Source organism: Budorcas taxicolor, chromosome 4, assembly GCF_023091745.1.
Source record: "Budorcas taxicolor isolate Tak-1 chromosome 4, Takin1.1, whole genome shotgun sequence".
NCBI lineage: Eukaryota > Metazoa > Chordata > Mammalia > Artiodactyla > Bovidae > Budorcas > Budorcas taxicolor.
In genome coordinates this window covers 68013054-68085142 of record NC_068913.1, presented here as the reverse complement: position 1 = coordinate 68085142, position 72089 = coordinate 68013054, and the positions used below count along the sequence as shown (strand labels likewise).

Here is a 72089-nt window from a genome sequence, read left to right as displayed (position 1 = left end):
TCAGAAAAATAAGGTTCAGTCACTTACGTGTTAAGAGTTTTGTTGGCTATGAAAATCTTGCCCACCAAACTCTGAGAAGCAACATGAGAAAAATTTGTTATAAGTCTATAGGTAAGTGTCTCATGGAATCCAAGAGAAAAACGTGTGAGCTAGGTTCATAAAAGACTGTAAGCAAGTACTGGAAACCCTTTTCTCGGCTCTCATTGCTGCTTCTTTATGCACACCCGTTTCCGTCTTCTCTGAGGATCAGCTGTCTGTATTCCCCCATCCATATGCCAGAATATAGTGGCATCGAGATCCTACACCTTGTGACACAGTTCTAGCCACATACAGATTCTAGCTTTCTGTCTCTTAGTCCCAATTCCTAATTCTTACACAAGAATCTAATTGGCCCACTCTAATCCCACGTCTGTCTCCCTCAGTTCAGTTGGCAGTGGCCTGAAAAGCCATGGCCTATGGCACAAACATGACTGCTATGGTCCCTCATCCTGTTCCAGGGCATGGGCCTCAGGGAGCTGGAAATGGCCGTGAGCTGGGAAGACAAGATGGTGACTCATCCACTGTGAGGCTCATGCCTTGCTTCCACCATTTACAAAGTAAGAGGAATAATATCTATAAATCCCTACTTCTAGATGAAGGCAAAGAGAACTAACATTATTAAACTTCTCTCGCAGATACTAGACATTGTGGTAAAGTTAACCAGGTTATCCTAACTCATCCTATAAACAACCTAAGATATGGGCATTTTAATTTCCATCTTTACAAATAAGGAAATTGGTGTTTACAGAGGTTAAATCTCGGCGCTTGTAAGGGGCAGAGCTCAGATCTGAACCCAGACAGAACCGGTGCTGCAGCAGAGGAAAGAGCTATTAAGATTGAGATAATGTCTGAAAGCAGCACATTACATTCTCAGCTATGAGTAAATTGCCTGGGACAGGATCTTGCATGGAGCAAATGCTCAGAATTAAAAGTTTCATTAATAAGAGCACCTGACTCTTCAATTACAGTGGCAGTCTTAACCATCATGAAGTGTTTGCCTCCCATCAATTCACCAAACACCTCTACAAAGTGGGCACCCATCTGCTTTAAGGGGTTTCTGCCAAGACACATTGTATTACAAATGAAAAAGAAGATTAAAACAGCTGCCTATACCGATTTTAACTGTGATTGACCTTCAGCCACCATTTGGTGAGATGGATCAGAGAGCTTTTATAGCTTCCGGTGCTGCTTCATGTTGAGGTGTGAACTTGCCAGCTTAGGGGCCTGTTGTCATAGTGTCTTTAGAATCTGTCTATGTGCTCTGATCTTCTGACCTCCCAAAGCTAAATATAACTCTTTATGATTGGTGATGAGCTCACACAAAGTCCAGACTGTAAATGTTTGCCAAATGAGACATTTGTCAACAGGTAGTGATTAATCACCTACTGTGTCCTCAGCCCTGAGAATATTGAATCTCTAAGATACAATCCATGCCTCTGAGAGGCACAGTTTTTTTCTGTGCAATCAAAAACCCAAGAGCTCAGTAATTAGGGAAATGCAACTCTAAACCACCTTGAGATCTGTCTTCATACTCACCAGGTTAGCTATAGTCAGAAGACAGAGGGTCAAGATGTGGAGAAATCATAATCCCCTCACATTGCTGGGGAGAACGTGAAATGGTGCAGCCGCTATGGAAACAGCATGGCAGTTTCTTAAGAAGTTAAATGGAATTATCACATGACCCAGCAATTCCATTCCTGGGTGTATACCCCAAAGAATTGAAAACAGGTGTTCAAACAAGAGCTCATATGCAAGTATTCACAGCAGCACTGTTCACAATAGCCAAAATGTAGAGACAACCCAAATGTCCATCAGCTGATGAGTGGATGAACAAAATGGGGTATATCTCTATGTGTGTGTGTGTTCAGTCTTGTCCAACTCTTTGTAACCCCATGGACTGTAGCCAGCCAGGCTTCCCTGTCCATGGAATTTTTCAGGCAAGAATACTGGAGTGGGTTGCCATTTCCTCCTCCAGGGAATCTTCTTAAATGAAGGACAGAACCCATGTCTCTTGAGTCTCCTGCACTGGCAGGCAGATTCTTTACCACTGCACCACCTGGGAAGCCTAGCGTATCTGTACAATGGAATACTATTTAGTAATAAAAGGTGATTAAGTGCTGATGAAACATTGGATCAATACTGAGTGGAAGAAGCCAGACCTGAAAGACCACACATATCATATGATTCCATATTTATGAAAAGTCTATGCTAAGTCACTTCAGTCATGTCCAGCTCTTTGCAACCCTATGGACTGTAGCCCTCCAGGCTTCTCTGTCCATGGGATTTTCCAGGCAAGAATACTGGAGTTGATTGCCATTTCCTTATCTAACATGTAATATATATTTACATATAAATAACTGTAAGAGCTATGACCAGAGGTGAGCATATCAATATGAAATGCCTTGTGATTCCACCTGGGCATTCTGTCAGATGGCCTTTCTTCTAAGAGGTGGGGTGAAAACATATTAGCCTGGGAGCAGCTATTGGAAATTGGCCCATCTGGTTTCCTAATTGAGTTCAGAAAGCAAATACCACCGGATTCATATACTGATCTATCAGTATCCTCATTGCTGAGTATATATAAATCATACAAGACCCTAAAACTATATATTTATGTATTAAACTTTTGGTTACACTTCCCACTGTTTTTTCCCCCTATTGTGTTTTTTAAATGGTGTTACTGTGGCTCATGTTCAGGGTCTTATACCCTGAATCCATCCCCTTCCAAGAAGTTTTATAAAATCATGTTCACCTATCTAAAAGTCATATAGTTGTGAAGTTCTTTTTACCTGTTTAAAAATTATTGAGATATAGTTGACTTGTAACATTGCATTAGTTTTCAGTGTACAACATGATTATTTGGGCTTCCCCAGTGGCTCAGCAGTAAAGAATCTGTCTGCAATGCAGGAGACATGGGTTCGATCCCTGGGTCAAAAGATCCCCTGGAGGAAGGCATGGCAGCCCTTCTCCAGGATTCTCGCCTGGAGAATCCCATAGACCGAGGAGCCTGGTGGGCTACAGTCCGTAGGTTTGCAAAGAGTCAGACAGGACTGAAGCGACTGAGCGTGATGCCACAGCACAGAATTATCTGATTTCCATATATGTAAGAGTTATGAAATGATCACCTCCATAGGTCTAGTTAATATCCTTCACCACACATAGCTACAATTTTTGTGTGTGTAACAAATGCTTTTCAGATCTGTCTTGACAGCTTTTAAATATACAGTATTGTTAACTGTAGCCCCTGTGCTGTACATCCCCAGGACTAACTTATTTCATAGCCGGAAGTTTGTACTTTTGACCACACTTTTAGCCATCACACTCACTCCCTGCCCCCCACCCACCTCTGGCAACCACCAATCTGCTCTCAGTATCTATGAGCCAGGTTATTTATTTATTTATTTTATTCTTCATATTAGTGAAGTTCTTTTTACCCCTTTAAAAATTATTGAAATATAATTGACTTGTAACATTATATTAGTGTTCAGTGTACAACATAATTATTTGGGCATCCCCAGTGGCTCCATGGGCTTTCCTTATAGCTCAGTTGGTAAAGAATCTGCCTGCAGTGCAGGAGACTTGAGTTCAGTTCCTGGGTTGGGAAGATCCCCTGGAGAAGGAAATGGCAACCCACTCTAGTATACTTGCCTGGAGAATCCCATGGATAGAGGAGCATGGCAGGCTACAGTCCATGGGGGGTTGCAAGAGTTGGACATGACTTTGCAAGAGTTGGACATGACTTAGCAACAAAACCACCACCACCAGTGGCTCCAGAGTGAGATACTATGGAATTTGTCTTTCTCTGTCTGACTTATTTCGTGTAACATAATGCCCTCGGGGTCTATCCATGTTGTCACAGATGGCAAAGATTCCCTTTTCATGGTTGAATAATATTCCATTGTGTGTATATGTGTATGGCATTTTCTTTCCCATTCAGCTATTGGTGAACACCTTGATTGCCTCCATGTCTTATCTACTACAAATAATGTTACAATGAACATGAAGGTTCATATATCTTTTCAAGTTAGTGTTTTTATTTCCTTCACATAAATAGCCCCAAATGGAGTTGTAGGATCATATGATAGTTCTATTTTTAATTTTTTAAGGAACTTGCATGCTGTTTTCCTCAGTGGCTGTACCATTTTACATTTCCACCTACAGAGCACAAAAGTCCCTTTTTCTCCACATCTTCTCCAATATTTGTTTTTTCTTCTTCCTTTTTTTTTTTTTTTAACAATAGTACCTTGCACTGATCTGTATTTAGAAATTACCCTTAATGTTGAAATACGTACATTTTGGGGTATCTTCCCAGTTTAATGGGCTTCTGTGGTAGCTCAGCTGATAAAGAATCCACCTGCAGTGCAGGAGACCCTGGTTCAATTCCTGGGTTGGTAAGATCCCCTGGAGAAGGGATAGGCTACCCACTCCAGTGTTCTTGCCTGTAGAATGCCCATGGACAAAGGAGCCTGCAGGCTACAGTCCATAGGGTCCCGAAGAGTCAGACATGACCCAGTGACTCTAAATGTTGAAACAGGTACATTTTGGGGTGTCTTCCCAGTTTCATACTCCCATTTCATTGAGAGCGTCTCTATCTCCATGAGACAGACATGTTCAGGATTGATGACCCTGCTTTGCTGGTGCCATGAATAGACACCTAACCTGAGGTGAGGCAATCAGACCAGAGTGGGACTGGGGGATGACAGACTATGCCTTTTAGCTGGAAAGAGGGTTATGGAAAACGAAGAGCAGAAACCGCCATCATGGAAAACCATTCTCATCCACGTGCTAGGAGAAACAAAGAAAGTAGATGTTTATAGAGAAGAACTGATTTTTGAATTGATGTGAATAACGAAGGAAAAAGGGGGGAAAATAGTCTGGCTAGAGAGAGAGAGAAAGAGGGAGATAGGCAGGGAGAGGGGAAGACACAGAGAGAGAAAAAACGATAGTCCTTATTAGTATTCTAGTTCCTTGTTCTTGGTTTTCATGATGTCCATTCCTGTCCTTGGGTTCTGTGAGACACCCTGAATTTTTGTATAAAGTTCTCCTGATTTTTTTTTTTTTGGCATAAGATAGCTTGAGTGAGTTTCTGTTGTATTGACTAAGACTACTAGAACCTACTTCTCCATCTTGTTTTGAGCCCCTGAACAAACAAATAAAACTTTGGCTCTTTCTGAATTAATTAAACACATTTATAGGCATTTATATCTATAATCATCTAATCCAAACCATTCATTTTATACAACAAAACATTGGTGTTCAAGGAAGTGAAATCCCCTGCTCAAGGTCTCACAGTTAGGAGATGGCAGAGCCAGAAATAAAACCAAGGTCTTTGAATATCAACCTAGTGTTCTTTCTGCTAAACAAGGCTACCTTTTCATGAAAACAGTTAGCATCATGCTTGGGGCAAAGAACGCCTGCTCCCTATTCTGAATGACCACTGCAGTGGTCAGTTGGTCCAGGCTGAACATTTGAAGTATCCCAGACCTCTGGAGTCAGCTATGAGCTCTAGCTATTGGCCCAGAGATAAGCTCCTGCTCCAAGGAGAGATACCTAGGGACTTTTCAGGGAGAATATTCAGATATTTAGAAAAAAAAAGGATGATCTGAATCTCCATTTTCTGAGCTCTAATACACTAGGGATCATGTGAGCTTAGTGCTTCTAGGGATTTTCTTTTTAGCATGAGAACACATACAGCTCTGAAAACCAAAGCCAGCTCAGAGGAAAACAGAACCAATAGACAAAAAGAGACAGATGCCCAATGACTTTATTTGAGTAGCGAGAGTCAACCATGCCAAAGTTTTCAACTCCTAAATTCTCAGTTACCTGACCCAGTGTGTTTCCTCTTTGCTTAAGCTGGTTTGGCTTTGCTGGTGCCTACAGCCAAGTAAGTTAAAATACCAAAATGTTGACTACTAATCACAATTTAATTTTATATACTTTGCTTCTTATTCTCATATACTACAGAGAGGATACATCTTTGGGTCATTATAAAGGGAAGTTAACTTTTATGATTTAAAATTTAATTAATATGAGTTATTGAGACTTCCCTGGTAGTCCAGTACGCCCTAGTCAGGGAACTAAGAGCCTGCATGCCACACAATGTGCCAAAATCAATAAATAAATGAGTTACTGAGGCTACACTAAGAACAATAGTGACAAATAAATACAACGGTATATGTGCTTTTTAAAAATTGAGGTATAGTTGATTTATAATAGGACATGTTACAGATGTATAACATAGTGATTCACAATTTTTAAAGGTTATACTCCATTTAGAGTTATTATAAAATTTTGACTATATTCCCTGTGCTGTACAGTACATACTTATAGCGTACTTATTTTATACATGCTAAGTTGTACCTCTTAGCCCCCATCTCTGTCTTGCCCCTCCGCGCTTTCCTCTCCTGACTGATGGTAACCACTGATTTGTTCTCTTATCTATGAGTCTGTTTCTTTTGTGTTATGTTCACTAGCTTGTCTATTTTTTAGCTTCCACATATAAATAATATCATTACAGTATTTGTCTTTGTCTGACTTATCTCACTAAGAATAGTACCCACTAGGCCCATCCATGTTGCTACAAATGGCAAAATTTCATTCTTTTCTGTGGTTGAGTAAAGTCCATCATCTTTATCCATTCATGTGTTGATGGACACTTAGGTTGCTTCCATATCTTGGCAATTGTAAATAATGCTGCTGTGAACATTGGAATGTGAAGTCAAGTGGGCTTTAGAAGGCATCACGACGAACAAAGCTAGTGGAGGTGATGGAATTCCAGTTAAGCTATTTCAAATCCTGAAAGATGATGCTGTGTAAGTGCTGCACTCAATATGCCAGAAAATGTGGAAAACTCAGCAGTGGCCACAGGACTGGAAAAGGGCAGTTTTCATCCCATTCCCAAAGAAAGGCAATGCCAAAGAATGCTCAAACTACTGCACAATTGCACTCATCTCACATGCTAGTGAAGTAATGCTCAAAATTCTCCAAGCCAGGCTTCAGCAATACATGAACCGTGAACTTCCTGATGTTCAAGCTGGTTTTAGAAAAGGCAGAGGAACCAGAGATCAACTTGCCAACATCCGCTGGATCATGGAAAAAGCAAGAGAGTTACAGAAGAACATCTATATCTGCTGTATTGACTACGCCAAAGCCTTTGACTGTGTGGATCACAATAAACTGTGGAAAATTCTGAAAGAGATGGGAATACCAGACCACCTGACCTGCCTCTTGAGAAATCTGTATGCAGGTCAGGAAGCAACAGTTAGAACTGGACATGGAACAACAGACTGGTCCCAAATAGGACAAGGAGTATGTCAAGGCTGTATATTGTCACCCTGCTTATTTAACTTATATGCAGAGTACATCATGAGAAACACTGGGATGGAAGAAACACAAGCTGGAATCAAGATTGCCGGGAGAAATATCAATAACCTCAGATATGCAGATGACACCACCCTTATGGCAGAAAGTGAAGAGGAACTAAAAAGCTTCTTGATGAAAGTGAAAGAGGAGAGTGAAAAAGTTGGCGTAAAGCTCAACATTCAGAAAACGAACATCATGGCATCCAGTCCCATCACTTCATGGCAAATAGATGGGGAAACAGTGGAAACAGTGTCAGACTTTATTTTTTGGGGCTCCAAAATCACTGCAGATGGTGACTGCAGCCATGAAATTAAAAGACGCTTACTCCTTGGAAGAAAAGTTATGACCAACCCAGACAGCATATTAAAAAGCAGAGACGTTACTTTGCCAACAAAGGTCCGTCTAGTCAAGGCTATGGTTTTTCCAGTGGTCACGTATGGATGTAAGAGTTGGACTGTGAAGAAAGCTGAGCGCCAAAGAATTGATGCTTTTGAAGTGTGGTGTTGGAGAAGACTCTTGAGAGTCCCTTGGACTGCAAGGAGATCCAGCCAGTCCATTCTGAAGGAGATCAGCCCTGGGATTTCTTTGGAAGGAATGATGCTAAAGCTGAAACTCCAGTACTTCGGCCACCTCATGCGAAGAGTTGACTCATTGGAAAAGACTCTGATGCTGGGAGGGATTGGGGGCAGGAGGAGAAGGGGACGACAGAGGATGAGATGGCTGGATGGCATCACTGCCTCGATGGACGTGAGTCTGAGTGAACTCCGGGAGTTGGTGATGGACAGGGAGGCCTGGCGTGCTGTGATTCATGGGGTCGCAAAGAGTCGGACACGACTGAGCGACTGAACTGAACTGAACTGTGAACGTTGGGGTGCTTGTATCTTTTTGAATTATTGTTTTTGTTTCCTTCAGATATATATGCAGGAGTGGAGTGCTAGGTCATATGGTAGTTCTGGTTTTAGTTTTTTTGAAGAACTTCCATAATGTCGGTGACTGCACCAATTTACTTTCCTGCCAGTAGTATTCTAGGGTTCCCTTTTCTCCACATCCTCACCAACATTTGTTATTTGTAGACTTTTTAATGGTAGCCATTCTGATGGATGTGGGGTGATGTCTCATTGTGGTTTTGATTGGCATTCCTCTGATGGTATATGCTATTGAACCGTTTCGCATGTGCCTGTGGCCACTGTATGTCTTTTTAAACTTTTATTTATCCAGCTGTGTTTGTCTCGTGGCACACGGGCTCCTTGTTGCAGCACATGTTGCCCCATGGCATGTGGGACCTTAGTTCCCTGCAGGCATGCGCTTGCTCAACCATGTCCGACTCTGCACTCCAAGGACTGTGGCCTACCAGGCTCCTCTGTCTATGGGATTCTCCAGGCAAGAATACTGGACAATGGGTTACCATTACCTCCTCCAGGGGATCTTCCTGACCCAGGGATTGAATCTGAATCTCCTATGTCTCCTGCATTACAGGTGGATTCTTTACTGCTGAGCCACCAGGGAAACCCTTATTTCCCTCACCAGAGATCAAACCCTTCCCCCTTGCACTGTGAGGTGGATTCTTAACCACTGGACCACCAGGGAAGGCCCTATCTGTATGTCTTATTTGCAAAAATATCTATTCAGGTCTTCTGTCCATTTTTAGATCAGGTTGTTTTTCAATGTTAGGTTGTATGAGTTGTTTATATATTGGGGTTATACATATTGGTCATATTATTTGCAAATACTTTCTCCTGCTCAGTAGATTGTCTTTTCATTTTGTCAATGGATTCCTTTGCTGTGCAAATGGTTTTATGTTTAATTAGGTCCCATTTTTAAAATTTTGATTTTATTTCCTTTGCCTTATGTGACAAGTTGAAAAACATTGCTACAAATTATGTCAAAGAGTGTTATACCTATGTTTCCTTCTAGGAATTTCATGGTTTCTGGTCTCGCATTTAGATCTGTAACCCATTTTATTTTTGTATATGTTGTTAGAAACTATTCTAATTGTGTTCTTTTATGTGTAGAAGTCCAGTTTTTCCAGCACCACTTATTGAAGAGACTGTCTTTTCTCCGTTGTATGTTCTTGCCTCGTTTCTTATAGCTTAATTGACCAAAAGTATGTGGGTTGAACACAGTATATCTTTCTATCTGCTTGTGTCATCTTCAGTTTCTTTCATTAGTGTCTTACAGTTTTCCAAGTACAGATTTTTACCTCCTTAGGCAGGTTTATTCTTAGATATTTTATTCTTTTTTATGTAGTTGTAAATGAGATCGTTTCCCTAACTTCTCTTTTTGATAGTTTTCTGTTAGTGTATAAAAATGCAAAAGACTTCTGTATATTGATTTTGTATCCTGAAACTCGACTCAGTTCATTGGTGACCTCTAGTAGTTCTTTTGGTGACGCATTTAGGATTTTCCATGTGTAGTGTCATGTCATCCCCTTTTTGCAATTTGTATTCCTTTTATTTCTTTCTTGTCTCATTGTTGTAACCAGGACTTCTAATACAATATTGAATAAAAATGGTAGGAGTGGGTATCCTTGTCTTGTTCTGGATCTTAGAAGGAATGCTTTCAGCTTTTCACCATTGAGTATGATGTTACCTGTGGGCTTGGCATACATGACCTTTATTGTACTGAAGTATGTTCCCTCTGGGGCTCCCAAGTGGCTCAGTGGTGAAGAACATGCCTGCCAATGCAGGAGACATGGGTTCAGTCGCTGGGTCAGGAAGATCCCCTGGAGAAGGAAATGGCAACCTACTCCAGTATTCTTGCCTGGGAAATCCCATGGACAGAGAAGCCTGGAGGGCTACAGTCCATAGGGTCGCGAAAGAGTCAGGCACGACTTAGTGACTAAAACAACAATGATTTTCCCTCTATGCCCACTTTGTAGAGAGTTTCTAGCATAAATTGATGTACAACTATCAGTTCAGTTCAGTCACTCAGTCATGTCCGGCTGCTTGCAACCCCATGAACCGTAGCCTGCCAGGCCTCCCTGTCCATCACCAACTGCCGGAGTCCTCCCAAACCCGTGTCCATTGAGTCAGTGATGCTGTCCAACCATCTCATCCTCTGTCATCCCCTTCTCCTCCTGTACAACTATAAATGTGCTTTTGTTTTCCAAGGAAAATGAATAAATTTAAATTTATCCTAAGGTAATACTTTTTGGAGTTTTTTTGTTAGGTTCTGGACCTCTTTACACTCACAATTTATTGAGGACTCCAAGACATTCTGTTTATTTGGGGTATAATTATCAACATTTACTGTATTAAAAGTGGAAGTGAAAATCACTCAGTCATGTCCAACTCTTTATGACCCCATGGACTGTAGCCTACCAGGCTCCTCTGTCCATGCTTTGCTTCAAGCAAGAATACTGGAGTGGATTGCCATTTCCTTCTCCAGGGGACCTTCCAGACCCCGGGATCAAACCTGGGTCTCCTGCACTGCAGGCAGATTCTTTACTGTCTGAGCTCCCAGGGAAACCCATTAAAAGTGGAAACTGAGAACTTTCAAAAATATATACTGATTCATTTGCCAATAGCCATGATTAGTGCATTGTATGTTAATATAGGTAATGTCTTAGTGTTATAATAAAATTAATTTCGGGTCTGCAACCCCTGAAGATGTGTTCTAAAGTAAAATGTTAGATTGTTTCAGAATAGGAAAAAGGATAGGGAAGGACAAAACTTGGCAAGTACATTTATTTGCCTTAGTTTATAATACTTGAGTCTGAAAAGTGGCTCTGTAATGTGTTAAAATCTTAGCAAAGTTTGCCCAATTTTGGTAAGCTTGTTGCTTGATTTATTGAGTAGTGCCTCAGCCTATAGCCTAAAAGGTTATCATTATCTGCTATGTAACCTGCCTGGGTAGCAAAGATTCTGGGTTTTACTAGAATAATTTCCTGTGCTTTATGTTGACTTTTCTATATCCTTGATTATTTAAGGAAGAAAAAGAATGAAGGTTCTTCACTTGTGAAAGAGCATAGACTTTTTAAAAAATCCTGTTACAATCTATGTTTATTTTTCAGTGCTTTCTTTTGACTCTAATTAAATAGGTAATCAATTATTGTTTCTTAGGCATCCATGATCCCATCTTAAGTATCCAAATATCTTCTGACAAGTTTTTTTTTTTTTAATTTTCACTTTCCCAAAAATATTACCTGTAGATGACAGAGACTTAAAATGGCTATGTTTAATTTATAACTAGTAATCTTCAAATGCTAAAGTTCTGATGAAGGGGTGCCTACTACTGATACAACCCACAAGGATATTTGGTTGTCCATTTACATTGATTATGATTACACATACTCGGGAATCATTTACTCCATCTTATTTTGTGTATATCATTCTTTAGAATGATTTTTCTTGGCTTCTGTTTTTTTCCATTCCTGCTGTCTGTTGAATTGGTGGGCTTTCTTTGGTCCCCATTTTCCTGTCTATCTGTTTGGAAGTTTCTGTTTATGGCAGAACCTGCTAGATGTCTCTGCCATAGGCATTTTCCCTTTTTTCCTTCGCAATAAAACTGGGAAATAAACCTTGCTGAGAAACTGCATTTCTGAGTTTCTTTCATAGATAGAAGGGACACAGTATGTGAGAAGTTGGTTGCTTGGAACATCTGGGAAGGCTCATTGAAAGGGTAATGAATGACAGGGGCTTCCCTGGTGGTCCAGTGGTTGGGAAGCTGCCTGCCAATGCAGCAGACATGGGTTTGATCCCTGGTCCAGGAAGATCCCACATGCCACAGGGCAACTGAGCCCATGCACCACAACTAGTGAAGTCCCCATGCCCTAGAGCCCATGTTCTGCAACAAGAGAAGTCTCTGCAATGAGAGGCCCACACACCACAACTAGAGAAAGCCAGAACAGCAATGAAGACCCAGCACCGCCGAAAATAAACTAATTAATAAATTTAAAAAGGAAAAGAATAATGACAGTTGGCCTATGTTCCTTTATTCTTTCTTCCTTTATCCTGCTTGGAATGTGGGTATGATAACTGGAACTCCAGAAACCATCATGCGCCCTGAGGCAGCTCTCAGGATGGAAGCTACACCCCCAGGATAGTAGGGCAGAAAGCGCCTGAGCCCCAGTGACCAAGCAGTGGCCAAATCTGCCCTTACCTGTGCACCTCCAGACTTTATTCATATGAGATAAAGACCAATTCTGGCCTTATACTAGTCACTTTAGTCAAGATTTTTATTATTAGCTGAATGCAACTTCTAACTGATTCACCTGAAATTTTTAAACATGTATACTTAATGTAACAAGATCTAACCTTAATCACTGCCTCTATATACGTTATAGACCAAGGACCACTACTATCAGAACTTTGGATATATTGTCATTTCTCACTTTTTTAAAAGCTTCTTGCTGATTTTTGCACCATCTTCCCCTACTACACACACACTCACGTATTTATTTTCTGATTCTTACGAGTTCAACAAGGTATGTACCCTTACCCCATTTTCACAGATGAAGAAATTGCAGTTCACAGGCATTAGGTAACCTTTCCAAGGTCACATAATTAATAAGTGGCAAAGTCTTTTTAACACCCAAACTTTTCTATTGTGTCAGATGTCTTGAAAAGTAAGAGTGTTAGTCGCTCAGTTGTGTCCGACTACGTGATTCCATACACTGTAGCCCGTGAGGCTCCTCTGTCCATGGGATTCTCCAGGCAAGAATAGGTAGCCATTCCTTTCTCCAGGGGATCTTCCCAACCCAGGGACCAAACCTGGGTCTCCTGCATTGCAGGCAAATTATTTGCCATCTGAGCCTCCAGGGAAGTCACAAATCTTAGCTGTATTCTTTCATCAACTACTTTGCTGGCATTGTAGCTGAGGACAAGCACACCCTCTGACTGGGGGAAGGCTGGAGTAAAGCAAACTATGCTATTACCCAGATCATCATATCGTACTAAATGGACATATGTAAGAGATCAGTCTGCTAATTTAAGGACAGCAGCTTCTGGTTTAGCCAATTTCCAGGATATAGGAGTTTTCCCAGAGGGAAATCTACATCCTTGTAGGAGTTCTCTAGTAATGCTCTTGGGACACCTTGCTAGAGAATGAGCTAATACAACGAGGTCCTAATAAGCCTCAGCAGACAAAATAAAGGCAGAACTATAATCATGATCAGAAAGGGAAAAGAAAATAATATTAAAACAACCATTTTGCCACCGTAAAATCTGTGTTTCTCTTTCAGAGCCACCAAAGAGATATCACTGAAAAGGACGTTTTGTGTGTTGTAAGGAAAGAAGGCAATGAAAATGTTTAGAAGCAAGGAACTTGAGAAACTATTTTAGTTGAGAGTAAAGGCAAGGACGGGGAGTGACTGAACAAAACAGAATACTGAGGTGTTTTAAATGAATTTAATAAAATAAAATAGAAGTAATTTCTTTTCCTTTGACATATGTAAAAGGAAAATGCTTATCAGATGAATCTGATCAGATAGACATGCTTTGAAGACAAACGTAGCCAAATTATGTAACCAGAGCTTTCTCAAGTTCTAGATGCAAAGCTTTTAGAGGAATAACAAAAAAGAAAAGATTTTGTAGAAATTCAGATCACCAGATTCAGAAACACAATTTGGAATGAATTTTTCTGGCCAGAGGGCAAGAATGCTGAAGAAAATCCTTCTCCTCAGGTTTATGGAGTATTTGGGTCACAATGACCCATTTATGTAGATTTATAATTTTTGCTGATCTTTCAATTTAATTTTTTTCCAAACTCCAGTTACAATGAAACATGAACTTTGGCATGGGCTGAACTCAAGAGACTACCCTCTATTTATCTTCCCCATCCCACTGTCCAGGTGTCACCTCTCTTGAGTGTATTGGGAAGGCACACAGATGGCTCTCATCCCTCTTTTATTTTTAATTGGAGGACAATTGTTTTACAATTGTTTTGTTGGTTTCTGCCTCACAACAATGTGAATCAGCCATAAGTATACACATACCCTCTCCCTCCTGAGCCTCCCTCCCTCTCATCCCTCTTATGTTGACGTCTTGGGGGTTTTGTCTCCAGATCCTGGGGTCCTCTCACCTCTCCCATTACTGCTGTGACAGATCGCATACCCCTCTACTGACCGTCCCCTCCTGGAGCTTGACGTCTGCTGTGCCTCTTGGTAAGATGCAACTACTTTGAGTTCACAGGGTGAATGCGGAACCAGCCACATTTCCCGTTCTGCCTTATTCCTCATACTGCATAACCACGAGGCTGTGGGGATGAAGCAGATTTACCAGATGGTAGGGTTAGTTAAATGGACTTATAATGTGGGAGTAAATAAAAGGTACAATTATATATTCAAGTCAGCATTGCTCACACTAGAATAAAAGCCACAGAGGACCTGGGAACGGGGGTGGGTGGAAGAGTTGGCTTGAGTAGGAGAATCTAGGGTGGGTTTTGCAGTTCTGAATCGGGTTCCTGAGAACTCCCAGCCAACGTGGAGTTTGAAGATGCCTTCTCTCCTTAACAACATCTCCAAAAGACAGTGGTTCAACAGGAGAAAAGTCTAGATTCATATATAAGAAGAGAAAGATTTCTCTAAATGCAATGAAGCCTGCACAACTCTCTGCCCACTACTGGAGCTATGTTTTATTTTCCTTCTACTTTTAAATAATGGCCAAAGGCAAAACAGGAAAGGGGACTCAGCAGTCCCTGATGTTCCTTCACTCCTGGGCTACACAAAAGACCTGGCTGAAGTTCTGGAGTGACCACTACCCTGTACCTGGAGCCCATATACATCTCTACAGGGGATGCCTCACAGGACTCTCCAAGCAGGAGGGAAGCAGAGTGACTTGTCTTCCTATCTAAGAAACTGACTTAGTTGCCTTAAGGAAATCAAGATCCAAGCAACTTCTGAAGATTCACTTTGCAGGACTAATTTCCACTGCTTTTATGTGATGACCCTTTCCCTTAAAGGTGCAAGACTTCTCTCTCTAAATCTGTGGTTCTCAAATAGGGGTGATTTTGGCTTCCAGGGAACATTTAACAATGTCTGGAGACATTTTGGGGGCTTCCCTGATGGCTCAGTGGGTAAAGAATCTGCCTACAATGCAGTAAATGCAGGTTCGATTCCTGGGTCGGGAAGATTCCCTGAAGGAAGAAATGGCAGCCCATTCCAGTACTCTTGCCTGGAGAATCCCATGGACAGAGGAGCCTGGCAGCCTACAGTCCAAAGTGTCACAAAGAGTCAGACACGACTGAGCAATTAAGACATTTTTTGGTTGTCACAACGTCAGAGAGGAGTGGGGGAAATGCTGCTGGCATCTAGTGGGTAGATGCCAGGGATGCCACTAAACATCCTACAGTGCAAAAGATAACTCCCTACAAGAAAGAAATATCCAGCTCCAAATACCAGTAGTACTGCTATCTGCTCCAAATGCTTAGGAAAAAAAATGAGATTTCATTCACATCATCTGTGACCAGTACTCATCATGCTACCATTCGCATGTCACTCCTGAATTTTACTTTTAAAATTCATCAGCTGATCTTCCTACAAATCATTCCCAAGAAGTAGATTAAGAGTAATCATGGCATTTACTGAGTTCATACTATGTGCCAGGTTCTGGGAAAAGGACTTAATATACTTTATCTCTTTTTTTGTCACCATTTGTCAGAAGAGAAAACTGAGGTTCAGGGCAATTAAGTTGTAGATGTACACGAAACTTAAATTCAGTGAGGTGGGAATCAATGCAGAGCCGAAGTTTCTGATCTTTAACTCAATGCCTTTCTATGAAAAACAACAGTGTGCGTTCAATTTATTGAACAATTCCTTTAAACTCAGATTCTATTTTTCATCATAAGAATTTTTCATCTTCTGACAAAAAGTATTTGTTAAATACATAAAACTCTGTACTTATGGCCATCCATCACTTGGAGCAAACTTGATAGATGGATTTTGAAACACGCATAGTTGTAAAACTCCCTCCTTTCCCCAAAGAAGAAAAGCTATGTCTTTTATACATTTTAGTCTCAAATTTAAAGAATCTCTATCTTGGGGTGTCTGTATTTAAAAGAAAAAAGCAACATTTTGTAACATTCACAACAGCAGATTGAATTTTCTTATTCATGTGCCCATCTCCTTCTCTGTCCTATGTATTCCTTTTCTACGGCTGCAGAACAAATTAAAACAAGCTTAGCAACTTAAGACAATACCTATCTCACACTTCTGTAAGTCAGAAATTCTGTAAGTCAGAAATCAGTTACGCATAGCCGAGGCATAACTGACCTCTCTGCTCAGGCTCTCCCAAGGCTGAAATCATGGAATCAAGTCAGGCTAAGTTCTCCTCTGGAGGCTCTGCAGAAAATTTAGTTTCAAGCTCACTGAGGTCGCTGCAGTTGTAAGACTAAAGTCTCACTTGCTGGCTGATGGTCAAGGATTGACCATCTACACTCCTCTCCAGTGAAGCAGCTCCCTCCATCATCAAAGCTGTTAGGAACGAATCTCACTTGATGATGAATCTGCTTCATGGTTTGAATTTCCAAGGAAAGCCCAGTCCCTTGTAAGGGCCCATGTGATTACATGAGGCCCACCAAGGACAATCTCCCCATCTTGAGGTCTATTGATTTGACTCCTTAGTTACATGAGCAGAAGCCCTCACAGCAGTACTTAGATTCATGTTTGTTTGAATAACTGGGAGAACATCTATGTAGAGCAGGAATCTTGGTTTACAAGGAATCTTGAAGGTCATCTTAGAACCCTTCCTAGTTCACAGTCTGTAAACTCCTTGATGGCAAAATCTGGGTCTTGTGCATCTTTGTCTGGTACTCAAGAGATGCTCCATGAGTGTTCACTGAACTGAGTTGTTTTAAAGGGATTGAGAAATTACTGAAGTCATGAAATTGCTACATATAAGCATTAATTTTCAGGTAAGGACAACTCCCATCAGGAAAAAGATCAAATAAGATGCAATGCCCAGGTAGCCTTTAGGGTGATCTCTATCATGACCTCTTCCTCTATCAAAAGATTAACTGGACTTTCTACTTTCACTCTGGGAATGCAGCTTTGATTTCATTAAGGGAAGTCAAGGGGAAAAGAATTCCTATCCCAGAAATGGCAAGATAAACAACTTTCCAGAATCAAATCAATTCTGTCGAGTAAAGGGTGTTTTCAGTGGGTTCAAGGTGTCATGAGCTTCCCTTGCCTAGTCTGCCAGCTCTTTGAGAGTGGAATTACATATTATTTATATTAAAAAAACTAAGAACGTAGCATCTGGTCCCATCACTTCATGGCAGATAGATGGGGAAACAATGGAAACAGTGGCAGATTTTATTTTCTTGGGCTCCAAAATCACTGCAGATGGTGACTGCAGCCATGAAATTCAAAGATGCTTGTTCCTTGGAAAATGAGCTATGACATACTTAGACAGCATATTAAAAAGCAGAGACATCACTTTTCCAACAAAGGTCTATATAGTTAAAGCTATGGTTTTTCCAGTAGTCATGTATGGATGCAAGAGTTGGACCAAAAAGAAAGCTGAGTGTGAAAGAATTGATGATTTCAAACTGTGGTGCTGGGGAAGACTTTTGAGAGTCCCTTGGACAGCAAGGAGATCAAACCAATTAATCCTAAAGAAACTCAACCCTGAATATTCATTGGAAGGACTGATGCTGAAGCTGAAACTCCCATACGTTTGCCACCTGATGTGAAGAGCTGACTTATTAGAAAAGACCCTGATGCTGGGAAAGATTGAGGGCAGGAGGATGAGGGTGATAGAGGATGAGATGGTTGGATGGCATCACTGAATCAATGGACATGAGTTTGAGCAAACTCCTGGAGATAGTGCAGGCCAGGGAAGCCTGACATGCTGCAGTCCATGGGGTCACAAAGAGTCAGACACTAGCGACTGAACAACACCACCACATTTATATCCCTAGAAGTAGCATGGTGCTTGCTTCAGAAGACCAGCTTTAAAGACAAAAGCTGACTGAATGTTTGTATTATGGAATGAATGCTATTTGGCCTGTCTCTGCTAGTAGTTAATCACTTCCTGTGGGCCAGGGCTCTATCCAATGCATTTTCTGCAATCCAGCAATGTCTGTCTGGTCGCGGCAGCTACTGAACATTCAACAGGTGCAATGGTTGGACCTTGTTTTAAAATGTACTTTCTCCTCTCCTAAATTGGCAGTTGGTCATTTTCGGTTTTACAGTATGAATTTAAGGTGATTACTCTTCAATCTAGATTTGTCGTTGTTCAGTCGCTCAGTTGTGTCCGACTCATTGCGACCCCATTGCAGCACACCAGGCTTCCCTGTCTTTTACCATCTCCCGGAGCTTGCTCAAACTCATGTCCATTGAATCGGGGATCCCATCCAACCATCTCGTCTTCTGTTCCCTTCTCCTCGTGCCTTCAATCTAGACTTATGAGGCTTATTTTTAGAAATACTCAGCTTTATGTTAACGCCAAAAAAAACCAAAACACCCAGATCCATAAACTTTCATCTTCCTTTCCAAACGGACATTCATTTCAGTGTCTAGTAAATATATTTATGGAAAACATTTCTTTACATCATTCAGATGACAGAGCTGTGATTTCTGAAAAAGCTCTGTTTCCCTTTGGTTTTCTCAGCTCCATTCCTAGCCTCAGACAAGGTACACGTTATCTGCAGTTCTGTAAATTTCTCTACACTTCAGTCTCATTGGGAAAAATGCTTTCCCGGCCTTCAAACTCCAGATAAACGCGATCCAGATAACTCCGCTTCACTGTAACCTGCGAGCTGCCGTTTTCGGGCCCGCGCTGTGACGTCACCCGGCTCACAGATCTCGGCGTTGGTCTCAGACTCCGGTGATTGGCTGGACCTCATGACGTCACGGACCGGGGCGGCCCTAGGTTCCTGAGGGCCCCGGGATGCTCCGGGTTCGTTTTTTAAAAAGGGGGCAGGTGGAGACAGGAAAGTCCGCGGAGCGCACGGTGCCTCCAGCCGTGCTCCGTCCACGCCCACTGTCAACCTCGCCCGGCCGGGCCGCGCCAGCCTCCGGGGCTGCCCGAAAAGGGGCGGGCGGAGAGGCGGAGCGGGGAGGAGCCGGGCGCGGCGCCGCGCAGTCCCTGGCCACCGCCCACCCGGTTACACACAGCATGTAAACAGTCCCCGCCGGGAGGAGCCCCGGGACCGGAGGGAGCCCGAGCCGCCCGGCCCCGCCGCCTGCCCGAGAGCCACAGAGCCGCGCGCTGCCCGTCCGGGAGGAGGGCGCCGGAGGAGAGGAGGGCGGGCGGCGGAGGGAGCGGGAGGCGGGCGGCGCGCGAGGAGGCTGAGGGAGCGGCGGGCGCGGCGGGCCAGGATGGATTTCCAGCAGCTGGCTGACGTTGCGGAGAAATGGTGCTCCAACACGCCCTTCGAGCTCATCGCCACCGAGGAGACCGAGCGCAGGATGGATTTCTACGCCGATCCCGGCGTCTCCTTCTACGTGTTGTGTCCGGACAACGGCTGCGGGGACAATTTTGTGAGTGCTCGGGGGAGGGACCGCCGCAGCGCGCGGGAGTGTGGACGCGCGGCCACTACCCTGGCTCCCCAGCTCCCGCTCGCCGGGGAGGCTGTGGGGCGTGAGGTGGGGGGGCGTAACCGCCTGCAGGCACCCCAACGCTCCGCGCTCCGCCCGGCGAGCCCCTGAGCTTGGCGCGTTGGGGTCAGCACTCTGGGTGAGGCCAGTAGGAGGCAGGCAGGGGCATCCTTAGAATCCGGGAAGCTGGGCTAGGGAGGGCAGTTTCCGGGACGCGACCCCGCGGCTCGAGCGCAGTGCTCGGCTAGAGCATCTCCGAGGATGTCTGCGCCTAGCGCCAGTCCGGGCCGGGGCGCACGGACCCTTCACTCCCGCAGGATCCGGAGTCCGGAGCTTCCTCCACCCAGGCGTCCCGTCCGGGTGAGGAATCCCGTTACCCTCTCAATGCGCAGACACAACTCCTCGAGTTTTCCCCGCCCTAGAGAACCCTCATCCCGACCCCTCTCCCCATGTTATTCTCGGTGGTATTAAGACACAAAGCCTCTGTCCACACTAGCGATGCCCCATCTCCTGGACCATCTTTGCGGAATTACACCCCGGATCTTAAAAAGGCACACGCGCGTGCGCACACAAACACACACACACACACACTCACACACAGAGGCACGCCTAGCCCCCTTTCCTCTTGTGCTTCCATTGCTCCTCTATGAGCTTCCAACGAGCTGTGTGGAGCCCAAAAGGTTCTCTCCTGCTGAGGCGGCGGCCTTGGCCCTGCCAGAGCCTTTCGGTTTTTCCAGATGGGGGTGAAATTCCCCCTCCCCATCCCACCTCCCGCCCCGCGCCGGGCTCGGAGGGACTTGGCCCTGAAACTGCGGTGTCCAAATTCTCGACTTTGTATCCTGCCCTCACTTGGGATCTTGGCGCTGGCAGTTAAGGAAGGGGAGGTAGAGGGCCGGGGAGTTGGGGTGGGAGGTGTGGAGACTGGGTGAGGATGGCGTTCCATGAAGTATTTGTAAGGACGGGGTAAAAATAATGGTCCCTACATGTAAGATGGAGGCGGCTATGGGCTCAGGTTACCGGCCTGAGTTGCCGGCCTGAGCCTGGAGCTGGCGCTGCTGCCGCCCCTGGGGACGGAGGTGGGGCAGTGCAGAGGCGCGGCCTGGCGCTGGCTCTTCAGGTGGGGTGAGACAAAGCTGGTTCAAAGCTCACGCTGTCTTGCACCCCAGCTACCACAGAAAGTTCGACAAGGAGTTAGCGTGATTGTCTTTCTTGGCCCCAGAGAGATGAAGTCTTCCATGTGACTTAACATGAAGCATGCCCCTCCCACCACCTCCATTCCACTCCACAAAGGTGAGAGACTCACCAGGCCCCAGTCTCCTAACCCTCTAGAAGAGGGATAGCCTTGAGAGACAGTCAAATTTGACTTGTGGCAGCGTGACTCTGGTCAAACGCATTTTAATGTTTTAAAATGCTCAGTGTACACATCTGAAAAATGGGTATAATACCGATCCCCAGGTGATCAAATAGATAATGCACCTGACAGTCTCCACTGCACAGCAAGGGCCCCACAAATTTGGGTCAGAGATCTGGGGTTCCCCAGAGCTTAGAACTTATCTCTTTAAGAGCCTCAATGTCTCACCTGTAAAATTAGGTTAATCAGAATGCCTCCATCATAGGTATTTGTGAAGTGCAAGTAAAATATAAATGTATGTAAGAACACTATTAACTGTAGTTAAAATAAGTAAGTGTTGTTTGTCAATGTGGAAGATCATTAAAAAGAGATTTCAGTTCAGTTCAGTTCAGTCGCTCAGTCGTGTCTGACTCTTTGCAACCCCATGAATTGCAGCATGCCAGGCCTCCCTGTCCATCACCAACTCCTGGAGTTCACTCAGACTCACGTCCATCTAGTCTGTGATGCCATCCAGCCATCTCATCCTCGGTCGTCCCCTTCTCCTCCTGCCCCCAATCCCTCCCAGCATCAGAGTCTTTTCCAATGAGTCAACTCTTCTCATGAGGTGGCCAAAGTACTGGAGTTTCAGCTTTAGCATCATTCCTTCCAAAGAAATCTCAGGGCTGATCTATTTACTCCATAGTAAAAGTATGAATAAGCACCAGGGATGTAGTGGAAATGGCACCAGGATCCAAGTAATTGCAGTGTTGGGGTTTGACTAGGAGTCCCTTCCACCCCTGGGCTTCCTTGGTCTGCTAGTGGCCTTTCCCCTCCTTACTGTGTGAAATGGGGCAGGAATCACTCATGGTTCCGGAACTCATGGTTCCACACAGCCATCCTGCTGTCACTGCAGGAGACATATCCAAAGAGAATAAGTGGGTGAAGAAAAGCAAGGCTGTTCTCTTGATTTGAATATGTTTAGCAAACCATCATTCAGAAACATGGAGTCTATCAGGCCTTTTTCAAGGCCACCCATGTTACATTTTAAATCTCCACCTGTATGAGTTAAATACTTGAAAGTATTTCTTTTGAAAGTATTCATTCACTGACAATTAAATGAAATAAATAGGAAAGAAAGAAAGTGGGGGCGGGGTGTGGGGAGTAATTCATTGGGCAGACCGGGCCTTTCTCAGTTTCTAGAGGCCATAATAAACAAGATGCCAAACACTGGAATTTTCTTAGCCCAAAACCTTGCCTCAGATTTGCAGGCCAGGTTTGTCAAGATGCTGTTTGCCTCTAGTTGAAGAAACTCAGACCTGAAGAAAATGTCCTACCTCTGTCCATTGCTTTTTCCCAGGAGAATCTGCTAAGTATTAGAAGAAATTTGAGATGCATGGAATCCTTGTAATCTGAAGGATTTGTAAACAATAAGAATATTTACATAGCATTTCTCAGTTTACAAAGTGTTTTTATAGCATTCATTCATTTAACATTTATTGAGGGCTCACTCTGTACGTGGTCAGGGCTACTTTGAATAGGACCATTCTCTTCATCTGAGAAACAGTGTGGTATAATGCCTAGGGGCACAGGCTCTGGGGCAGGCTACTCAAGCTTTCACCCCGGCTCCCCACATCTAACTTTGTGCCTCAGAGGAAGTTGTTTAACCCTTCTCTGTCATAACTTCCACATCTGTAAAATAGAGATGATATTAGTATCTCCCTAGCGGATTTGTTTGAGAACAGCGCCTAAAGTGGGGATGATATTAACAATGTCAGGCAGAGTTTCCACATAGCAGTCCCTCTGGATCTATTTAAAATGTCGATAAAAACATCAGGTTGTGTTCTTACCACTCCCTCCCTCTCCTAAACTGACTTCCCATCACTTTTGCAATAAAACCTGAGCTTTCCTGGGTTCAAGCCCCTACACGATCTGCCTCCCGCCACCTCTCTGACCTCATCCTGGCCCATTCTTCCCCCTTGCTTAGTGTGTTCCTGCCACACTGGCCTTTCTGGTCTTTAGAGAAACCAAGCTCATTCTTGCCTTAGGGCCTTTATATCTGCTGTTCCCTCTCCCTAAAACACTCTTCCCCCACATCCTTTCATAGCTCCTTTCTTTATACCATTGCAGCCTGGGAGAAGCCTTCCTGACCACATACTCCCTTACTTCACCCTCTTTTATTCTTACCATAGCACTCACTAATACTTGATAGGCCACTGCCTATTCTGCCTCGCCCACTAGCCTATTAAGCTTCATGAGACCTTATTCATCCCTGTATGGCAGCACTCAGAACATGCCAGACATGTGATAGATATTCAGTCCATGTTTGCAAGAATGAATGAATGAGTAATAGCTCAGTATAGAAGACATGTTAAATTTCAAGAGTGACAGCTTCAAAGACAGCTACCACTTAAGTGTGAATTACCATGTATCAGACTTTGTATGTATGAACCCATTTAATCTTAGTAATCTCAGAAGCCACGCTCTATAATTATCTCCACTTTACAGATGAGAAAACTGAAGCCAAGTGAGGTTTACTAACTTCCTTACAGCTAATAGATGGTAGCCGTGAACTGAATACCTGGCACTACAGGGGTGACAACAGGGGACCCGATTCAGACTTGAGTTCAAGGGCTACATCTTATTGAGCTTCACAAAAATTCTGTAAGGTGGGTATTACTATTTTATAGGCGAGGAAACCGACGCTAGTAACTTTAAGGACTCAGCCAGGACTATGCCAGTAAGAAGTGACAGAGTCAGGACTTGAGCCAAAGCCCAGAGGGCTGTCCCTTCCACCATGCAGAAGGTCTCCTGGACAGGATCAGGCTGGGGCCTAGGAACAAGGACTTCTTTTTGTCTCTCCTCTCTTTGGCAGCTCCTGGGCCCCTTGTGAACTCCTTCCCCTGCTTGCTTTACAGGCCATGTGGTCCCTTTGCAAACTGCTGCTGATTCAAGTCTCTCTCTATGGATGGCTGGGGAGTTCAGGTCTGGGATAAAATGCTGCCAGTGCCCTGTGTGTGCTGAGGGTTCAGGGACACGGCTACCCTGCCTGGCTCTTTGGGTGTCACAGGGAGGGTGCCGAGAGCTTAGACAGGTGGCACGCCCATCCTCTGCCAGCTCGAAAGGTCCCCAGGGTTTGGTCAGGCTTGAGGAATGGGGCGTTGGCAGCCACTAACATGCCAGACGGACAGAGGGGCACGTGCTCCTGGGCATGGCAGCACCAGCTGCTTTCCCTCCTCGCCTCGTCCTGGAGAAAAGAGCTCTCTGGAAACAAAGCCCACTGCCCAGCCTCTCCCTGCTGCTGATGGTGAGGGGGTGGGGGGCACTCCCTTATTGTCCTGCCAACCATTCACAACATGTTTGGTTCTACATGTATAGTTTAATCGCTCCTCAATACAAAAACAAAGATAGCTGTTGTCATAGTATTAAAGAAAAATGTTTTATTTATAGAAGAACTATGTGATTTAACTTTGTATGTGTCCCTATGACTGTGACTTTATATGTATATATATAGATATAATCCCCATTTTCATTCTAGGCATGTCTCTATTATTAACTGTGTGACTAAATAACCTTTTTATTTTGGAGAAAGAAGATATAACTTGTTTGAATGAGGTTGCATCATTTTGTTTCCATGGTGGTATAGTGAAGAGAAGGCCCTGTCTTGTTCAATTTAAACCCTATCCTTAGTTTCCTCTTCTGTCTAATGGGGATAATCATACCTATATTACATTATTTGCAGGTTAAATGAGCAGTAGTGGTAAACTGTAAAGCTTCCTATGTTGGCCATGTATTATTCATCTAAAGAGATTACATCAGGGAAAAAGATATGTCCTTTATCATTCATGGAGTGGTAATCCCAAGGAGAGTAAATTTTTGCTAATATAAACTCAAGTAAGGGGGAGAAGACATAAGCACTCATCGGCCTCTGCTAAATGAGAAGCAGTTTATCTCTTGGAACCTTTTCTTTTAGATTTTTTTTATGTGGACCACTTTTAAAGTCTTTATTGAATTTGTTACAATATTGCTTCTGTTTTATGTTTTGGTGTTTTGGCCATGTGGCATGTGGAATCTTAGGATCTTAGTTCCCCTACAGGGGGTCAGACCCACATGTCCCTGCATTGGAAGGCAAAGTCTTAACCACAAGACTGCCAGGGAGGTCCCTCTCTTGAAATCTGAAATCTTTATATCCACCCTGTTGTGCTTAGTAGCTCAGTCGTGTCTGACTCTTTGCAACCCTGTGGACTGTAGCCTACCAGGCTCCTCTGTCCATGGAGTTCTCCAGGCAAGTATACTGGAGTGGGTTCCCATGCCCTCTTCCAGGGGATCTTCCCAACCCAGGGATGGAACCTGCAGCTCCTGCTTTATCAGGTGGATTCTTTACCACTGTGCCACCTGGGAAGCCCATGTCCACCCTGGGGGTATTATTATTTTCTTTGACTTGCAAAGGAAGGAGCTGAGGCTCAGGTTGAAAGCAAGACATCTCTCTTGATATCCTGGCTTTGCCCGTTGCTTCATGTGTGACCATAGACAAGTTGTTTAAACTTTCTGAGTCTCAGTTTCCTCCTTGATAAACCAGATCAGTGTTTGACACCAAGAGCAGATTGGAGGTATGGTCAGACATGTTCAGAAATAATGCTGGCTGTCATGAGATGGCTTGCCACTCTTACCTCACCTCTTATGTGGGTAGCAGTCAGTTTTGGGTTAAGCCGTACCAACTTAAAATGGACTCCCCAGAACTGCTGGCAGCAGAAAACCCACGTGGTGAGACTGAGGCGCTTCACAATGGCCCTTTGACACAGATAGCTGAGTCCTGGGAGGACAGCGGGTGTGTTCTTCGCTCCCTGCCATCCCCAACTCTGCCTAAGCACCAGGAAGTCAAGCACCATCCCCACAAGTGTTAGAACAGTAGGAGCATACAGACTGTGATCAAAAAGGTATTTGTCATTTGAATTACTTTAATAATCTACCTCCATTCTTGGATAAGCTAGATATTCTTATCTCTACTACAGAAAACAGAAAGGTGCTCATTTTCCCATTTGCAGTTGACATTGTTTTATTGTCTTAAACCAGATGAGCTTTGATAAGAAACTCCATCCCAACTTAAAGACAGAAATAAGGGCCACAGATGACATGTGCTGAAATCAGAGTTCTCACTGGGGATTTTCAGCTCCAAATGGGCAGGAATCTATAGGAAAGAGTAGGCTTGCTCAGGGCAGGTACAAGTTGGGGCCGCTTCACTGCAAACCATGCTGTCCTGAGAATTGGAAGTGGTTTTAGTTGATCATGACATTTAGATTTTTTTTTTAATGTAATTGATTGCATGCTATGTTGCTTTAGTTGTATCCAATTCTTTGTGATCCCATGGACTGTAACCCTCCAGGCTTCTCTGTCCATGAGATTTTTCAGACAAGAATACTGGGGTGGCTTGCCATACCTTCCTCCATAGGCTCTTCCCGACCCAGGGATTGAACCTGCATTTCTTGTGTCTCCTCCACTGTAGGTGGATTCTTTACCCCTGAGCCACCCGGGAAGCCCTTTTAATGTAATGTTGTTTAGTTGCTCAGTCATGTTTGACTCTTCGCGACACCATGGACTGCAGCACACTAGGCTTCCCTGTCCTTCACCGTCTCCCAGAGCTTGCTTAGACTCATGTCTATCGAGTCAGTGAGGCCAACCAACCATCTCAGCCTCTGTCGTCCCCTTCTCCTCCTGCCTTTCCCAGCATCAGGGTCTTTTTTAACGAGTCAGTTCTTTGCATCAGGTGGCCAAAGTATTGGAGTTTCAGCCTCAGCATCAGTCCTTCCAAAGAATGTTCAAGACTGATTTCCTTTAGGATGAACTGGTTGGATCTCCTTACAGTCCAAGGCACTCTCAAGCATCTTTTCCAACACCACAGTTCAAAAGCATCAGTTCTTCAGTGTTCAGCCCTCTTTATGGTCCAACTCTCACATCCATTCATGACTACTGGAAAAACCATAGCTTTGACTAGATGGACCTTTGTCAGCAAAGTAATGTAATGCCCATCCTCAAATATGAGGTTAGTCACAGTTCTGGTCTATCCTCAAACGGTGGTCCCAGAACCAGCAACATAAGCATCACCTGGAACTTGTTAGAAATGCAGTGTCAGAAATTCCTGTTTGGGATCCAGCGATGGTGTTTTGATAAGCCTCCAGGTGACTGAGAGGGCTTCCCTGGTGGCTCAGACGGTAAAGAATCTGCCTGCAAAGGGGGAGACCTGGGTTCGATCCCTTGGTCGGGAAGATCCCCTGGAGGAGGGCATGACAACCCACTCCCGTATTGTTGCCGGAAGAATCCTATGGATGTAGGAGCCTGGTGGACTACAGTCCATGGAGCCGTGAAGAGTCAGAAGTGAGTAAGCACCGCACAGGTCACTGAGATGCACTCTAACGCTGAAGAACCAGCTCTTTCCCCTCCTTTGTGAAGCCTTTCCTTGGCATTTCTAATACTGTAACAGTCCGTGTCTGTGATCTGCCTTGGCTCTCACGACCAGACTGGAAGTTCAGTACATTCTGTTCCCTGATGTATATTTGCCAAGGAATTAACATTGTTCAGAACCACAGGTTCCCTGACCCCTTGCTATAGTTTTTTTATGGCCAGAGTGGGTGTTTGGTTTCTCATGCTTAAGATATTTTCCAAGTGAAAGGCCTTGTGGCCATGCCCTGTGGTGCCGGACTCTGGGTCAAGTTCCCGTTTGTCCTTGTACAAAGGCTAGACCCCAGATCTTGCTTTCAGGTGCTTTAGCCCAGCCGTCAGATACTCTCTCTGCCCTCCCCTGGTTTTGGAATAGGCCTCTCTAATTTTCTAAGAGTAACCCTCCTGCCCCTGGAGAAAGAAATGGCAACCCACTCAGGTATTCTTGCCTAGGGAATCCCAGGCGGGCTACAGTCCATGAGGTCACAAAGAGTTGGACACGACTTAGCGACGGAACAACAACTACAGCGCTCCTGCCCCTAGTCCCATTCCTGTTAGTTCTGAAGAGTTGGCCTGTTTTGTCTGTGGGCACTGCCTCGGGTCCCTGGTTGCTTGTCTTCCTTTGCATAGGCCTCTGCAGAGCAGTGGCAGCCAATCTGTGTTCCATCCATGGCATGTGCCAGGCTTGTTTCCCTGGCACTGCTGTCCTGATCTCACTGGTTTTTACATGATTCTTCTGTTGTTTTCCCTTTGTCTTTTTTTCCCCAACTACAGACTTATTTTTTAGCTCACCTCACCTTGTATTCTGTAGATTTTCGCTGACTGCCATGAGTAGTCTTAGAAGGGGGCAGTTTCAGTAAATAAAACTGAATACCTTTTGTTATGAGATACAGTGGATATGAAATAATTAGCATTTAGTAAGTGATGTTTTATAAGCGGCTGTGTACACCTGGGTTTGTCTCATTCCAAACCCCCTGTTCTGTCAGGTTATCACATGGGCAGGGATTCAGCTGAAACTCTTTTCTAAAACCAGAAAACCAACACTGCTGGCAATGCGGGATAAGTTAGAAAGCCACGTCAAGGAAATTTAGGGAGAATGGACAGGAAGGCCTTTCCCAGGTGTTAAGTCTTTCTTCTCCAGAGCTTCCCTGGTGGCTCAGCGGTGAAGAATTCACCTGCAGTGCAGGAGCTGCAGGAGGCGCAGGAGCTGCAGGAGACGCAGGAGACGCAGGTTCCATCCCCGGGTCAGGAAGATCCCCTGGAGGGAGGGCATGGCAACCTACTCCAGTGTTCTTGCCTGAAGAATCCCATGGACACGTAAGAGTCAGACATGATGGAAGTGACTTAGCAGACATGTATGCAAGTCTTTCTTCTCCAATGTATTTATAAATCAGCAACTCCAAAAGTGGAGTAATGAAAATGGTGGCGTGAATAACCTCCTCTGCATGAGGCTGTAGATACCTTAGAAACACTTAAGCTGCAGAAACTGATTGCCCGGTGGTGGTGGATACACTGTGATTCTGTTACAGTTTGAGTGATATTGGGGAAGGAAATGGCAACCCACTCCACTATTCTTGGCTGAAGAATCCCGTGGACAGAGGTGCCTGATGGGCTACAATCGATGGGATTGCAAAGAGTTGGACACGACTGAGCGACTAACACTTTGAGTGATATACTTTTCTTAATTTATTTCCTTAATTTGTAACTTAAAATACTTTTTTTTAAAAAAAAGATAGTTAAAAAACAGGCTATATTTGTAAAAAAAAAAAAAAAAAATACAAGGTTTTCATAGATACACCTGCTTCTGAATTAATTCTAACCCAAGTTGCCTTGGATAGTGTTCTCAGTGAAGTCACATAGGCTGTCTGATTTAGCGCTACTGAGGGTGGAAATCCCCCACACCATCCTGAAAATGCAAAAGGGGAAATAGGGGACTTATAGCCATCATTTATTGAAAAGCTATTGTACTATCTGCCAGCCAGGCACTGTACTAGGTACTTAATCAACTTTTTACTTTCTCTGTAATCTTCATAACAAGTCTAGGGAAGAAGGCAGGCCTAAGATTTTCCTTTGTGTGGTGCTAGGTGTTAATCCCATCTCTGACTTGGATAAGAATTTGAAATATGCCAGAACTTTTTAAAATTTGAGTTTGAAATAGGTGTTGAGCCAAACTTGTATTAAGGTGGACTTTATTGTTCTTGCTGAATCCCCACTAAGAATCAAGTGCAATAATGGATTTAAAGGCACTTTGTACAAGAGAAGACTCTACACATGGACATCACCAGATGGTCAACACTGAAATCAGATTGATTATATTCTTTGCAGCCAAAGATGGAGAAGCTCTATACAGTCAGCAAAAACAAGCAAGCTGTGGCTCAGATCATGAGCTCGTTATTGCCAAATTCAGACTTAAATTGAAGAAAGTAGGGAAAACCACTAGACCATTCAGCTATGACCTAAATCAAATCCCTTATGATTATACAGTGGAAGTGAGAAATAGATTTAAGGGACTAGATCTGATAGATAGAGTGCCTGATGAACTATGGACTGAGATTCATGACATTGTACAAGAGACAGGGATCAAGATCATCCCCATGGAAAAGAAATCCAAAAAAGCAAAATGGCTGTCTGAGGAGGCCTTATAAATAGCTGTGAAAAGAAGAGAAGCAAAAAGGAAAGATATAAGCATCTGAATGCAGAGTTCCAAAGAATAGCAAGAAGAGATAAGAAAGCCTTCCTCAGCAATCAATGCAAAGAAATAGAGGAAAACAACAGAATGGGGAAGACTAGAGATCTCTTCAAGAAAATTAGAGATACCAAGGGAACATTTCATGCAAAGATGGGCTCGATAAAGGACAGAAATGGTATGGACCTAACAGAAGCAGAAGATATTAAGAAGAGGTGGCAAGAATACACAGAAGAACTGTACAAAAAAAGATCTTCACGACCAAGATAATCACGATGGTATGATCACTCACCTAGAGCCAGACCTCCTGGAATGTGAAGTCAAGTGGGCCTTAGAAAGCATCACTACGAACAAAGCTAGTGGAGGTGATGGAATTCCAGTGGAGCTATTTCAAATCTTGAAAGATGATGCTGTGAAAGTGCTGCACTCAATATGCCAACAAATTTGGAAAACTCAGCAGTGGCCACAGGACTGGAAAAGGGCAGTTTTCATTCCAATCCCAAAGAAAGGCAATGCCAAAGAATGCTCAAACTACCGCACAATTGCACTCATCTCACACGCCGGTAAAGTAATGCTCAAAATTCTCCAAGCCAGGCTTCAGCAATATGTGAACTGTAAACTCCCAGATGTTCAAGCTGGTTTTAGAAAAGGCAGAGGAACCAGAGATCAAATTGCCAACATCCTCTGGATCATGGAAAAAGCAAGAGAGTTCCAGAAAAACATCTATTTCTGCTTTATTGACTATGCCAAAGCCTTTGACTGTGTGGATCACAATAAACTGTGGAAAATTCTGAAAGAGATGGGAATACCAGACCACCTGACCTGCTGTTTGAGAAATCTGTTTCCAGGTCAGGAAGCAACAGTTAGAACTAGACATGGAACAACAGACTGGTTCCAAGTAGGACAAGGAGTACATCAAGGCTGTATATTGTCACCGTGCTTATTTAACTTATATGTAGAGTACATCATGAGAAATGCTGGACTGGAAGAAACACAAGCTGGAATCAAGATTGCTGGGAGAAATATCAATAACCTCAGATATGCAGATGATACCACCCTTATGGCAGAAAGTGAAGAGGAACTAAAAAGCTTCTTGATGAAAGTGAAAGAGGAGAGTGAAAAAGTTGGCCTAAAGCTCAACATTCAGAAAACTAAGATCATGGCATCTGGTCCCATCACTTCATGGGAAATAGATGGGGAAACAGTGGAAACAGTGGCTGACTTTATTTTGGGGGGCTCCAAAATCACTGCAGATGGTGATTGAAGCCATGAAATTAAAAGACACTTACTCCTTGGAAGGAAAGTTATGACCAACCTAGATAGCATATTGAAAAGCAGAGACATTGCTTTGCCAACAAAGGTCCATCTAGTCAAGGCTGTGGTTTTTCCAGTGGTCACGTATGGATGTGAAAGTTGGACTATAAAGAAAGCTGGGCACCAAAGAATTGATGCTTTTGAACTGTGGTGTTGGAGAAGACTCCTGAGAGTCCCTTGGACTGCAAGGAGATCCAACTAGTCCATTCTAAAGGAGATCAATCCTGGTGTTCATTGGAAGGACTGATGCTAAAGCTGAAACTCCAGTACTTTGGTCACCTCATGCGAAGAGTTGACTCATTGGAAAAGACTCTGATGCTGGGAGGGATTGGGGGCAGGAGGAGAAGGGGATGACAGAGGATTAGATGGCTGGATGGTATCACCGACTTGATGGACGTGAGTCTGAGTGAACTCCGGGAGTTGGTGATGGACAGGGAGGCCTGGCGTGCTGTGATTCATGGGGTTGCAAAGAGTCAGACACGACTGAGCAACTGAACTGAACTGTACTATTATGCTTTTTGTACAATGCAAGAGACGATTACATGACTGGCATTTTAGTGACTCTACAACTTTAAGGGCCTCCACTTAATAGGGAATCATGTTTGAACTGTTCTCTAAAGTTAGAGAATCTAGAAGGTATCTTTATTAGGTCACGGAGGAAGCTACTCTAGAAGTCTGCTGGAAATAGAGCGGCATGTATCAGAATTGGACTTTCACATCTGTGAAACACAGATAATTGGGGTGTAACGATGGCATATTAGCACGTTATTCTCTCTTGAATCTGAGCAGCGTTTTCAGTTCTTTCCAGTTCCTGAGGATACTGCAGTGAAAAGGAAGAAGGGAAAATCTGTTTATTGCATGTTGGGCCTATGACTTTCTGGGGGTGATGCTCTAATCATTTGTATTAATAGCAGGGGTAAGTATATGCTTGACATGGACCATTTCTCCAAATTGATCTGTCCCTTGCTGCCCAGTGCCTGTTCCTTGCTCTCAGCTGGCAAACATCTTCCTCTCCTCTACACTTTTTTCACCAGTGTTGAGCTGTCATTGATCCGGCCCCTGTAAACAGCAATGCTTGGTACCTGACTGACACCCTGATATTATCCTGGTCTTCAGTAACCCCTATCCCCATCCTGTTGTGCAGATATGCAGAGCAGGGGGCTTCTGCATCTTCATCTCTCAAACTAGTTTCTTGGGCTTATTCCAGATCCTTGAACATTTATGGGAGAAACTAGCCAAGTCTTAAAGATGTGCTAAAATGGATATCCTCATGTGGGAAAGTAAAAAAAATATTTGTCTAGCCTAAGAAAAAATAAAGCCTATATCAGTTTCCTCCTGGTGCATGTTAACATCACAAAGTGTTGCTTGGGTACGTTGCCCTCTTTTATATATATATATATATATATGTGTGTGTGTGTGTGTGTGTGTGTGTGTGTGTGTGTGTGTGTATATAAAATAATTTTTATTTATTTTTCTTTTTTTGGCTTTGCTGGGTCTTCACTGCTACATGGGCTTTTCTCTAGTCGAGGCAAGTGGGGGCTGCCCTCTAGTTGCACAGGCTTCTCTTGTTGCAGAGCAGAGGCTCTAGGTGCAGGGGCTTTGGTAGTTGCTGCACCTGGGCTCAAAGAGTTGCAGCTCCTGGGCTCTGGAAGATAGGCTTGTTAGTTGTGGCACTGCTCCACAGCATGTGGGATCTTCTTGACACAGGAATTGAACCCACATCTCCTGCATTGGCAGGTAGATTTTTTACCATTGTGCCTCCAGGGAAGCCCTACAATGTCCTCTTAAAGCATTTTAAGGGAAGGTGAGATTTCAGAGAGCCTTTGTTTCCTGGTGAGTAGGGATGACTTTTCCATGTGTTCTCCTAAATTCATTTCATTTTTTTTTCTTTTTTTAAATTAAAAAAAAATTTTTTATTTTTACTTTATTTTGCTTTACAATACTGTATTGGTTTTGCCATACATTGACATGAATCAGCTATGGGTATACATGAGTTCCCAATCCTGAACCCCCCTCCCACCTCCCACCCCATATCATCTCTCTGGATCATCCTCGTGTACCAGCCCCAAGCATCTTGTATCCTGTATCGAACATAGACTGGCGATTCGTTTCTTACATAATAGTATACATGTTTCAATTTTGAAGCAAAGTGACCATCGCCCTCACTCTCAGGCTAATCTGGGTAAAGAATGTTTCCGAGTAAGCAGTTACAAACTCGTTCTTAATCCTTCAGCCATTGCTGAAGGCAGTGGTAAGGATTATGCAAGCTCTTGGTTTCTCCTCCCTCCCATTTTAAAGCCACCCTAAATGGCAATCCACTCCAGTACTCTTGCCTTGAAAATCTCATGGACGGAGGAGCTTGGTGCAGGCTACTATCCATGGGGTCACAAAGAGTCAGGCACAACTGAGCGACTTCATTTTCACTTTCACTTTGCCAGCATCAGGAGAGGGACATCGGAAATCACGGGAAGGGGAATATTGATCCCCCTGCCCTTTTACTATGTATGGGCAGATCTGATGGAAAATTGAGCAGGTGAGATTATGGACCAGGAGCACGGGGGCTTTCTGCAGGGTATTCATTTTCTGCCTTCAATACAAGTCAAGAATAACTATATGGATTTTTACTCTGGAATGGAGGCCTTCTTCAAATTCACATAATTGAAAAAATCTTCTTGGTTTTGTGTATTTCAGACTGAGTAGAATAACTGTGTCTTTGTTTTCTCCTTTCCCTTACTGGTGGGCACGCAGCACGTGTGGAGTGAGAGTGAAGACTGCCTGCCTTTCTTGCAGCTAGCACAGGATTACATCTCCTCCTGCGGCAAGAAGACACTCCATGAAGTCTTGGAAAAAGTCTTCAAGTCTTTCAGACCTGTAGGTGCCTGCTTGGCTTCCAAAGCTGTCTTATTGTCTCCAGTGACTGTGCTCTGAATAACACGGATTGTGGGGAAGTGGGCAAAACCCGGAATGACTAATTGTTTTTCTCTTGTCTGCCCTGTGGCTTAAAGATAGCAGTTCGTGGAGGGAGGCTGAAGGCGGAGAGGGAGGGGGAACGGGGTGCGACACAGCTGTTTGTTGCAGGGATGATGGTTATTTCTAGCATCCCTTGAGTTAAGAATCTCTGATTGGGTGGGAAGCACACAGTCTTTTATGAGACAACTGAGTATTCCGGTTCTCATCCAGTAGACTTAAAACCAAAATGCTTGCAAGTGCTATGGAGGATCTCTTGTAATAGAAAATTGCCAGAAGGCAGTATAAAGGATATACCCTCATGTGGATGGATATGGAGGCGAAGAAACAGGACAGTTGTTCTTTTCTCTTTTGATAAAGTCTCTTGTAGAGAGCTTGCTTCCCCCACCCCACCCCCCCGCCCCCCAGCCTCCTTAGGATTTAGGAATCTGGATGTTTGTGGTTAGCTGATGGTTTGTTTCATTCTAGATGAAAAGTATGTGAAATGAATACTCACCCCTATTTTATAAACTACTTCTCTCTCTTTATTGGAAGACAAAGTCAGATTGTGTGACATTTCCCCCAAGTTCACTTCCCTGCCCACTGTAAGCACTCTACAGTTTCAATGTTATTTCTTCTAGAATTTCCTTTTTTTTTTTCAAATCTTTTAATATAGTATCTACTTCTTTTTTTATAATTTTAGTTTTGGCTGTGTTGGGTCTTTGTTGCTGCTCTGGGTTTTCTCTAGTTGCAGTAAGCCGGGGCTATTCCTCTAGCTGTGGGAGGAACTAGTCTAGCCCGGGCTTCCCATTGTGGTGGTCTCTTGTTGCGGAGCACAGGCTCTAGTGTGTGCGGGCTTTAGTATTTGCAGCACATGGGTTCAGTGGTTGTGGTTCCCGAGCTCTAGAGCACAGGCTCAGTCCCACACGGGCTTAGTTGCTCCAAGGCCTGTGGGATCTTCCCTGATCAGGTATTGAATGCATGTCTCCTACATTGGCAGGGGGATTCTTTACCACTGACCCGTGACCCACCAGGGAAAACCCTAGTATCTATTTCTTTCTTGGAATCTTCAAACTTGTTTTTGTTTCTCTGAACATGGTAGGCTTAGCTGCATAAGAGACTTTGGGATATTCCAGTGTTTCAAAATTTTGAAGTCTATTTTGTCATCTTTTGTTTTCACTGGGTCCCCTTCCTGGTATCTTGTTTCTTTGTGTGTTGAATTATCTCTGTGTGCTTGAAAATTTGTATATTTGTATTTGAAGATTTATATTTTTGGGATAAATTGAGGCCTAAGATAATGGTACTTTCCTCCAGAGAGGATTCAGTCGGAGACCACCTTCAAATAATTTAAGACTTGTAGTTCTTAGAACTCTCCAGGTGATGCAATGCCAGGTTGCAGGCCTGGTTTCTTCTTGTTCTGAGAGCAGACTCAGTCTGTTCAGGCTGTTATAACAAAACACTAGGTGGCTTATAAACAAGAATTTATTTTTCACTGTTCTAGAGGCTAGAAGTCCAAGACCAGTGTGCCAGTAGAGCTGGTATCTTGTGAGGGCTCACTTCCTGGACAGGTGGCCATCTTTTCATTGAACCTCCTATGGTGGAAGGAGAGAAAGAGAAGCCAAGAGCCTCTTTGATAAGGGCACTTGGTCATTTATGAGGGCTCCACCTACATGATCTGATCACCTCCTTAAGGGCCCACCTTCTGATATCATCACCCGGAGGGGTAGGATTTCAGCATATGACTCTGGAGGGGAGAACATAAATATTCAGACCATAGCATAGACTTTTGGGGTCCTAGCCTAAAGCGAGGATGGTTTGCCACAGAAGCTCCTTTGTTGACTTTGGAGTAGGCCAAGCAGGCCATAGTTTCTTTGAGAACAGTAGATGAGATGTCCTCAGGACAAAAGCAACTTTTTATGATAGGCTTACATCTATGGGTACTAACTCTCAATATAATTAAGAAGGCATTTTTCATATTGAATCCAGCTTTCTTAGTTCTCTGTGGAAGAGTTGGTCCTGACCAGTATCACTTAATCCACCATTATAAGAAGAGGAGTTTTAAATGGCCTTTTAGTTCTCTGTGGAAGAGTTGGTCCTGACCAGTGTCACTTAATCCACCATTATAAGAAGAGGAGTTTTAAACGGCCTTTGTCACTCTGTCTGATTAATATCATTTGTCCAACCAATTCTTTTTGTTGTTGTTTGTTCATTTTCTAAGCCTGTTTGACTCATCCAAAATAGATTTTTGACTTACAGATACTGGTCTATCCCACTTGCTCCATTCAGTTTGTATTTACTGAACACCTAGTAAGCCCTTGATACTCTTTACTGCTCTGTCCCTAGCACTTGAACCAGACAGATGAAAATCTTAGATCTCACCGGGCTTGTATTCTAGTGTCAGGGAGACAAGATAAATGAGGACAGCACATGACGTGTTAGTGCCAAGTGCCAAGGAGAAAACAACATGAGTCAGGGAAAGGGGCTGAGAAGTGTCTGAGGCCCTGACAGTTTTGATTAGGGGAGCAGGCAATGCTTCACTGAGAAGGTTACCTAAGTGAAACTGAAATGAGATGTGGGCCGTGAGGGGATCCGCAGGAAGAGCTTTCCAGGTAGAGAGAACAGCAGATACAGCCACCGGGGGAGAGAAAGCCAGGGCTCAGGGAACAAGGGGAGGCTGGTGTGGCCCGAGTGAAGGGGGAAGGCAGGAGGAGTGAGAGGTGAATCTTGAGGAATTTCTGGGGCTTGCAGGTCACAAAAGGACTTGACCTGGGGAGCCTCTGAAGGGCTGGAGCACCAGAGAGATCCACCTAGCAGAGAGCAGGCTGTGAGGGGGAGAGGGGGTGCAGGGAGGCCCGTGAGGAGGCTGTCACTGTCATCCAAAAAGAAGATGAGGGTGACTCCAGAGTTCCTCATCTACTCACTGAAGGGAATGGCGTTCGTTTACTGAAATGGGGACAGTTGCAGGAAAAAACTAAAGGAGTGAGACCACCAAAACTTCAGTTGTGGACTTGTCAGTGTTTGAAATGCCTGTTAGACACCCGAGTAGAGACATCAAAGCAGGCAAAAGTTAAAGGAAAAAAAATGGATTTCCGTAAATCTTACCTTCCCCCCCGAACCCCCCCAAATATCTGATTAGTACATGATACTCACTTTGCAGCTGGTTTCCACAGAGGGTCCACTCATGAGCTGGCCACCTGGTTCTCTCATCTGTGGTGGCCAGCAACATGTTACCAGCAGAATGTGCTTCACTAGGGAAGGTGAGCTCCCACCAGAGCCCTTTCTGCCATCTTGCTTTACCAAGCCTGTGACTGTGCTTAAGCAACCAGGCAGCTGTATGTAAAGGGAAAACAAATGCAGTCCAAAAAATCCAGATATTTAGCTAAAAGCAATTGACTTGGTTGAATACTTTCTTTCAGATCAAGCTGCTTTGTGTAACAGAGACACGCAGATTTTATTAATGCTGTTGGGCTTCCTGAGTCCATTTCTCAAGTGGAGCTTCCCGCCAAAGCGGGCAGGATGGTGCTCCCAAGGTGGGGCCTCTGCCTGGCACGAGGCCCCCTTTGCTAGGGAAGCTTTTGTGTGCTGGGCGCTCTGGCTGAGTTTTTGTCTTCAGGGAAGTGCCTTCTCAGGGCTGGTGAGGGTGCAATACACGCAGGCTTGGGTTTCTCTCAGTTATGATGTGCCCTAGATCGGATGAGAAAGGGAGTGTTACAGACTGGGTGAAGGGCTTCTGGAGATCGGGGGGGAAGCTTCACCCTCTCCCTCTCCACAGAAGAGTGCCTTTCTCTCCACTGCTGCTCATCTGTTTTATATAAAGGAGGCTTAGGTTATGACTCAGAAAGGGGTCTTGTTGCTGTCGTAGCTCGTAGTATTTGTTGAAGTAACACGTACCCAAATGCTGCAAGGTTATCAAGCAGGTGAACTTGAGTCTGTCATTTCCCTGAAAATTTTTGATAATCTGATCCAATTGTGCGGCTGCTTTTTTTTTTTTTTTTTAATAGTTGGGGAAACCACGGGAGGAATATTTTCACCTTCCTCTTAGAACAGCCTCATTCATGGCTTTGAATCCTTGTTTTCCCTTGGCAGGCCCATTGCCAGCCCCTGTCCTATGCAGTGTTTCCAGAAAGATAAGGACCTTTCTATTGACAGCTTTCTGCTGCCTTTGGGGGCAGCAGTCAAGCAGAGTCAATTCACTTTGCTGAACCCACACATGCCTGCCTGCCTGGACCAAAAGCATGGAGTCATCTCCTGGCCTCCCGAGTGTCCTGCCCGCGAGGCTCAGCGTGCTGCGGCAGCGCTCTTTACCTTTAGACCTTCCCATTTCGTAGACGGGGTGCTTCTCCCTGCTTTATGTTTGCCTCCCCGCCCCTCCCTCGCCAAAACAACCAATCTCACAAAGCCCGTGCCCTACCAGAGAAATCTGTTGTTGGATTTGACAAGAAAAGATAATTATTCTTTTTCTTATTCACCATCTTACCTTCCTCTTTTTCCTCTGTCTCTTCATAACATGATTAACAAAATGCAGGATCATCTGCTCTTCGCCGAAGCGGCGCGCGCTCAGTCGTGTCTGACTCTTTTCGACTCCGTGGGCTGTAGCCCACCAGGCTCCTCTGTCCATGGGACTTTCTAGGTGGGAGTACTGAAGTGGGTTGCCATTTCCTTCCCCAGAGCATCTTCCCGACCCAGGAATCGAACTCGCATCTCTTCGTCTCTTGTGTCTCCTGCGTCAGCAGGTGGTTTCTTTACCACCGCGCCACCTGGGAAGCTCCTGCAGGAGACAGGGCACAGTGCCTAGGCCTGTGCTCTAGGAGCTGGCTTTCTGGGAGGAGAGGCAGCCACAGAAAAGTACAGAGAAAGCCCAGGTTCCATGACTAAGCACTGATTTCGGCCCAGACCCTCTGCCTGATGCCTTGCAGATGGAGGGAGGGCCATTCCCTGTCTCCTTGCTCCACTCTGCTGGCTCTTTGGGGAAGCGTTTTCCGAGAGGATGTCAGTGAACAGGCACCGACCGCAGCATGATGGTTGTGGTCCCTTGACCTAGTTATGCAGAATCAGGTTACTACAGTGATGAAGAACCCATGCTCTGGGGGGCAGGCTGCCTGGATTCAAATCCCAGGTCTGCCACTTGCTGGCTGTGTGACCTCAGCTAAATTACTTGACCTTGCTGTTTCTCAGTTTCCTCATTTGTTAAAACTAGGAAATAAATGACGATAGTTACCTTAGGGCTGCTGTGAAGATTAAACGACACAACTTTTGTTGGGGACTTAGTGCAGTGCACACACATGAGAAGCACTGATTAAAGGCTGGCATTGGCATGGGTGGGATGGGGACACTTGGCAAAATACTGTTGAGAGGTGAGCTCAGTAGTGAAAACCTTCTTGGGACTCTTAGGTTTCTGGTGGAGAGAGAAAACAATTTGCTAAGTCATTTCGGCACACACTTAACAGAATCATCTAGCTAAGGTAAAGGATTTTCAAGGGGTAGTGTTGAGGTATTATAGCCAAAAGTTTATCAACATTGATTTTGGCAAAATAATAATCATCCATTCAGTACTTCATCCACGCAGCTCACTGGGGTGGAGGCTAGTGCTACAAGAGGGACGACCAGATGCTCCTCTCCTCCAGAGGGACACAGGACCAAAGAGGCTCTGGTGACAAGGCTATGAATGATACTTGTTTCCTTTTCTGGATTTTCTAAATTTTCCATGATGTTACAGAAACCATTTATGATCAGGAGCTATGTTGTGATTTTTTTTAAGGTTGTCTTGTCCACGATGTGTCCAGAGGACTGGGAATCTCAGATATGAGTGGGCTCATCGAGGAAGGAAGTATGGGCAGGGGCTTCATGGGGAGGTTAGACTTGAAGAAAGGGCAAGATCCGGATTGGGTCAGCAGGGGAGGAGGGCTGGATAAGAATAAAGACGAGGAAGGCCTGCCTTGGCTCCTTTAGTGAGAGAACCTTAGAGATGTTCCTCCATGGGGCATGGTGGCTCAGCCCCGGCCTGGCCAGCTCCTAGCCTGTGTGGCCTTTAGCAGGTTGCTCAGCCTTAGTGTTCCCATCTTTAAAATGGGGGTCATACATGTTTCACTGTCTTATGGATGCATGGAGAGCTTCAGAATCAGAACACACACAGGGCTATCAAAGCCCAGCCACCCTATCAAGGTTAGTCTCCATTTCCAGGGGCTTCCCTGGTGGCTCAGCAGTACAGAACCCGCCTGCCAATGCAAGAAACACAGGTTCAGTCTCTGGGTCAGGAAGATCCCCTGAAGAAGGAAATGGCAACCCACTCCAGTATTCTTGCCTGGGAAATCACATGGACAGAGGAGCCTGGCAGGTTACAGTCTATGGGGTTACAAAGAATAGGACATGAGCTAGTGACTAAACAGTAACTACAGGTCCATTTCCAGCTCGTAACTGCTGTTAGGAAATGTGTATTAGGTGGATATGTGACTCCATGGATGGAGCCGGGCAGCCTCCCTCCTGGACTTACCCATATTCTGCTACACTCCAGGGGCCTCCTAGCTTCCACCTAGTTTTTCTCCTTCCTGCCAGATTGTCATATTCAAATGGTACACGTGTGCAGTGACAACACCAAGCAGGCTGTCATTGCAGTTTGTGAGCAGATGGGTTTCTCTGTGTCCTGAGACCAGTAATGGCTTCAGAGACACCTGTCACCAGCTTCGATAAATGTGAGGTGGAGAATTGTTGGAATCCTGCATTTTTCTTGTTTAAATGGTCCTGAATTGATGGTCGCTGGTTATCACATGAGTGAGCTAGTCAATGAAAGAGTGGTTATGGGTCTAAGTAATGTTGACCATACTGTTCCTTTTTATCCCCTCCATGTTTTTGTATGTTTTATTTAGTAGTGATTGACAGTCTCTCCCCTGGTTAGAGAACAGTTCACAAGAGAAGAGAGAGCTTACCATTTCCAAGTTAGTTGTAAAACCCAACCTCATCTGTGCCCTTTCAGCTCTCCCAAAGCTTTACTCTCTTCTCCTGGAGTGTTATTCTTCCTCTTACCAGCACGGTGGACGTTAGGGTCACGAGGCACCTGTTGCTATGACAATTTCCTGTGCTGTTTTGGTTGATGTTGCTTTCATGGCCCTTCATTGAGTGAGAGCCCACGCTTTTCCAGGTTTTCTCACTCGGACTGACCTTCGTCCTTTCCCTGGGGTTGCTATGTGACTCCACGTTTTTTTCTCTTTTGAGAAGCAGAGACATTTCCACAAGAAAAATTTCCTTAATTATGTCTTACTGACATGAGCAAGATTGGTAATTTTTTTGCCACTAGTGTCTGGAGAGCTAGGGATTAAACCCCACAGGAAAACCCTTTGTGACCCAAAAAAGTTTATTTCTTGCCTCTACTCTTCTCGTCTGCTCAAGAGTCTGGAAGAAGAGAAAGAATCCACCTGTGGGAAGCTACCCCAGTGGGTCATAAAGTCTGATAGGAAAGATTATGCACAAATGTGGGTTTTAATAAAGACACATTGAATTAACAACATTATAAAACTATACTTCAAAAAATATTGGTAAGAAAAACAAACACAAAACAGCCAACCACATCCAGAAGAAAACCACACTGAACGCTGACAATTTAAGTTTATCATGGGATTGGTTGTTTGCTCATGTTTTGAACATTCAAACCCTTGTCATTTAGGGTATGATGCCCCTAAAGTAAGAGAGTACCTATTGTTCTTTCCCATTTGGGTCTTACATCACTCTTGCCGCTTAACCTCTATTTGCTTTTGCTATTATGGAGAAGACAGACTGACCAGGATCCCATCAGAGGTTTATTGGTAGCACCAGCATCATGGCTTAAGGTCGTCGTTTTTGTTCAGGGTCTAAGTAGTGCCTTGTTGACCCCGTGGACTGCAGCATGCCCCGCTTCCCTGTCCTTCACTTCACTACCTCCTGGAGTTTGCCCAAGTTCCTGTCCATTGAATCAGTGATGCCATCCAACCATCTCATCCTCTGCTGCTCTCTTCTCCTGGCTTAAGATAAACAGTGGCAAATTTCCCAAATGCTTTAGTCTCAGTACTCAGACTGTGGTTTCTGGATCAGCAGTATGCCCATCACCTGGGAGCTTGTTAGCAAAGCAGAATCTCGGGTCCCACCTGAGACCCACTGAATCATAGTCTCCCTTTTAGGTAGATCCCAAGGTGAGTCATGTACACAGCAAAGTATGAGAAACGCTGCTTCAAAAAGTCCTCTGGAAGGAGCTTACAGGGACCTCAAAAGCCACAGGGCTCTTCCTGGAAGACCCAGATGCCTAGCTGGTTGACCATGCACCCCAAGGCCTAGATACGGTCTCCTTGTATAAAGGCACTATAGTCTGAGCGCTTGAGTGCCACCTTCAGAGATGGCAGATGCTAAATGCAACTGATTTCAGCCTCAGCTAGTTTATACCACCTTTAAAAAGACCTGGAGCTAGTTTTGCAGATAACCGATCCTCTCATGGGTCCAAAGAGCTTCAGTTCTCAAGGATCGGCATCTCTGCCCATTAGGCACAGGCCTGTTGGGATAGGTGGACTCCAGTGGTCCTTATGTGTTGAGAGAAAGTTCCGAAGGAGCAAGACCCTGGGAATGCTATCGTTGTTGTCCAGAGCAATCATAAAGATTTTTTTCCAGGAAAGTGAAAAAATTTTACTAAAATAAAAGTGAATGATTCTATCAGGAGTAATTTAAATATAGTTGACAGGATTTATTGGCTTGTCTTTTTCCTTATAAGAATGTGTGGGTGCAGTTAAAGCAAGGACTCAGGATTCTTCCCAGTCTGTTTGTATTCCTGTTTCTGATATGTCTTCTTGATTGTTAAAATTTTGGATGCAGTAATTAAATTTATTTTTTTTCCAGTCTGGCTCTTCAATCTATTCTTTTACCCCCCAGTTTTGTTGGGATGTAATTGACATAAAGCATTGTATAAGTTTATGGTGTACAGCATAGTGATTTGACTTATATACATCATGAAAAATAATTATCACAGTAAGTTTCATGAATATCCATCATCTTATATAGATACAAAGTGAAATAGAAAATAAAACCTTTCTCTCTTGTAATGAGAACTCTTAGGATTTACTGTTTTGACAACTGTCTTATATAGCATGCAGCAATGTTTAATTATATTTACCATGATGTACATTACATCCTTAGTATTTATTAATAACTTATAACTGAAAGTTTGTACTTTTTGATTGTCTTCATCCAGTTCTCCCTCCCCACCCTACCCCCACCTCTGGTAACCCAGAAGTTAGACTTATCTGCCATAGATGAGAGTGGAGGCAGAGGTGGGAACATTAGATTATTACATTTCTGTATGGTGTCCTTTCTTGCTCTTATGCTTTTTTCGTTCTCCTCTGCATGCTTCCAAATTGTACACACTCATAAATGTTGATGCTAACACTGCATATTGAATTTTTTAATGTTTATTACCCAGTTGAAAACACTGAAGCCTCCAGCTATAGAAATAGCATGGACAGCTGGAAGGGAATCTCCCGGGTAGCCTGGTGGTTAGCTATGTAAAGTCTACAACCCAGTGGCCTGGTTTTGAATCCTCCTCTGATGCTTCCTGGGTAACACTGGGCAAATTTACTCAACTTCTCTTTGTAAAGGAGAGATAATAATAATACCTACCACATAGGATTATTATGAAGATGAACGGAATTCATATACAGAAAGCTGCTTATACTGTACCTAGCACAGTAGCCTAACCAATATTAACTCTTAGATTGAATCCGAAATATGACAGAATTGGTTGGTTCATTGGAATGGAAGCCTGGGAATCAAATGAAGAGGCTGATAGAACTGAGTTTCTTAGCTCTCATCCTACTTCCTAGGACTGATTAGCCATGAGGGGGTCTAGAAGCAAGCCCAGCAGAAGAGAGAAGAAGAAGTGGGGGGTGGAGACAGGCTACTCATGCATCATTAGTCCCCTTGAATCACTGAACTGGCTGTGCTTTAAAATGAGAAACAGACAGTCTTTGTGACTAGATAATTCATATGAGGCTCTATGGTTTGCAGACCATGGCCACATTCACTCTCTCATTTAATCTCCATAGTTTCTCTGGAGTAGAGCAGCTGTCCTTTACAGAGAAGGACACTGAGGCTCAGCAAAGGTGGGGTCCCCCAACCAGAACCCTGGCTTCCAAGCTGCCAGGTCCAGTGCCTTTTCCACAGAACCTCTCAATGAATCTGCAGACCCTTTACTAAGGTACCCGAAATGTCCTGACAGCCATTGAGAGCTATTTCTTTTCTCTCTCTATATAAGGATAGGGGTACATGCATGCGTGCTAAGTTGGTTCAGGCGTGTCGGGCACTTTGCAAACCCTAGGGACTGCAGCCCACCAGGCTCCTCTGTCCATGGGATTCTCCAGGCAGGAATACCGGAGTGGGTTGCCATGCCCTCCTCCAAGGGATCTTCCCGACCCAGGGATCGAACCCGTGTCTCTTATGTCTGTTGCGTTGGCAGTCGGGTTCTTTGCCACTAGCACTCCTGGAAGCCCAAGGATAGGGATGTTGAGCTCTCAAATAGCATCTGAATGTTTCCTGCCAAAGAGAAGGGCCTCCCAGTGTGGCTGATGCTCTGGATCTAGACCTATGTGCTTTGGATTCACACAGAAGATAAGGTGGGAAGCTGGGCAGAGGAGAGGGGTAGGGGTTCATGCTTGGCTTGCTGGAACCTCTTCTACAAGCCAACCTAAGCTGAGGAGAGAGTGAGTATTAAGGGATACCTACAGTTTGGGTCCATGTGAATTATGTAAAGTATAATGACCAAGGCTAATCAATGGCATGTCGCTTTAGGACAAGATGGCCAGTATATATAGATGCATGCCTCAGCTGCACTTTCTGTACCTGTGACAGCCATTGCTAACTGAACAGGATCTTCCCCACTGAGCCTCAGAATTGTCCTGAACCCAAGGCTCCAGGCAGCCAGTCAGATTTGTTAACTGAAAAGGAATACAGTGACCATTCCTCTTTTAAGGAGCATCCCTTCAGTACAATGAGAAGTTACATTTCTTATTGAATTCATGAGTCTTCTTTTAGCGTTTTGGTGACTCTGAAGTTCTTGGTCACAGCAACAATATTTATGTTTTATCAGCTACTTCAGTGGTACCGTTCATTTGATACTTTCACCTTGCTGTATCATCCAGCAGCTCTTAAAACTGAACACCGAAATATTAGTCAACTGTGTTCATTGTAACCAACCATCTTTTATCCCTCCTTGGAGTCCAACTTTACCTTTTATTCCATCCACTAAGATGCAGAAGGGAGACAGTGGTAGGAGAAAGGGGCTTCTCCCTTCTCCCCAGCACACACAAGACAGATGCCACTGTGGAGACAAGATGTGCCCTCCCTGCCCTTCTCCGCAGTCAGCAGTGTCTCTGAGACAGCTGCAGCCTTCTGAGCTCATGTCTGCAGTGGGCCGTGGTGCCCTGGCAGACCCCGTGTATCATATGATCCATGATGCCCGGCAGATGATTTTTGTCCCAGGTATGTTCAGAGGGCTCTCTGAGACCTGTAAAGAGTTATGGTCTGAGAACTTCAGGGTAAAGCTGTTACTTTGGTCAGGACTCTGCTTACCCTTTCCTCCTGGAAGTCTTTGAGAGGGAATGGCAAGGGGGCGGATGGCAGGGTGCTGGGAGGCAGTGCAGAGTCAACGGAACAGTCCGTCTTACTTTGTCCTAATGCATTTAGTGTTTGGATCATAGGGCCATTCAGTGAAGTGGCCTGAAAATGGTTGATCCTTGCCTGAGAATGATCAACCAAGGGGCCACATGTGAGAAAGGTTCATCAAGGAGTTGAGGGTTGGCAGCCCAGGATCACAAGACAAGGCCAAGATGCCCACAGCCATGGCTTCCTGCCGGCACCAGAGCATTCATCCATATTGAACTGACCCAGCAAGGGGCACTCACAGTTTCTAACCCAGGACCAGCCAGTGCTTTAAGAAAATGTTTACTGTGTATTTATCGTGAATTTCCCTGATGATAATTATAGAGCATTTGGAAAATACAGAAAGATCAAAAGGAAAAAATTATCCGTAATCACACTGCCTAAAAGACTACTCGTAAAATTTGGGCTTATTTCATTGAAGTCTTTTTTTCTTTGCATTTGCATATACTTAAAAAAAAATTTGTATCATAATGAAAATGTAATTTTCATCGTCCTTGTATACATATGAGAACATTTTAAAAAAATTATTTATATTTGTTTTTGGCTGTGCTGGGTCTTCATTGCTGCGCATGGGCTTTATCTAGTTGCACTCTGTGGGCTTCTCATTGTGGTGGCTTCTTTTGTGGGACCTGGGCTTAGAGCACAGGCTCAGTAGTTGTGACCTGTGGACTTAGTTGCCCTGAGGCATGTGGAATCTTCCCGGACAAGGGATCAAACCAATGTCCCCTGCATTGGCAGGTGGATTCTTAATCACTGGACCACCAGGGAAGTCCAGTACATTTTCTTATATCACTAGATAATTCAAAAATATTACTTTAAGTGGATATATAAGATTCTATTTTATGGATGCGCCATAATTTATTTTGTTGAATGTGTTAGTAGTTTCTGTGTTTTTACACGTGTTTTATGAATAATAGCATGCATTTTTATAGGAGAAAATATAGAGGGGAATAGATATTAACATCTTGATGGGATAGTCAGCACTGTTCACTGTACTGCTGCTGACAGCCCAGATACCTGTGTGTGCATAAATATTATATGTGGATGATACTTAAAAGCAGAGACTCTCTAGACTCTCTGATAAAACCTACTAGCCCTGTGAGCACCAATCCATTGAGCAATTGACATTTTCATCAAATAAGTTTATGAAAATAATTATAAAGGTAGTTGACTTCCATGAGATATCCATAGCTGCTGTACTGAGTCCTGTTAAGTGCTGTTGAATTTTTTAAAATTGAAATATAGTTTATTTACAACATTTTGTTAGTAGTTGTGACCTGTGTGCAGCATAGTGTAATGAGTCAATATTTTTATAATTATATTCCATTTAAGTTATTACATAACAATAGCTATAATCCCCCATGCTATACAATATATTCTTGTTGCTTATTTACTTTACACATAATTGTTTGTATCTCTGAATCCCCTACTCGTGTTTTGCCCCTTTCTCCTTCCCTCTCCCTACTGGTCACCACAAGTTTGTTCTCTATCTATGAGTCTTTTTCTGTTTTGTTGTATGCATTCATATGATCTTTTAGATTCCACATAGAAGTGATAACAGAGTATTTGTCTTTCTCTATCTGACTTATTTCACTAAGCATAATACTCTCTAGGTTTAGCCATGTTGTTGCAAGTGGCAGAATTTCATTCTTTTTCATGGCTGAGTAACAACTCCAGTGTGTGTGTGTGTGTTTGTGTGTGTCACGCCTTCTTTATCCAGTCATCTGTTGATGGACATTTAGGTTACTTCCATATCTTGGCTATTGTGAATAATGCTGCTGTGTGCATTGGGGCACATGTGTCTTTTTGAGTTAGTATTTTTGTTTTCTTCAGATACATACTCGGGAGTGGAATTGCTGGGTCATATGGTAGTTCTATTTTTAGCTTTTGGAGGAACCTCCATCCTGTTTTCCATGGTGGCTGCACCAATTTACATTCCCACCAACAGTGTAGTAGGGTTCCTTTTTTTCCATATCCTCTCCAATATTTGCTATTTATAGACTTTTTGATAACAGCCATTCTGAAGTTTGAAGTGATATTATTGTGGTTTTGATTTTCATTTCTCTAATAATTAGCAGTGTTGAGCATCTTTTCATGTGCCTGTTGGCCATCTGTATCTCAGGTCTTCTGCCCATTTTTTGATTGTTTTTGTTTTTGTTTTTTATTGAGTTGTATGAGCTGTTTATGTATTTTGAATATTAACCCCTTATCAGTCATATCATTTGCAAATATTTCTCCTATTCAGTAGGTTGTCTTTTTGTATTGTCAGTGGTTTCCTTTGCTGTGCAAAAGCTTTTAAGTTCCATTAGGTCCCATTTGTTTGTTTTTCCTTTTATTTCTTTTACCTTAGGAGATGGATCCAAAACAATATTGCTACAATTTATGTTAAAGAGTGTTATGCTTATGTTTCCTTCTAGGAGTTTTATGGTTTCTGGTCTTACATTTAGATCTTTACTCCGTTTTGATTTATTTTTGTATATGATGTGAGAGAATGTTCTAATTTCACTCCTCTACATGGAGCCGTCCAGTTTTCTCAGCACGACTTATTGAAGAGAGCGTCTTTTCTTCATTGTGTACCCTTGCCTCCCTTGTCATCAGTGCTGTTGAATTTGTATCAGCTGCCTTTGGTTGCCTTCCTGCCTTTTGGCCACTTGGCACTCACAGCTGCTTCTCTTCTCTCCCCTGTAGTTACTGGGGCTTCCGGATGCAGATGACGACGCTTTTGAAGAGTACAGTGCAGACGTGGAAGAGGAGGAGCCAGAAGCGGACCACCCCCAGATGGGGGTCAGTCAGCAGTAGACTTCCAAGGGCTCCCGCCTGAGAAGGAGAGTGAGCCCCGTGTACCTAGGGTGGGGTCGTGAGCTCCTGGGTTAGCATTTTGCATTAGCACTTCGAAACAGGACGTCTGACTCCCAGCATCCAAATTAATATGAAATACCTTTTTAATGACCACACAATATCTGGGATGAGCTTTGCTCAGAAGTGACCTGAATTTTACTCCCGTTTCAGTGGGTCTCTATGGAGTTGTCTCGGTAGCCTTTGCCAGTTTGAATTTAGAGTCCATTCTGTGGCTGACTGTTCTCTCTTGAGTTTATGTTGGAGAACTAACATTTGCTGACTCGAATGTCGAGAACTCTGAATGTATTAAGGATATGCGTTGAGTCATCACAGGTGACATTATTGAGGGAAAGCATGGCAGAGAAGAAATGCAGTCTGCACTTTTTATGTACCTTTTAAGTGTGTGTAAGTGGAAGGTTTTGCTTATAAAGCATGAGTTTTAATATCTAGTCATTAAAACTGCCCAAGTGCAAATACATGGGCAGAAAAGGAGAATTACTTAATTTTGGATTAAGAGGGTAAGAAAAGCAAAGAAGCCTGTGTTTAAGTGTTCTGCCATTACTGAGTTACCTGGATATAGAGCAACTGGTTCATGGTTAGGTGGAAACATTACTTGCATGTTCAGTTATTTTAAAACATGCTGATTCCAAAGCTACTTTTAAAGTGGAGAATATAAATGGGATGACATGAATTATTGATTTCTTGAAAATGTTCATAAGCCACCCCCATATGAAACATTTACCTTCTCTCTTTATAACAAGATGGCAACTTATTAAACTATGAAAACATCCCGAATCCAAGTGCCACTTAAACTTTGAAGCCATAGCTGAATTTAAAAGGAAAAATAAACCAGGATAAAACAAATTTTTTTAATATGATGGAATCCTTCTTTACTTCCTTAATTCATCTCTTATTCTTTCAAAAAAAAGTCAAGGAAAAGATCCCACTCTATAATTTATTTAAAAATTGTAATCAAGTGCTTTGAAGAATTCAATTGCAATGAAGTCATAAAGTGATAAGAAGGTGGGACTTTTTAAATCATGGGTTAGCTTGGTTCAGTGGGGAAGTGTTAATGATCAAAATAGACAACTTACAGAAACAACTGTGATAATAACTGGAAACACTGCTGTCACCTTTTGGCCACAAACACTGAGTGAGGAAATTCTTTGCAATGCTAACATGGAATTATTTAAAACATTCATTTTTCTTAGACCCTTCTGCATCTCTGGTTTTAATAAAAGATGCGGACTGCCTCTTTTACAACACTTGACAAATCGTAACATCTGGGGTGGAACTGTTGTTAACATGCACACGTGTGCCTGTTGGGTTGTCAAAGTTTTAGATTAAGAAAGCTGCGGTAGAGGCCACAGAGCTTATGGGAGTCTTGTATATCTTCCAGGCATGTCGGTGTAAACTTGATTATCTCAACATTTTCTGTTTAATTGATTGGTGCTGTGAGGCGCACAGCTGCTTGTGGTTAAAATGGTGTCCTGCAGTTTCAAGTCATCAGGTAAAATAATTTCGTGGTTTCCATCCGTGCTTCAGTGCCCACGTTTTGTCTTGATTTTTTTTTTCTTGGAAAGACATATTAAAGGTTAACTTAAAGTGAAATGAATTTCCTTTAGAGTAGCCTGTTAACAAAACAAACCTTGAGGTTTCATCCAGTGGGGTGAGCAGACTACACGCTTCGCTCTCATGCCCGTGTTCTGATTGGCTGTGTACCTGAGCACAGGTGATTGGAATTGCACCTCCCCATAGGTAGCACCCAGATCCATAAGCTCCATTTTCACACAGTAGGCCGAAAGGATGACTTCTGCCACCAAAATGAAAATGCTTGACTAGCTTGCTCCATTCAGAGGTAAATTGGAAATTTTGTAGTTCAAGGCTTAAAAATCTAAATTTACATATGTTCAAAAATGGAATGGACATTAATATAAAATGTATTTTATGAAAAAAGTGTTTAGGCTTTGACCAGATGCATTTTGGCATTATTATGCAAATGTTCTCTGTTTATAAAAGTTGAGCTGAGATAAACTCAGCCATTCCATGCCGGGGAGAAATCTGGTCTTTGTTCTGCCCCCAGGGGTTGGGGGGAACATTGCTGTGTGTTTCTTATTTTTGTGACAAAACCCCAAAGAACTTTGCGAATCAGATTGTTTCCTCTAAAGCTTCGTTTTCTCTGATTGTGCGTATCCGCTCCATTGCACGCTGACACACGTGCACACATACACACACCCGCCAGCGCTGTGCATTCTCTGTTTGGGTGTCACTAGAGCTTGCTCACTGTGGAGCCTCACCTGCCTGGTCAGGGACACAGGCAGCCTGTGGTTCTCATTATGGAAGTGGTTCCCTGGCTAGACTCTCACAAACACATAAACACACTGAGCGGAGAGGCACTGTGGCACTATGGGAGGAGCGGAGACCCAGGAGTTAGGAGGCAGACCTGGATTTAGTCCTGACTCTGCCCGTGACCTTGAGCCAGTCCCTTCACTCACCTAAAGCAGGTGGTTTGCCTTCCTGCTTGAACCACTGCCCTTCCTTAACTGTCTTATTGTGTGTGTGTATAAAGAGCTACAGTCAAGGAAACTCTTCAAGAAATGCAAAGGGAATACCTTATGAATCTTGTTTGTATTGTTCTGTGAGTGTTCGCAGCCCCTTAGCCCCGATGCTAAGGGGCTGATGAGATTCTGTTCCTTGGGTGAGAAGGTGAAGGAGGTCCCCCAGGAATGTGGAAAACATACTTATTCCAGTTGGCGTGCTTTGCTGTGGAAGGCAAGAGTTTTCCTGGTGCCCTGACAGACTGGGGCTTTGGAAGTAGAATAAGTTTAACTTAACTGAGAAGGGGAATTCAGGTGAGGAATAGCTGGGAGAGAGTGAAAGATGAGTACTTTGTTGCCGTGTCATCCAGGGAGAGAGAAAGAAGTAATAGGAAGTGACTGAGTATATATGCGCAGGCATGTGTGTGAGTGTGGGTGGGTGTGTGAATAGGGGGATGGTTGATTGCTTATCGATCACTGTGGGCTGTGACGTCATGCCTGTGACAACATTACAAAACCTGGATCCCAGGTTTGAGTGAATCACAGAAACATTTTTCTGATGGTGACACAGTTACTTTCCCTGCCTAATAATCGTACTGAAGAGACTTTGGGGAGTCGAAGAATGGATTCTGGAGGGAGGTGAGACCCTATGGTATCCCTGTCATCACCCTGGAGACCCCAGTGTCCACCCAAGTCTTCCAGGCTCCCAGCAGCACATAGTACTTGCCCCCTCCCATGCCTAGAACGTGAAAAGTCTCTTATTTAGGAATTCTCCTTGTGTCCTGGTGCCAGAATCAAGGTTTCCAGTGTCTGCGAGTGAAACCTCTCTCCTCTCACAGTCAGTGTCCACATAGGAGCAGAAACCTTTCCCCAGCACAAGTACATCTCTAAACACTGCTTCTGGTTCATGAGAGCACAAAGTGTTTGGACCCAGGGGAGCTGTGATACCAGAGCATTGTCAGAATTTATATTTTAGAAATCTTGCATATTAAAATGTACAGATGGGGAAGCAGTGGTATGAACAGACCTGATTTCCCATGGTTTGAGTGAAGACACGCAAGAATAGGCAGGACTTAACCTGTGGTAGGAGGAGATGAGTGAGGTGTTCAATAGGATGACAGAGTTAGGGTCTGACTCTTTAAATAAATAAAGCCAAGAGGCAGTTATTCTATAAAGTACAAGAGAACTATATTCCTGGCTATCTCACCAGGGGCCTGCTTTCCTGAAAAGGGACTGCTGCCTGTTGAGAGGCAAGGCCTGAGTGTGGGGTGGCTTTGTGACTTTAAAAATCCACCCCCACCTCAGCCAAGGAGACTGGATGTCCTGCAAATCAGTGGAGTTCTGTTCCTCATTAAGCCACCTGCCAGAGAAGCCTGTATTTCCAAAGTTCTGTCAGAGCTGAGAGGGGCCTCTGATCACCTGGCAGGCAGGAGAACCAAAACTGACCTCGCTCTCCGCTGCAGAGAAGGGTCTGTGTCAGACATGTCCCCACTGGCCAGAGGGCAGAGCCCACCTCCTCCACCACGCTTCCGGGTTGGAGAAAGAGCACAATTGAAACTCAAGCGGATCCCAGATCCCGCTTCCCTCTAGTGAGTGAGAACTCCAAAGAGATGCCGTTGCCTGATCGGTTAGTCTTCAGAGTACTGGAGAAGCCTCAAATGTTTTGCATTAAAAACAAATCCTCTTCCATAAAGACATAATCAGTTATCTTGGTGATACCAGGTATGAGGTGAAAGGCTGAAGTGTTCTGGATTTTATGCAGACTAATTCTCAGACTTGCCAGAATGCCAGTAGCCACTGGTATCCATGGCAACGTGGTGTCTGTGGTAAAATATGTTGCTAAAGCTCATGTTCATTGGGCAGGTTGTTAAATAAGGTGTTGTCTTTGATATCACATTTGGATATCACTCACATTTGGATATCACTCACATTTGGATTACAAAAACAGAGGACCCATGAGCATTTCATGTTGTAGAAAGTCCATTTAAAGCACGGTACGGTTGAATAGGCACAAGTAGTTAAAAGCAGGCGCCAGGCCACACACAAATGAACATCTAATTTGCTGAGAACTGTGCGTTCAAGTTGTTCAATACCACGGAGAAAGCTGACGGTCTGTTCTTTGTAAAAACTGCCTTTGCCTGTTTTTTCCTTTTGTTTTTGTTTCTTCAGATTCATTTTTTACTTTAAATACCTTCCGATAGCTAGGCAGATAAGATACAGAGCACTGCTTTGTATCTCCTCAGCTTTTTAGAGGAGAGAGGAAACCGTCAGTTCTAGGAAAACCCGAGACCATCTGTGAACCAGTCTTCGCTTGTGTACGAGAGCAACGTTGAGCTATCCGCATAAGAAGCAAAAGCAAGGAATGGTTTGGGGCTTTTGTTTTTTAGGTGAGAAATGTCTCATGCAGGGTGTGTATGCTTTCTTTGCCTTTATATTTCTTTTCGAAGAAATCTCTTGTAAATTATAGAACTGTGAAATGGGTTGCCAAAAACTGTTGCCCTTGGTTAGATGCTTCAGCAGTGTAAACCCCAAATTGAACCGTGTCTACACCTGCTCCTTCCTCACTCCCCTGTGGGTGGGGATCTCATCCAACGATGTAATTACCATACGCTTGCTATTAAAGAGCCTTCCGATCTCTGGTGACTTGTGCCTCTTGTTTACCGTCTCCATCACGTTTGGTCCTAAAGGACACCTTACTTGATCCGAAGGGGGACGGGAACTGGGGATCATCAGCCAGCTCTGTGGTTGCTATTGTTGGGGCCTGGCTGGGGTGGGAGTGGGCAAGTGAGGATGTGATTGCAACAACCACTGATACAATTCAGATGTTAATAATTGATGTATTTGGAAACATTAATCTATTCTGATGCTGCAGCTGGTGTTTAGTAATTTTCCACTCTTCCTTCGACCCTTAGATTTTTTCTTTTTTCTTGTCCTAATCAGGGATCCATTATGTCACCAATTAGAAACCTGTGGTCATTCTGTGATGACAGGACACTATTTCCCACTACTTTCCTCCCACTTGTTATTCAGAAACAGTGGCATTTAAAGAATAAATCTGGAAGTTGGTAATAAGTCCCATTATTTAAGAGCAAGTTTCTTTCCCCAAATGACTAGGTCTCCATAGATTGTTAAATTAGATTTGCGAATGCCTGAAATAGACACAGCCTAGAAGCTCATGTATGTGTTTCAGGTAACTTAATTTGTGCTTCTTCATTTTAACCTGGCTGTTGTCAGAGACTGTACTGAGTGGTGGGCAGTGTGCAAGCTTGCAGACCTCACTTAGTGGCAGTGACGTGGTCTTCCCCAGACAAAGCCTTTCTTACAAGAGAATTCCCTTGTTACTGTTAGTTGAGCACTCTCACGGATAGACCTTTTGGTTTTTAATATTTATTTATTTGGCTGCATCGGATCTTAGTTGTGGCCCGTGGGATCTAGTTCCCTGACCAGAGATCGAACCTGGACCCTCTGCATTGGGAGCATGGAGTTTTAGCCACTGGACCACAAGGGAAGTCCCTCACAGATAGACTTTTAAAAATGCAAACTTGCTACTCTATCCGAGTGCAGGGCCTAGTGCTCCCTTAGCAGAGACTCTTTCTCTGCTCGGTTGTCCTAGGACAAGGCTCTAGCCCAGTCTCCTCCCTGACTAGCTGTGTGATCACAGGCTTGTCACCTCCCTGCCCCTCATCTCTGTTTCCTCATCTGTAAAGACAACAGTATGGATTCATTTCCAGGTTCCTCCGGGCACTAGTGTTGTGGGGACATGTCTCGGCTAGTGAGGTCAGGGCAGGAGGGAAGCAAAGTTTATAAGGAAGGTGCTTTCTCAGGAAACCAGGGCTGGATGACCAACAATGGCAAAACTATTTCTCCATTTTGAACCCGTGTTCTCTAAGGTCCCTTTTAGAAATAAAGAGTCCAAAAGAGAGGGATTAATAGTTGGAGCAGAGGGGGTTTTTAGGGATTTTTAGTAGGGAAACTACTCTGTGATACCGTAATGGTGAATCCATATCGTTATAAACCTGTCCAAACCCATAGAATGTACAACACCAAGTGAACTCTGGTGTAAATGATGGACTCTGGGTGATGAGGTGTGTCAGTGTAGGCTTCAAATGCATCACTGTGTGGGGCATGTTGAGATGGGGGAAGTGACGCATGTGTGTGGACCGGGGATCAATGGGAACTTTCTGTCTTCTGCTCGTATTTGCTGTGATTCTAAAGCTGCTCTAAAAAGTAAGCACTAATAAAACAACAAAAAGAGAAAGACCCCAGCCAAAATAGTAGATGTGTATTAGCTCCGGTGCTGACATCCCTGGATACTTTCTCCTGCCTTCCTGCATGTCCCTTCTTTTTGTGATCAAGAATACAGGATAGGGGACTTCCCTGATGGTTCAGGGACTCAGGCTCTGTGCTCCCAACGCAGGGGTCCTGGGTTCAATACCTGGTCAAGGAACTAAATCCCACATACTACAACTAAGAATTCTCTTGCCACAACTAAAAAAAAAAAAAAAAATCCCACATGCCACAAGTAAGGAACCAATATGCAGCAACAAGGCTCAAAGATGCTGTGAGCCACAGCTAAGGCCTGGTGCAGCCAAGTAAGTAAATACTAAAAACAGAATAAAAACCTATAACAAATGGGAAAATTTGGGGTGATTTGCTGAGGGATGTAAAGAATAGTCTTCTTTCCTTTAGAAATGAATCTCGTTTTCATAATAAAGTCAGGCCAAGTGGGACCTCCCAGTGTCCCTAGTTTTCATTGTGGATGTCAATGGGTTGAAATAAAATAAGCAAAACCCAGTGTTTGTACCCTGCACCAGAACTGGAGCCAGTGGGCTGGCACATGTGTGGAGGAGGGGCTGGCAGATGGTGCCCCCCTCCCACCACCACCGTGCCCTCCCGCTGACCTGGGGTGAGGGGTGAGGAGCAAACAAGTCCTGTCTCCCTTAGTGGGTTTGGCCACCTGATCACTTTGGAAACTCCAGAAATACATCCCAAATAGCTGGCCCTCTGCTTTTCCTTTTAGTTTTGTAGTAGGCAAATACTAATTTTGACATACTTTCCCAATTTCTAACCTACCTTTTTCCGTTTTCTGGAGCAAAAAGCAATGGTGTTCTTAAAAATCTGAGCAGGCTGTAATTAGGCAATCAAAGAATAAAGTCGGCATTTCCTATGAGGCAGCATTTAAAGGAGCAGAGAAATTTTCTCCTTGTTTTCCAGGAAAATATGGCAACCACGCAGGATGTAAAAAACAGGCCATAAAACAAAGTTGGTCCTTTGGGATGCTTTTTAATTGGAAGCCTCTAGAGGTCAGCACCACATAAAGAAAGGGTTTCCTGGTGCTGTTGAGGCTTTCCCCCATTTCCTTGTGGAGCCTTTGGGAGAGGTGAGAAAGCAGACCCCCAGCGTGGCACAAAAGGAGCGAGCAGCCCAGCTATGCAGAGGAGGGAAAGGTGTAGAGTCCCTTCTTTATATATGAATCCTAGCATTTGACCCCAGTTGGTTTTCTTCCTTTCTCATCCATCTTTCTCTGCAGCTCCCCCACCCCCATACGTACACACTGTCAGCTCAATAAACACAACTTATTGACCGATCAATGAAGCGTGGCATTTAGTTCCCTCTGAGAAGGGCTGGGGAAGTGCCAGAGAGGAGATGGATGGCATATTTCATTTTGTTCTGAGCAAGGTGAAAGACCACTCTGTGTTCTGAGGTAGCCCAGGCCTTTCTGGTGATCAGCTGGCAGGCTTTGTAAAGCCCTGTTGCTTCCAACCCAACTTCAGGGTGCCAAGGACGGGCCCCAGCAGGTCTCAAGTCAGGCTCCCTGAGGCCTGCACAGACCAGGGGTGGGTGGGGAAGGATTTGCACATCTGTAGAACATCTGGCCAGAAGGTTCTTGGGAGCCCCTAAAAACTGGTCGGGGCTCCTGGGAGCCCTAGGGCACAAGATGCAATAGCAGCACAGAATGTCACAGACCACCGGAGGACAAAGCCAAAACCAGGGCAGCCTGGGGGTTCCCAGTGGCTCCCAGAGTTGCCCCAGGGTTTCCTTTTAGCCCAAGAAGGAACAGGAAGTCCTTTCCTTCCCTCTCTCCCCATTTCCCCCCTGTTCAGCTTTTTATTGTTTCTGCTGCGTTAGGTCTAACTCACATCACGGTCGTGGGATTGACAGTTGTCCTTTGCTGGGTGACTTGGCTGAGCTGGGACCCCGTCCCTGAGGAGGGAGATTGGTGGAAAGGACAAAAAACATGTCACAAGCATAGTGGAAGCCCCCGCTGCCCTGAGAAACATTTCAGCAGTGGCTTAACAGCAGTCTCGCTACTGCCGCTAGATCTCAGAATGATGTTCCTTGATTCTGTTGAGTGTGGACAAGGTTTGAGGTTACCTGGCTCCCCAGTGTTGCTGCGTCCTTTGTGAGTATGGAATAGCCTGAGGAGGTTTCGATCCTTCTCCTATCAAGCAAATAGTTCTAAGTGAATATTACCCCAGCCGTGTGCACTGTTATGTGTGATAGTTTATTTTAACAAACTTTATAAAGCCCTTTCTAAGTAATGGGCACTGTACTAAGCTCCTTTAGACTCCTACAATACTTCCAGCAAAAGGTAGATGTTATCATTGATATCCCTACTTTTTAAAATCTTTCTGTATCTCAAGGTTTGCTTTTTAAAAATTTTATTGAAGTATAGTTGATTTACAATATCGTGTTTAATTCCTGCTTCCAGCAAAATGACTCAGTTACGTACACACACATATATATGACTCAATGGACAGGAGTTTGAGTTAACTCTGGGAGACAGTGAAGGACAGAGAAGCCTGGTGTGGTGCAGTCCTTGGGGTCAAAGAGCCAGACCCAACTTAGCAACTAACAACAACAACAATACACATATAATTTCTTTTTCATATTCTTCTCCATTACAGTTTATCCCAGGATAGATATAGTTCCCTGCGCTGTACCGTAGGACCTTGTTTATCCATTCCATTATATACTAGTTTGCATCTGCTAATGCCAAGTTCCCAATACTTCCCTTTCCCACACGCCCTCAGTAACCCCAGCACCACTGTGTACTTCTCAGGTGTGCGGATTGGAAAACACTTCAAAGGCAAATTCCATTGACTCTGAGTCTCACTTGCTTTTTTGGATGATCTCTGCCATTGTTTCCTCCATTAATGTGGGGAAAAGAAGCCGGCCACATCACATCCCCTAGAAATGTTGGTGCCCCAAACCTGCTTTCCCTGCTTCTGAGGTCCCCAGTATCCTGGGATCCTGTGGGACCCAGCGAGCATCCTCGCTGGCAAGGGGCTCCAGAGAACCGGTGCTGGATCCCAGGAGCCGAGCTTTTCTGTTTTCCGAATGATGCTGGCATCAGACGAAGGAGCTGAGTCAACACCAGACCTTTGAGTGTAGGAATTCTCCAGGGAGCATGAAACTGCACGGGATCAGAAAGACAAGGGGTGCTCGCTTCGGCAGCACATTTACTAAAATTGGAACGATACAGAGAAGATTAGCATGGCCCCTGCGCAAGGATGACATGCAAATTCGTGAAGCGTTCCGTATTTTTTCCAGTGACGCTGCCATCGTTGATATGGTTCCTGGCAAGCCTACGTGTGTCGAGAGCTTTTCTGATTATCCTCCCCTGGGCCGTTTTGCTGTGCGTGACATGAGACAGACAGTTGCTGTGGGTGTCATCAAAGCAGTGGACAAGAAGGCAGCTGGAGCTGGCAAGGTCACCAAGTCTGCCCAGAAAGCTCAGAAGGCTAAATGAATATTATCCCCAATACCTGCCACCCCAGTCTTAATCAGTGGTGGAAGAACGGTCTCAGAACTGTTTGTCTCAATTGGCCATTTAAGTTTAATAGTAAAAGACTGGTTAATGATAACAATGCATCGTAAAACCTTCAGAAGGAAAGGAGAATGTTTTTGTGGACCATATGTTTTGTGTGTGGCAGTTTAAGTTATTAGTTTTTAAAATCAGTACTTTTTAATGAAAACAACTTGACCAAAAATCTGTCACAGAATTTGAGACCCATTAAAAAAAGTTTAATGAGAAAAAAAAAAAAAAAAAGAAAGACAAGGGGACAGACAGTGTCACATGGCAATGAAGAAAAGAGGGGATTTGGATGTGAGTCTTGATTCCTACATAGCTTTGGTCTTTTCAATTTTGAATTTCTTCTGTTCAGAAATGGTACCGGCCACTTGGGCTGCAACGGGCTATAAAAAGACAAACTCTTGAGTAGAATCAACTTAAAATGCGTCTGGAAAATGTCCAGTTTAACAGTTTCTGACTCCCCTAGGCCCTGTTATCAGAAATGGAAATCTAACAACTGAAGGGACACAAACTACACAGCCTCCCCCGACATTGCTCTGCAATGGGATTTCAGGTTGGACTTGCACTTGACCAGGGGCCCCCAACTGAGGACTTCCCCCCTACCCCCACCCTCACCGCACCCAGGCCTGGCTTTGCCACCACACCCAACGGGCCTCCACTCCCTCCTCTCCCACCTCACCTGCCACTGGGCCCTGTATCATTCAAGTGAAAGTGTTAGTTGCTCAGTTGCATCCAATTCTTGGCCACCCCATAAACTATAGCCCACCAGGCTCCTCTGTCCATGGGATTTCCCAGGCAAGAATCCATGTCCCAATCTGCCATGGCACAGCCTAATTACCTAGCTCCATCCCACCCTGCCACACACTACCTGCCTCACGTAATCCCACCCTGCAACATGCCTAGCCACCTCGGCTTATACCTATGCACCCACACACCTACCCAGCTCCCATCAACCCACACGACATATGCCTATAGCCGTTACAGTAACGCTTTCTTAACAACTACCACCTCATCCCAGTCCATCCAGTGACATGATTATCTGCCTAGCCACAACAATCCTGACTGAGCATCTACACATCTCACTCAAAGATGCACTGGAGTGGGTAGCCATTCCCTTCTCCAGAGGATCTTCCTGACCTAGGGATCGAACCCAGGTATCCCTCAATGCAAGCCAGATTCTTTACCGTCTGAGCCACTAGGGAAGCCCTTTATCATTCAAACTTCATCTAAATTTAACATGGAGATGTAATGCAGTCCTTTAATAGACAACATTACTACTTCAGAAATATGTCCTTCATCTTTGCAAGTAGTCTTAACTCATAGGAAAATTCGTGCAGGAAAGCGTTATTTATATTGAACCCATGCCATTTCGTAGCTTTCTTTACAGTATGGTTGAAACTGGTGATTTGGGGGACTTCCTGGCATTCCAGGACTTAAGACTATGCTTCCACTGCAGGGGGTATAGGTTCCATCCCTGATCAGGGAACTAAGATCCCACATGCCATGCAGCCAAAAAAAAAAGCAAAAAGAAATTTGGTGATTTGGCAATACTTGGTGATAGAGCTAAACTCTCCAGTTCTCTTGATTTCCTCCTTCCTTCAAAGAGTATTTCTGACTCTGGTCAGCTCCCAAATGACTCCTGTAACCGGTTACAAGAAGTGCTTAGTAAGGGAATATGAGTGGCTTGGTGTAAAGCTCTTGTCGTGAAGGAAACACAAACCAGCACCCTTCTTGTGGTGAGTGAGAAGCATCTTCTCGACCTCCACCTCCCAGGATTTTGAAAAAAGGTCTGTTATCCATCAGTGAGCCAGAGCCATCATCCAGCTCAGTGCTAATGAACTCATCCAGCCCAGCCACACGGTCCAGTCCCTTCAGAACTCTGGCCAAACCTTTACTTAATGCACGAAAGCTGACTCCCGTGGGTACATTTTAAACCTTGCTCTGACTCCACACTCTCTAGCTCTGGAAAAGCATAAACAACGTTGGCCACATGCTCTTGAAAATCCCATTTGAAAGCTAGTGTTGGCGATTCCAGACAGAATTTTGACACAAGACAACAAACACTGAGTTAGGAATGCTGTTTGCCGCTTGGACCTCCTCTCCCGGGGACGGTCCTGCCTGCTGCCCGGGGAGAGCTTTACAGATGTGGAGTTGGGCCGACCAGCTGCTGGGAGATACAATGACCTTGGTGTGTTAGTTCATTATCAAGACAATGGCACTTTTGTGGATTTTCTAGAAATAGAACTTTTCATCTGGTGCCAGAGTGTGCTATGCTTTGGAGCAGTGATGTCACAAGGAGGCAGAAACTAGGGAACTGATCCTCTTGGCAGGGTGACTAATTCTGTTTCCCAACCTCTGGACATTTACTGATGTCATTCATCTTCCCCACACCTGCCAGCCTGCGGGTGAGGAGAGAGCCACAGCTACAGACACAAGTTCTCATTTCTCTGACTCTGATGCTCACTTTAGCGGTTCTCAGCCCTCCTCAGATTCACCCCAAATACCCTGAGGTTGGCCTCTGGGGTGTCTCATATGTGTTTGACTGGCTCATCTTTGGTGACACCTGGTGTTTTCCTTGCTGGGTGCACTCACAGCCATCCCTGCTAATGCTGCAAGACTCCCAAGTGGGAGCTGGCGGGCCAGTGTCCACAGACAGGCCCAGTTGTCCACCAAAGGCGTCCACGTTGCTGCCACCACCTGCCAGTGTGGGCCCGAGGCTGCCAGCGTGAGGTAGTGAGACCCTGGGTGTGTGGTCCAGGGTGCTGACCCCAGGGAGGGTGCTACCCAGGTGACAGCCCTGTTTTTATTTATTTTTTGTTCCAGCCATTTGCCGATGGGGCATGAGTCCAAAGAGTTGGATATTGCTTTGAATGACAGATTAGGAATCACTTCTTCATCCAGCCTTTCCTGCTGTCGTCCTGGAACCCAGTTTGTGAGCCTGACACCCTTCCCAGGAGAAGATGCATGGCACAGGTCTTCTACCCCGTGATCCCTGGGTGATCCTCCAGGAAGTGTCATCCGCAGATAAGATAGTCATGAAGCAGCCCTGGCCCCAGACACGTCCTGGTGGGAGGGCAAGGATATATGCTGTGGCCCCTTCCACTTTCTGTGCAATTTCCAAGTCGAGAGAGAAGCTACCCCCCAACACAAGACACTCACTTTCTGGTGGCTTGTGCTGCTCTCCAAGGCTGCCTGGCTGCACACCATCTCTAGGAAGGCTCAGAAAAGGCCCCATTTGAGCAGGAAGGCTGGAGAGTAGGGAAATGGCTCATGTGCCTCCAAGCCAGTGGTGAGAGATTGATGTGACATTGTTCTATTAAAGTTTCTTAATCAGTGCAACCTACTATAGTAGGAGCTATAGACTGACTAGCTTGTAAACAACAGACGTTTACTTTTTACAGTTCTGGAGGTTCGAAGTCCAAGATCAAGCAGATTCAGTGTCTGAAGAGGATCTGCTTGGCTCACGTGTCCTCACGTAGTGAATGGGGTGCGGAAGCTCTCGGGTCTCCTTTTAATGGCACTAATCCCACACGTGAGGGCTTTACCCTCACAATCTAATCACCTTGCAGAAGCCACACCTCCAAATACCATCACATTGGGATTAGGTATCCACATGTGAATTTGGAAGAACACAAACATTCAATCTATAGCATAAAGTCACCCAGGTTTCTGCATCTAGAACTATATGTATTCAGCCCCCATCACCTGATTTCAGAGTCATAGGAATCCTGGAACTCTAAGGCCTCTTTTTCCGACACTCTCTCTTTAAAAGAATCTTCCATGCATCCACACCATTCCCCACCCTCCAGCCCCACAACTTAGTCATCACTAAGGGGGTAGGGGACATTCCTGAAGTCCTCATTATGGCCAGTCCACCAATGCTGGGTAACTGAGTCTACGAAAGCTCTTAGCACAACTGGCCTTTGGGATTCAGTGTTCTCAGAACCTTGTTTGTTCCTTGTTCCATTTTCCTTTCCAATTGGTTCTCGATTCCTGCTCCTAGGATTGCACCCCCTTCTCAGTGCTGTACGGACATACTCTCCCGCTGCAGGCCTGCCCTTCTGCCTGTGGCTATTGAATCAGGCTTTGGTTTCCAGGAATGGTCACTCCAGTCGTAGACTTGACCCTTCTGCTTTAGACCCTGTAGAAAATTGAGTGGCATTTCCCTGCTATGTTCAAAGATGCAGAACAGGGATTTTGGTTTGAGAGAGCTGTATTAGAGCTCTGACATCTTCTCAAAGCTGGGCCACTGGGTGGCAGAACTGGGTTCTGATTGGGACCAGGTCCACGGATAGCATCTTCTTCCAGCGGGGTCTGTGTTGACCTCAGGTAGCCCCCAAGTCATGGTAACTTGTTTACAAAGACCCAACTGGAATCTCTTTCCACGGAGATAAGTGAGTCTGAAGTGATAAAACAATCAGGTTCATTCCTCACCAGTCCAACTTCTATGCTGCCTGGCCTTGCTGTGAAACTCAGCACAGCTGCCTGCCACAAGGGCTGCCTCCGGTGCTAGCCGGTGATGGCCCCAGGCTAGGGAGTTTGAACAGCTGCCCACTGACAGCGCAGGCTCCTCTCCCAAGATTATCTTTCCCACCAGGCCCGCAGCTGGTTCTGTGCAGAATGTATAACATGGTACAGATGCTGTTCAGGCTGCCAAGCAGTGGAAACCCTGCAAAAGACTTCTATTTATAGACAAGGCATTCCTGGGGCACTCAGAGGCTCTCGGGCCTGCTGAGAAGTAGCCAGATTCCCAGCAGGCACTGATGGGTGGGGCTGCAAACCTCTGCCAAAGAAAGGCCTTGTTCTGCCACAGACAATGGTAGGGTGGCCCTGGCGTGATGTCAGATGAGTTGGCAGCAGCAGCTTGTAAGTTCCTGCTCCGACTTTACAGCTGAGCTCTGCCAGATTCAGGGAACTATCTTGGGTTTGGATTTAGGAGAATGAATTGCACCAAAAACCAAGGACTGTCTAGCTCCAATTGACTCAAGTAAGGAAATGGCCATAAACCATAGGTGGCTACTGAGTTCTGACTGTGCCTGATTCTTAAGGGGCAATGTAATTGCCCTCCAGCTGAATGCTGTAGCATGGTGGCCAGGGCCAGTGCAAGACAACAATTGCGGTGGTTTATCAGGTAGCCTGATGGCTTTCCCCAAGACCTTCCTGAAGGCCCAGCTCCTGGAGGGAGCTGCAGTGTGCAGCTGGGATGTTTCTGGTAGAAGCAGCAAGGTTTCCTTACGCAACATTCAGGATTTCATTCATTAGCTGTTGTTGTTTAGTTGTTAAGTCATGTCCAACTCTTCTGTGACCCCATGGACTATAGCCCACCAGGCACCTCTGTCCGTGGGATTTCCCAGGCAAGAATACTGGAGTGGGATGCCGTTTCCTTCACCAGGGGATCTTCCTGACCTAGGGACCGAAACAGCCTAACTATCCCTTCCCCCTGCCTCACTAGCAACCATAAATTCATTCTCTAAGTCTGAATAAGTTAGTTTGTGTCATTTCTTTTTAGATTTCACGTATAAGGGGACATCCTGCCCTTAGACCTGTGAGCTCCAAGAACCTCAGGGCTGAGGGGAAGTCCTTCCCACTCCTGAGTAACTCCAACCACTCCACGCACCCCTATCCTCAAACGCCAGCCCAGGAAGAACTCAGATCCCTTACTCATTCAGGAGATTTCAACATGTGCACACTTTGAGGCACAGTTTCTCATTTACTTCCCCAAAGGCAGACATAATATCATTTTTATTATTGTCTGTGCCTTTTTGACAGATGAGAAAACTGAGGTTTATGAAGTGGAATTAACCTGCCCAAATTCACCCAGAAGCGAAGTGTCTTAGTATCCTGTTGCTATATGGCAGATTGCTGCAAACATAGAAGCTTACAACAACTCATCTCTGTTATCTGACAGTTTCTGTGCTTCAGGACCCTGGGCACATCTTAGCTGATATCAGAGTGTCAGGCAGGGCTGGGGTTTCATCTGAAAGATCAGTTGGTGAGGATCCACTTCCAAGGTACTCACTTGTGGACAGAATTCTGTTCCTTGTGAGCTGTTGAACCTCAATTCCTTGCTAGTTTTTGGTTGGAGGCCACTTTAGTTTCTTGTCCTGGGGGCTTGTGTGATGTGGCTGCTCACATCATCAATGTGTCTGGGCTGAAAAGGCCACAGAGAGTCTGCGAATGAGACAGAGACTACAATCTCTTAGCACTTAATCTCAGAAGTGACATCTCATCATTTTTGCTGTATGGTCAGAAGGAAGTTGCTAGGCCAGCCCACACTCAAGGGGAGACTACACACGTGCATGAATACTAGGAGCGGGGATGGGGGTCCATCTGAGTCAGGCTGCCACAGGAAATAATGCCTGGGGTTTAACTCAGCTCTGTCGGTTCCCAATGTCTGGGTTTTTCTTCTCTGCACACCTGGATCCTCAGCAACGCCTTGCTGTTGTCTGAACAAAAAGGTAACAGTGATATCACCTTTGCCATGTGACTACCTCAACTAAAAACTCTTTTAGCCAGGGATGTTGAGTAACCTGATTTTAACAAGCAAGAAATGGGAATTTTAAATTAACATACTTTTCTAAAAGTGTTATTTAAAGCCGAGCAGCTAAAGTGATGAAGCATAGAAGTGACAAAGGGAGGAGCAAATATGATGCCTTGTGATAAAGGCAGCTGACAACTGTCATCATCTTTTAACCCCATCCTACACTCAGACACCATTGTTAAATAATCTCTGTATGCCTGGCCCAGCAAACTAGCTACCTCTCTGGAGAAACAGGTGTGATGGAGGAGCAGGAGAAAAGCAGCCAGCAGGCTGTCACAGCAGCCTTCTCAGGGAGCCACGTTCTTCCACACTTGGGGTGGACAGAGCTTCCAGTCTGTGTGATGGAGCAGGGAGGGACTGATGGAATGTTCTTCTGTGATGACAGCTGGGACAGATGGTTAGTGTCTATCATTCCTATCTCCCTCCAGTCACCATCTTCACACCCTGAAAACTTCCGACACCAACAATTTGAGTTGGACCGTAAAGAAGGCTGAGCACTGAAGAATTGATGGTTTTAAACTATGGTGCTGGAGAAGACTCTTGAGAGTCTCTTAGACAGCAAGGAAATCAACCCTGAATGTTCATTGGAAGGACTGATGCTGAAGCTGAAGCTCTAATACTTTGGCTACCTGATACAAAGAGCTGACTCATTGGAAAAGACCCTGATGCTGGGAAAGGTTGAGGGTGGCAGGAGAAGCCAGTGACAGAGGATGAGATGGTTGGATGGCATCATCAACTCAATGGACATGAGTCTGAGCAAAGTCCGGGGTCGCAAAGGGTCGGACACGACTTAGCAACTGAACAGCCACCACCACAATTTCCAGCGCTGTGGCTTCTCAGCAGTTCAGACAGCAGTCTGGGGCATTCCTCTGTTTACACCTGTATCTCAGGCAGCAGTTGGGTGGCACCCACATTGTGCCCACCTCCTCAGAATCCTCACTCAGTTCTCACCACCCTCATTCATCTCAACATTTGGGACCTCTCTCTCTAGCTTGATCCACATGGGCATATTTATTTAATGACTTTTTATTAAAAACTCATTATAGGCCGGATATCCTTGCAGGCACTGTAACAGAGAAATTTCTTGTACGTGGATATATATGTGTGTAGATACCTATGTGATAGAAGGTAAGAGCCTTGAAGTCAGGTAGATCCTGCCATTTAGTAACAGGAGACTCTACTTTGGCAAATTACTTAAACTTTCCGAAACTTAGTTTCCTCTTCTGTGAACTGAAGACCATTATTGCTACCTTGTAGTACTATACAGTTCGAATTAAGTGAAATAATTTGTGTGCAGCACTTAATATTGTGCCCAGCACATAATAAATACTTAACAATACTTCTGTATGATCAACATAGGATAGACCATTAGCAGAGGTTCCCTGACCCCACCAAACTGTAGGCTCCCTGAAGGCTGGGACCACATCAGTCTTGCTCACAGCTGTGTTATTAGTACCTGGTACAATCTGGTACAATTGTAGGCAAAAATGAGTCTTTAAAAACATTTGTGGCATGGTTTAGTCAATGAATAAATAATGTTGCAGTTAATGGCAAAATATTTATGGAGTGCATCTTTCTAAGATGCTCAAAGATTTCTCAATATCATCTAATGCAGTTTCCAAGTCCAACTTGGATGCTAAGTAGTGAGTCTGGCCATTTAGGCATTTGACAAAGACCGGAAGGGGCAGACTTGCCTAAGACTGTACCGTTGAGCTTGCATGGTTATAGGGCTGGGATTCAGTTACTTGTACTCTCAGCTCACAATTCCTACATACCAGTGTGATGAGATCATCTTCCCAGCTTGACTGATTTAGCAAATAGGGAAAAGCCCCTCTGAATTAGAACTTTCTAATTCCCGTGACTATGACTCACTTTGGAAGAAACAAATCAGTTGCCCCAGGCCTTGGTGTGAGCAAATGGTGGCACATAAGCCAGCTGCCTTCTATGTGTGAGTCCAAAAGTACCATCTGAACACCCCTGCAGTGCCCCCATAGGTGATTCTCCTGCGGGCGAGGTTATCTGCTCAGGTGTGACCAGCAGTCACGCTTGGAGAATAAGAACCAATCTCAGTAGCTAGTGACCTGGCCTTGAGTCCAAGCTGCTCTTGCTGTGTGACCTTGGTTGTGCTTCTTTAACCTCTTTGCGTTTTTATTTTCTCCCTTGGAAATGAGGGGAAAGAACACCTTGTAAGGATTTAATGATATGATGTATGACAAAAGGTACCCAGCAGGCTTCCCAAAGAATGCTGGTTGCTCTCTGCACTGGAAAGCAGGGCAGGACTGGGGAAACCTTCCTATTGCCTATCTCTCCCTTACAGTCTGGCCAAATTCCTATGGGCATTCTGGATGAGGAAGTGATTTTTAAGATTTATCTCAGAGCAGAACTCTTGTGTCCAGCAAACTGAACACAGAATGGAGCAGAAAAGCATGAAACTGACAAAGTGGAGCTCATTCATCCGAGTGGAACTGGCGGGACAAGCTAGATCCTTGTCTGGGATCTGCTCCTCAACAGTTTCAGAGGTCACCGTGAACCCCAAAGCTTCTCAGAACTTGGTTGGAAAACAGCTGAACTAATGTATTCTGCATGGTCCTTGACAAAGCAATAATAGTATCAATACAATACAATGATATAAGTACTAGCATATTGGGCTTCCTAGGTGGCGTTAGTGGTAAAGAATCCGATTGCCATTGCAGGAGACGTAGGAAATGCAGGTTTAGTCCCTGGGTTGGGAAGATCCCCTGGAGGAGGGTGTGGCAGCCCACTCCAGTATTCTTGCCTGGAAAATCGCATGGACAGAGGAGCCAGGAGGGCTACAGTCCACAGGGTCGCAAAGAGTTGGACACAACTGAAGCAACTGAGCGCACACTCGCACACAAGAATATTATTATTTTCATGTAACCTCTGGCCGATGGGCTTTGCTGGTGGCTCAGATGGTAAAGAATCCGCCTGCAATGCAGGAGACCCAGGCTTGATCCCTGGACTGGGAAGATCCCCTGGAGCAGGGATGGCTACTCACTCCTGCATTCTTGCCTAGAGAATTCCATGGACAGTGGCATCTGGTGGGCTTCTGTCCTTGGGGTCGAAAACTGAGCAACTAAACACACAGTAACTGGTACTGCACTGATTCTCAAACTTAGCTTGCATCAAAACCACCTACAAATCTTATTAAAACAAAGACTGGTGGGCCCCACACCCAGAGTTTCTGAGTCAGTAGGTTTGGGGTGGGACCAAGAATGTGCAGTTGTAACAGATTCCTGGTGGTGGTGATGCTGGCGTCTGGGAACTCACTTTGAGAACGGCCGGTTAACTGTGTTTTCTGTATGGCAGGTGCCGTGCCAGGCACATAATTTACCAAGATAGTTTTATGTAGTGCTCACAACGATGCTCGGAGGTTGGTGTGGTACTATTTATATCTCTTATTTATAGATGAGGAAACTAAGCCTTAGGGCATCTACGTGATTTGCTCGAGGTCTTACAGGTATTAAGTGGCAGATTCCAATCCATATCTGACTCCAAATCCCTCATTCCTAACCATAGCATTAAAATCTAAACCAATTTAATTTAAAAAATTAAAATGTAAATGTATTATAAGGGATGAATACACTTATTTTCATACATTTATTTGCACTCATTGACCCATAACAAGTTAATGGAATGAACTGGCTCTGAGGGAAAGAATTCAGCATAGGTTAAGGTTTGATGGAGCGCAGAAAGACAAGCTAGAACAGGGATTCCTGGAGAACAGGGCACTGCTCACCATGGTCCGCCCATCGGGGGCATCTGGGCAGCCATGGGACTTTTCACATTCGACCCAGGGAGGTAGACTTGTGACAAAGGGTAGGGAACAAACTTCACTTTAGTCGTTTGTTAATTAATTTCCAAATGCTTACTGAAAGCCTATTCTATGCTGAGTGCTTTTTGGTGCCAGAAAGACAGTGGGAAGAACAAACAGACATGGTCCATGAGCTTTGGAGCCTACAAACTACTTAACATTATTAAGTCTGTAGCAATTTTGCTAAGTCTTGAAATCTAGAAATTCAGCTTTGACCACATGATTATTTTATGTCTGAGTCCATTGGTTCTGTTACAAGTCTTATTATCTTATACTTTCATTCTGTCTGCTGACCCAGTGAATTTCTATTCTGACTTATGCAGTTCAATCTGATCCTGACGTCATGATCTCAAAGGTCTTCTCAATAGATGTTTTTATTATTCTTCATTATGGACAGGATTTGGCTGGTGTTTGATGATTGGTAACTTGCAAATGTGATTAATAGGTAGAGATTTTATTTAATTGGTCTGCTCTCAGGTTCTTACTCATTATTGCTAATTACCCAATGTGTCTGACATGCCAGATGGATGCTTAATGAATGGTCTAATGACGAAATCTGACACACCGTATCCGAATTCAAGAGAACCATGGTCCTGGGAGGAAGGTTCATATAGTTCTCCATTCTGCTATCCAACACCTTTCCTTTTAGAGCAGGTTTGAGGAAGGCAGGTTAGATCCTGAAGATCATATAACATTGCTTGATTCCAAGGAAATTTCCCCTCCATCCTGGGCTTAGCATACTTTCTGTGCAAACTCATTTTGAGGAAAACTCTGTCTTAACTTGTTTCAACTTGGATTTGCTCAGTTTGGCAGTTATATGACCTATAAAAAAGTGATAATAGATACAGTAAGTACTGACAACTGAAAAGCCAAATTTCAAGGAATCACAAGAAAAAGAAGAGGAAGAAAGAAAGGGATGCTTGGAAAGAAGGACTAGTAAGAAATCCATGACTGATGTGAAATGTGGGGTTTTTCATAACAAGCTAAAGGAACCTCTAGTCTGCCTCCTAGAGATGCAATTTCCTGCTATCTAATCTACAGATTTTTTTTGCATTAAAAGCAAAACTAAATTTAAGCTTCAAAGCAAACACTCGACATTCAGGGCAGACAGATGGACTGTTGGCTTTGAAGGAGTGGCAGGAGGCAGTCTGCTAGAGTTGGCCCAGAGAAAAAAATCTGAAACACAGACTGTAATGCTAGCTGGTGCATAGGACCTGTGGAATGAAATAATTTTTTTTTTGAAAAATGAAAAAAGAAGAAGGAGTTGGAGAAGAAGAATAAAAAGAGGAGGGAGGAGGAAGGGCAGAAGGGGAGGAGAAGGAGGAGCTACCACTCACACATTCAGTTCTTTTGGTTAATGTCACATTTTACTCATCAATCCTAATAGACCCACTAGTGATTATTCTTATTTGGGTATTTCCAGTGGAAAAGGATCCAGTCTGTGCAAAGCCTCAGTAGCTGTGTTTTGAAGCTACTTTTAATTTGGGCACAAAATTAGCCTGGACTGAGTTACCCCCACCTGGATAATTCATGCAGCCTACTCATGCCCAGCCCTGCCCTAGCTTTTGGCAGGGTATCTCTCCAGCATGACTTTCAGTCTTGGCTTTGTCCCCAGGGTAACTGGCCAGGCCCACATTGGAGTAGGGCTGTAGAGGAGGAGGAGGAGGGGGAGGAGATAATAGAGCTGAATGTTTAAGAGCTAAGGCTCTGGAGACAGAAAGACTGGGTTCAAATCTCAAGTTTGCCCCCGCTAGGTGACCCTGGGCCTCAGGTTCCAATTCAGTCTTGATAGTAACCTGGGCTTATTTTTTTCTCCCCTTATTTTCAGTTGCTTTTTAAAACTGAAGTATAATTGATTTAAAAGATTGTGTTAGTTTCAGGAATACAGCAAAATGAGTTGGTTATACATACATATGTATAATATGGGATTCCCTGATGGCTCAGCTGGTAAATAATCCACCTGCAGTGCAGGAGACTTAAGAGACACAGGTTCTATCCCTGGGTGGGGAAGATCCCTTGGCAGCAGAAATGGTGACCCGCTCCAGTATTGATGTCTGAAAAATCCCATGGACAGGGTCCATGGTGGGCTACAGTCCATTGGGTCGCAAAGAGCTGGACAGAACTGAGTGGCTGAGCACAAGCACACACACGTGTATATGTGTATATATATATGCACACACTCACACACATACACATGTGTGTTTTAAAACTCTTTTCCACAATATTTTATTATAAGATATTGAATATAGTTCCCTGTGCTATACAATAAAT

General features: G+C 44.4%; 1 protein-coding gene and 1 non-coding gene across 2 annotated transcripts; both read left to right on the top strand.

The window, feature by feature from the left end:
• Positions 1-19485: 19485 nt before the first annotated feature.
• MTURN (maturin, neural progenitor differentiation regulator homolog) lies at positions 19486-54263 on the top strand. Its single transcript, XM_052638740.1, has 3 exons — positions 19486-19822; positions 34390-34512; positions 48943-54263. Exons 1-3 carry the CDS (start codon positions 19661-19663, stop codon positions 49051-49053), a joined length of 396 nt encoding a protein of 131 aa, XP_052494700.1. The 5' UTR covers positions 19486-19660; the 3' UTR covers positions 49054-54263.
• Positions 54264-59071: 4808 nt separating this feature from the next.
• On the top strand, positions 59072-59178 carry LOC128047112 (U6 spliceosomal RNA). Its single transcript, XR_008199300.1, has one exon. It is a non-coding gene; the product is annotated as a U6 spliceosomal RNA (small nuclear RNA).
• Positions 59179-72089: the final 12911 nt, after the last annotated feature.

Excerpts from the sequence above, each read along its gene's own strand:
- MTURN (XM_052638740.1), top strand. The coding sequence starts at position 19,661 with ATGGATTTCCAGCAGCTGGCTGACGTTGCGGAGAAATGGTGCTCCAAC. Across the intron at positions 19,823-34,389 it reads ACGGCTGCGGGGACAATTTT|CACGTGTGGAGTGAGAGTGA; the intron begins GTGAGTGCTCGG and ends GTGGGCACGCAG. Across the intron at positions 34,513-48,942 it reads TCTTCAAGTCTTTCAGACCT|TTACTGGGGCTTCCGGATGC; the intron begins GTAGGTGCCTGC and ends TCTCCCCTGTAG.